General features: G+C 34.7%; 4 protein-coding genes across 7 annotated transcripts in view; 1 reads left to right on the top strand and 3 right to left on the bottom strand.

Annotated features, from left to right (window-relative positions):
• Positions 1–10,720, bottom strand: part of LOC103487187 (beta-amyrin 28-monooxygenase) — a 21,546-nt gene extending 10,826 nt beyond the window's left edge. Inside the window, exon 1 of the mRNA XM_008445416.3 lies at positions 10,022–10,720. Within this exon, the coding sequence (XP_008443638.2) occupies positions 10,022–10,557 (536 nt within the window). The 5' untranslated portion in view covers positions 10,558–10,720. The remainder of the gene's footprint in view (positions 1–10,021) is intronic.
• Positions 10,721–36,718: 25,998 nt separating this feature from the next.
• On the bottom strand, positions 36,719–43,510 carry LOC103487186 (TORTIFOLIA1-like protein 2). 4 transcript variants are annotated; one of them, XM_051080888.1, is made up of 8 exons: positions 43,154–43,509; positions 42,311–43,037; positions 41,172–41,366; positions 40,965–41,067; positions 39,914–40,566; positions 38,377–39,078; positions 37,685–37,850; positions 36,719–36,971 (listed from the first exon to the last, which is right to left on the bottom strand). In XM_051080888.1, the coding sequence occupies exons 2-8, from the start codon at positions 42,962–42,964 to the stop codon at positions 36,958–36,960; spliced, it is 2,487 nt and encodes an 828-aa protein (XP_050936845.1). In that variant the 5' UTR covers positions 42,965–43,037; positions 43,154–43,509; the 3' UTR covers positions 36,719–36,957. The 4 variants fall into 4 exon arrangements, with proteins under 4 accessions (XP_050936845.1, XP_008443637.2, XP_008443636.2 ...); XM_008445415.3 differs by having other exon boundaries at positions 42,311–42,978; XM_008445414.3 differs by lacking the exon at positions 36,719–36,971 and having other exon boundaries at positions 37,668–37,850; positions 43,154–43,510.
• A 16,393-nt stretch (positions 43,511–59,903) lies between these two features.
• LOC103487469 (beta-galactosidase-like) lies at positions 59,904–62,213 on the bottom strand. Its single transcript, XM_051081748.1, has 2 exons — positions 60,881–62,213; positions 59,904–60,745 (listed from the first exon to the last, which is right to left on the bottom strand). Exons 1-2 carry the CDS (start codon positions 62,211–62,213, stop codon positions 59,904–59,906), a joined length of 2,175 nt encoding a protein of 724 aa, XP_050937705.1.
• An 8,101-nt stretch (positions 62,214–70,314) lies between these two features.
• Positions 70,315–72,089, top strand: part of LOC127147113 (uncharacterized) — a 7,980-nt gene continuing 6,205 nt past the window's right edge. The window contains exons 1-2 of the mRNA XM_051080808.1: positions 70,315–70,591; positions 71,873–72,089. The exon at positions 71,873–72,089 is cut by the window's right edge and continues 989 nt beyond it. Of these exons, the coding sequence (XP_050936765.1) occupies positions 71,878–72,089 (212 nt within the window). The 5' untranslated portion in view covers positions 70,315–70,591; positions 71,873–71,877. The remainder of the gene's footprint in view (positions 70,592–71,872) is intronic.

Genomic DNA, 72,089 nt, shown 5'->3' with positions numbered 1-72,089 from the left:
TTGATGACATGTTATTGGCCCTTATACTAATGAGATTTCTATGGTTAAAGCCTTAGTGAAATCCCACTTAATGTTGAAAGAACTTGGGAAAGTCAAATATTTCCTCGTGTTGGAAGTGGCAAGATCAAAAGAAGGATTGTTTTTATCACAAAGGAAATATTGTTACAAATTTAAAAGAATATGTGATTTCTCAATGCCAAGATGGCTGATGTAATCAAAATAACTATAAACCGACTACCTTACTATTTTATGTTATAGTTTATTGTTATAATTGTTGTTACTACTACTTAGTTAGTTAGTAAATAACTAACTTGTATTATAGTTTCTTTAATAAATAAAAATCTTCTCTCACATTGAGAGATAACATTTAGTTTCATTCAGAAGTAAAAGATTAGACTTTGGTTACACACCAATTGGTATCAGAGTACCATAAAGCTCTTGGGTCCATGGTTGTCCAATGAGTAAATCCTGAGGCGATGGAGCATCCTACTCAAAACCAAGAGGTCGTATCATTTCCGTCATCTCTCTAAGAACCACCTCATGACGCTTTTTGTCCTTGGAGGCTTCGATAGAGGAAATACAAGCAACACTTCTAGAAGTCTTGTAACGTTTAGAAACTATAGTTCCTCCTTAAATAATGCATGAAGAATGTCAAGAACTTGTTCAAGAATAGGGATAGTGAGACATTCGAGGGGACACACTTCAAAGAGTGGGGGAAATCCTTAAGAAAGAAGGTTTGAAGTTCAAGAAAGAAGAATACCAGTTTAAAAGTATCAAGAACTCCCTCAAAGAATCCAAGATTACTATTAAGAACTTCAAGGATAGAGCTCTACTGATGATGAACCTTAACAAAGGTTAGTAAATGATCAAGATAGAAGGTTTCGACCACGTTTTGATGATAAAAGAAGAGAGTTGGCCGAATATAAAATGAAAGTAGACTTACCTAGCTATGATGGTAAGAGAAATATATAGATTTTCTTAGATTGGCTCAAGAATACTGATTTTTTTTAATTACTTAAACACACCTGAGGAAAAGAAGGTGAATTTAGTGGCTTTAAAGTTTAAAGTTGGAGCTTGAGCTTCGTGAGAGCAGATCGAAGTCAATAGGAGGAGAAATGGGAAAATAGTTATTGCTTCTTAGAAGAAAATGAAGAAGTTGATGAAAGCTCGGTTCCTTCCATCCAACTATGAACAAACCCTCCACAACCAATACCAAAATTGCCGGCAAGGAACTCGATTTATAGCAGACTATACTGAAAAATTCCACCGATTTAGGGGCTAGAACGAATTTGATGGAGAATGAACAACACCTCATTTCTTAGTTTGTTGGAGGATTAAGGTTTGATATAAAGGAAAAGGAAAAACTTCATCCTTTCTTAACCTTTCCTGATGCCATCACTTATGCAAAATCTATAGAGGAGATTATTAAACTAAGTTCAAGAAAGAATACAAGAAGAAGCACATGGAATGCCACTACTAGCAACAAGGCTACAACTACAAAGTCTTCTCTTGCTTAGTCCACTAAAGAGCAAGAGAAAGTCAAGACAAGTGATCCAAATGGGAAGAAGACCAAAGCAATTCCCATGAAACAAATAGAGAACATGTATCAAAGGTCTAATCTGAATAAATGCTTTTGTTGTGGAAAAACTAGTCATCTCTCCATTCTTGCCCTAAAGGAAAGATAGTAGTCATTCTAGAAGAAGATGAAGATCTTCTTAAGGAGCAAGAAGGAAATTTTGATCAAGATGAAGAGATCCTTGAGCCTAATAAAGGGGAAAGTCTGTCTTGTGTACTTTCCAGAGTACTAATTGCACCAAAAAATGACAACTTCCACCTTTAAAAGCATAATCTTTTCAAGACCTGTTGCACTATCCATAGTAAGATAAGCGACATGATTATTGACAATAACAACAATGAGAGTTTTGTTTCTAAGAAGCTACTTACTACCCTTAAACTAAAAACAGAGCCTCATTCCAATCCCTACAAAATATGATGGATCAAGAAAGGTGGAGATATTTAGATTAATGAGATTTGCTCGGTTCCTTTATCAATCGGAGGAAGTTATAAAGATCAAATCGTGTGTGATATTTTAGATATAGATATTTTGTTGGTTTTTTATTGTGCTTTATAATAATTTTATGGATAATTGGTTTATTACTTAATAAAAGTTATCATTTTCATTATTATTCAATTGCATGCTATTGTATAATAATGTCCATGAATATGTTATTATATTATAAATGTCCCTAATCAATTATTATTGTGGGAACAATAGTAAGTTAAGATTAATATGAGTTATAATTGATTATCATAGGATGATTATATATGTAGAGACATAAATTATAATCATATTTTCTTATTAGAGAATAAGAATTGGACGGACCCTTTTTTGAGATTATTACATGGACATGTTTCATAAATAATCTCAAATAATTGATTCGTTTGATTCTTAGACCTGAGATTATCATAATGTCAAACATAAGAATTAATCTATTCTGATGCAATTAAACATTATCTTTAACCTGATAATTATAAAGATTGTACTCGAATAGGTTATGAATTATGTAGTGGACAATGATTGCTCTTGTTATGGAGAGATATCTCTGGCTCCCTTGATTAAGCGTGACGGTGGAAATGCATGGTTGTGCTATAAATGAATTAATAAGGGTATTAATGTCATTTATTATTTTAGAATGCTCATTGATCGAGAAAGCAATCGAATTAGATAAGGTGACTTTGTCCATGCTTTAAATTCAATTATAGATATCGTGCGATAAAAGGACTAGAGCAATAATTATATTAGATTATGTTGGCTCACCGACTTAATTTAATATGGATAGCCATAACATTTTGCTAGAAACCAATTAGGGCTGACAAGAAGAATAGCAAAATAGAAGGTTACTTTGGATAAATGATAAACTTTTATTTAAATTGATAAAATAGCAAAATCAGAAAATATGGAAAACTAATTGTTGGAATAATGTCCTAAATAGCCCTACCTAGCTGAAAAAATTGAATCCTAAACACAATTATTCAAGAAACTACAAATACCCTATAATTAAAATCAAACTCTCAACACATGATTACCACATCAAAATCAAACTTTCATCTTGCAGAAACTATTGGAGCTTCCAGCTCGTCTCCTTCAAAATTTTCAAAGTCTTTAGATTTACTTCTTGTTAGCTCCTCTGACAAAAAATTTTGGGATTTTCATCTTACTCCTTTCCCCTGATTTCTTCCTCTCTGAACCCTTCTCAAATCACTCTTCCACCATCCTCTAATCCTTCAATTCCTTCAATCCCAACAACCCATCTCTTGATTTCCTCGAAGATCTTGTCGCCGCTGTCGTCAGCTAGTTTTTGGTTTGAAGAACATGCTTCGACACATTTGGGACAGAACCCAGAACTCGAGCTCGTTTCCTCCTGGTAAATGAAAGTTTTGAATAGGAAACAAGTCGACGTTGACAAAGAGTAGAAACAGAGGAGGAGAGTACGCATCTGTGGTACGCTGTACGCATCTTTTATGAAGGAGATCGTCGAAAAAGAAAAGTCTAGGAATGTTGTTTCGTCGGTTCTTCGGATTACCGCCATCGTGCCGGAGGAATTTGCTCTTGAGAGTAGGTTGATTAGAGAGAACCTTTGGCAATTCTCGAAGGATTTGAAAATTTGATTTCATATAGATCTCGTCCCACTTCAAACTTACTAGACGTTGTCTTTCGAATTGATGAAATTCATGGAAGGAGAGAAGTCAACGATTCTCTTAAGAATAAGATTCAATTAATTACAAAAATGCTATTAAGGCATATTTAAGGCCATTTAATAAATTGTTTAAAATATAACAAATCCCATAATTTTGGAGATATATTTGGGTCATTTTAGGGATAATGTATAAAATTTGAATTCAAAATAACAATTCATAAAATTATTTTTAAATCAACAAAATTTAGGAATGAAAATGGTGTAAATGAAGTTTGTTGTTTTAGCATTATTTTAGGGATGATAATCTACAAATTTAAGTTTGGTATCTTTACCATAATTTTAGGGATTCAAACTAATTATTTAAAATTAAAGTGTAAAAATTGGATTTAAAAATAAGGTTAAAAATTGAGATTAAAACTAAATATTTTAGGGTGAGATATATATTTCTAAACTCAAAAGGTTAATAAATATCAAATATGTATTATGTATAATTTATGTCTATTTTTTGATAAATAGTTTGAAAAATAAAAAATACGAAATAGTTGAATTTATCCTTATGTTATTTTAGGGATATGAGGTAAAATTTGAATTCAAATTGACGATTCTAGGGGATAATATAAATTGTAGATTAAAATTATTATTAAAATTTTGTAATATGTATTATTTAATAAATTTTTGATAAATAATATGAAATATAAAAAATTGTGAATTAGTTGATTTAAATCCTAATAATTAGGGGTGTAAAAACTAAAGCCATATCTTCAGGGATGTTGGTGAAATCTTATGCAACAAGAAAATATTTTTTAGTTTAGTTAAGATTTACCAAAAGTGGATGTGTTTACAAATACACTATCTGTGATATTTTGTTTGTTTTTTTTATTTATACAAATATACTGTTGTATGCAAGGAATTTCCCTTTGTAAAGGGTATGCTCAGACAAAAAAAATTGAAAAAGAAAATATCTAACAGGCAGTTTTGCCATATCTTTAAGGATTGTAACTAATGACATATCTTTAGGGATTGTAGGAACAATATAATATATTTTTTATTTAGTTAAGAATTATCATAAATAAGTGTGTTTACAAATACACTGTATTCGTGATATGTGATATTTTATTTGATTTTTTTATCTTAACAAATATACTGTATTTGTATATGGATAATTGTCAGCCATGGAAGGGTAAATTCGGGCCAAAAAGAGTGGAAAAATATTTATGGCAGTTAGCTTTGCCATAAATCAAAATAATATAACAGTTTGCTATTTTTCTTTTTTCTATCCTCATATTTGCTATTTTCACGGATTTCCCAACTTATGACTTATGGGCCATAAAACAAGTTAGGAACCTATTGCCATATTAAATTAACCAAATGGGTCACACACGATGAAACTAGGTCGAATTTGTCTTTGGGTTGGATAATTAATAAGCCCAATTAGAGAATTGCAAGCATATTAGGAATCCCTAAGTTATTAGGAAACCCCAAGAAGCCTATAAATGAGACGTTATAAATAAGACCATAAGCGTCTTATTTTAAATACACATAGCAGAAGGAAAAAATCCGTTTGTCATAGAGAGAGAATTTGGCGAGTCGAAATTTCCACTATGTGAGGTTCTAGCAAACTCAAATTCGAATAGTCGAATTTCCAGTTCATGTGTGGATACTGTAAGAGAACACTAGTGATTTCGTAGCGTTTTGGTGATACAATTTTGGAGGATCATCCCTATTAGTACAGAGGTAATTCGAACTTGGAGAGTTACTCACGTTGGCACAAAGGTATGTTTATTCGTGATTTAATTGTTTATTCATGGTCTATTTACGTTCTAAGGGATAGAGAACATTTTTTATATTAATTCTGCTGCGTCTAGCCCTAGATCGTTTTCCAACATGTCTGTCATATCTTGCTTGGGAGACCGTGGCAGTATAATGTTCAAGCAGTCCATAGGGGAAAGGAGAATATCTACACATTCCAGTGGATGAATAAGAAGATTGTCATACTGCCTCTTGGCAATAAAAATGATGGAGTTAATTCACAAAAGTTTATTAAAGATAGAGAATCTAATATTTTAGGCCTCTTTGTTGCATGTCATTCTTCAAAAAATTGCTGAAGCAATTTCCAAGCATCAAGGAATAGTCATTTGAATTGCCTCCTCTTTGAGATATTCAACATAACATTCTTGATTCCAGGCTTTTCCTTTCTTAACCTTCCTTACTTCAGGATGAGTTCGAAAGAGTACGACATCGTGCACCAACACATTGAAAAACAACTAAAAGAGGAACATATCCAGCCAGGTATCAGCCCTTGTGTAGTCCCAACCCTATTGATTCCAAAGAAAAATAGTAGCAGGAGATTGCGTGTTGATAGTCGAGACATCATAAGATAATTGTCAAATATCGTTTCCTTATCCCTCGAATCAGTGATCTACTGGATCAACTTGGAGGAGCACTCATTGTTTCTAAGGTAGACTTAAAAAGTGGTGGCAGCCACCTAATTTTGTCCAGACTTATTTAAAATCAATTTAATTGCTAGATTAATTTTATTAATTTGGCTAATTTTAAATTTTGTAATTAATTATCGTTTTCTTAAAAAAAATGTTATTTAACTACTTTTTAAGTTTTGTAGGTAGTTTGATTAAAGTAACTAAACCATTTAGTTAGGGTAACTAAGTTGGTGGAGAAATACTAAATGTGGCAACTTTCTTAATGTGAGAAGATTTTCTTCGATATAGTCTAATTGATGGAATGCTCTCCACTTATTTTATGAGATCATTGCTTCCAATATTGGAGTAATGAGGGGTAAAATAAGACATTAGTATTAAAAGAAATTAAAGAATATTTTCAATTCAGATTTAAAATTTGGTCACCGTTTTCTAGAGGTGCTAACACCTTCCTCATACACAAATGACTACCGAACTCAACTCTAGTTTTTGCAAACCATTTTTTAATGATTTTATTTAGAAAATGTTTACTTTATTTTGATGTCCAATCACACTGTAAAAAAGATTAGTGACGACTCCTATTTTGTTTTAAAACTAAACCATTTTGAGGACGCCGGTCATTCCACGTCGTCTTGGCCACGTGGCAACAGTGGCTTCCACCAAATCCAAATAAGGTCAAGAGATGAATGGAAAATGACTTTCAAAACAAATGAGGGGCTATTTGAGTGGCTAGTAATGCCTTTCGACTTATCCAATGCACCAAGCACTTTCATGCGATTAATGCATCAAATGCTCCATCCTTTCCTAAACAAGTTTGTGGTGGTTTACTTTGATGACATCTTAGTGTACAACAGAAATGAGGAAGACCATTTACAGCATCTCAAGCTAGTTTTTGAAGTCCTAGAAAAGAATGAATTATATGTTAACTTGAAGAAATGCACATTCTGCACTGGAGAAGTTTCATTCCTAGGGTTTATTATCTGTAAAACCAAGTGAGGATAGATGAGAACAAAGTTGTAGCTGTGGCAAATTTGCTAACTCCTAATTCAGTGAAGGAAATCCAACCCTTTATAGGTTGCTTCATTTTGTAGAAAATTCATAAAAGAATTTTAGCTCCACAACAACCCCAATAATTGAATGTTTAAAGAAATGAGCTTTTATTTTGGGGAAGAACCAACAACAAAGCTTTGATTTGATTAAAGAAAAACTTAGCAGCCAACCAATTCTCAAACTCCCAGAATTTGATAGTCCTTTTGAAATGGCAATAGATTCCAATGGAGCTGGAATTGAGGAAGTCCTATCAGAAGGGGATATCTAGTGAAGTTTTTCAGTGAAAATTGAGTTCTCCTAGACAAGCTTGGAGCACTTATGAGCAAGAGCTATATGCTCTTGTTAGAGTCTTAAAATAGTGGGAATATTATCTTTTATCTAAAATGTTTATACTACTCATTGACAATTTTTCGTTGAAGTATCTACAAGCTCAAAAAAGCATCAACAGGATGCATGCTCGATGGGTGTCATCTATTCAACTTTTTTATTTTACAATCAAACATCATGTGGGGAAAGAAAATAAGGTTGTCGATGCTCTAAGTAGAAAAGGGATCCTACTGACTGTTCTTTCAATCGAGATTATAGCCTTCAACCATATCCCAAAACTGTGATATGACAACAGATTGTTCTAACCATATATGAGAAGGAGACTATCACTTGATGGAAGGATTCCTCTTCAAAGGAGAACAACTATGCATCCCTCATACTTCCTTAAGGGAAGCCTTAATAAAAGAATCACACTCGGAAGGGTTAGCAGGGCACTTTAATCAAGCCTAGAGCTTTCATGTTATCAACAAAAGGTTATTATATTGGTCACAAGCTAAGACACCAACAATTTCGTGAAGAGATGTGTTATTATCCAAAGAGAAAAAGGGACTTCAACCAATGTTAGTCTTTATACTCCTTTGCCTATTCCAAAAAATATATGGGAAGACTTATCGATTGATTTTGTAGTAGGTTTACCTAAAACTCAAAGAGAATTTGACTCGATTATGGTAGTTGTTGATAGATTCAGCAAGATGTCACACTTTTTGTCCTGCAATAAGAATAATATTGATGCGGTTTACATAGCCACTCTCTTCTTTAGAGAGATAGTAGGGCTATGTGGCATTCCTAAAACCACAGTTTTCGACCGATATACTAATTCCTTAGCCACTTTTGGAAGACTTTGTAGAGGAAATTCTACACCACTTTGAAATTTAGTACCACTGCTCATTCACAAACAGATGGACAAACAGTAGGTTAATAATAGATCATTAAGGGAATTTGATTCGATGCCTAAGTGGACATCATCCTAAGCAATGAGGTATTATTCTTGCCCAAGTTGAATTCGCTTTTAACAACATGAAGAATAGAACCACAGACAAGTGTCCCTTTGAAATAGTGTATACTAAAGCTCCAAGACTTACGTTTGATCTAACTAGCATACTGAAAGAAGTGGAAATCCAAGAGGAAGTAGAAGAATTGGCCGAAAGAAATTAAAAACTACAGAAGTCATTGAGCATATAACTAAGACTACCTAATCTTACAAAGAAGAGAAAGACAAGAAAATAAGAGAAGTCCATTTTCAAATTGGAGACCTCTCATTTGAAGAAGAAGAGGTTACCAGATGGAACCTATGGAAAGTTAAAAGACGAAGGGTTCAACATCAGCCTAGTTTTCACATTGCATACCTTAAAAGGTACAATGCTCCTAATGACAAGTTTGATACTCAGGAGGTGGAATGATGTAATCCAAATAACTAAAATCTATGCTTAAACCTACTACCTTACTATTTTCCCGTTATAGTTTACTATTATAAATATTATTGTTACAACTACTTAGTCATTAAATAACTAACTTGTATTACATTTTCCTCAATAAATAAACATCTCTACGTAAGAGAGAGTCAAGATTTCATTGAAGATTTCATACAAAAGTAAAAGATTAGACTTTGGTTAAGCACCACAACCCTCATCATTTTCAATGCATACGAACTTAAAGTAAGTCAAAGAAGCGGGTGAATTCTTGTCTGCTGCTGACTCATCTGAGTATGGTCGATTAGTAATTGGTCGGTTATTGTATCTTCAAACTCAATATTTTTTTTGGTTCATCGTTTGAGTCAATTCTTACAAGCTCCCACACAGGCTCATTTACAAGCTGTCCATCATTTTCTATGTTATCTAAAGAAAGCACCTGGACAAGGCATTTTATTTAAACCAATTTCCTCGTTTCAAATTTGGGTCTTTGTGGATGTTGATTAGGGAGTGTGACGTTCAATCACTAGCTTTTGCATTTTTTTTGGGCGATTCCTTAGTTTCTTGGCATTCCATAAAGCAGACGACAATGTCTCGGTCTTCTGCTGAAGCTGAGTATTGAGTTTCGGCTTCTATTACTAGTGAAATCATTTGGATTCATCAACTTCTTCTTGATTTGAATATTTCAGTTTTGCTTCCCAATGTCGTCTATTGTGACAATCAAAGCAGCTATTTCTATCGCTTCCAATCCAACATTTCATCAACGAACAAAGTACATCGAGATCGATTGTCATTTTACAAAAGGCATTTACATCTTCGGCTTTATCCTCAATTTTACGCAAGTTGGACATTTTTTTTATTTATGCTCCTGCTTGAGGGGGTGTGATGGAATTATTGAAGTTTGTTGTAACTAATTAGCATTGGGTTAGAGTTTTTTGTGAATTTTCTTTTATCCTTTTCATCTTTTCTTTTAGTATTTCAATTTGTCTTTATTCATGAGTGAGATATTGTAAATCATTCAGTTTTGTTGTGATCTTAATAAAACTTGATTCCTCACCAATTTTATTCGTATAAGAAATTAAATATAAGATAAATCATTTACCTTTTAGCAAGAGGAAACACGAGGACCTCTTCTCTGTTCTCCCAAAAGGAATTGAAATGGCGTCCTGCAAGTTCGTCCATAATTCCAATATAACGCTGAAGCGCTTCGGGTTTAAGGAATTGCGGAAGGAGTTTCTTGAGTTTCTTAGCTTCTTCTTTGGAGCTAGTCTGAGTTGTAGAGGGGAAGATCTTGTTCACGGAATCTGGCCACCAAGGAGTAACCAGTTTGTTCTCGTTAGAGAAGAGGAATTTGTTACAAATAGGGCCGCAGAAAATGGCAGCTGGAACGCCCACGATCGAGGTTTTGAACACATCTGACTTGTACTTGTTCAAACGATCGAAGATGAACTTCTCAGGATGGCCTCTCCAACCTGATGATAAGAACTCGAGGCTCTCGCCGAGTATGGGAAGGCCGATGGCACCGGGAGGAGTGTTGGGATAAGAGAACAAGGATTTGTGATTGTGGAAGAGGATAAAGAGAGTAAGAGAAAGAAAGAAGAACAAGAGGATTAAGAGAGAAATGAGGAAATGCTCCATTGTTAACGTTGTTAAACTTTTCTTTCTTTTACGTTTTTCTTTGTGGGTTGGAGGAAGATTAGAATTATTTTGTGGGAAATATAAAGGCACACAAAATATGGAGGGTGTGGTGATTGATGATTGTGTGTTTACTGCCTAATTATGAAACAAAAAATACTTGGGTGTTGGTTTTGCTGCACTATCTTTTATTTAGCCTACTAAAGTGAGCATAATAAACCCAAAAAAAGATCATCTCACTATAAAGGGAGAGAAGGTGATCAATTTGAGCAGTTTGAAACAAAAAATATATACATATAAAAAACGTACTAACGGTAGTGTAAGTCGGAGAGTTGGCTTTGGTGGAGACCTAACCAGCCAAGTAACTTCTATATTATTATTGAAAGTAGGATAAGCAAGTTATTGAGTGTGTGGCATTTCATACTATTGTTTTCAACCAACTTATAAAAAGGTGCTATGAATAAATCCATTTTGAACTTCAAAATTAGCCCCAAAAAAATGCTATGCTTTTTATGAAGCATTTTTTTTTCCTTCGTATTGTCATTTTTTTTATAGCACTAGAACATGGCTATGAAAATTATATATGCTTCATAGCTATTGAAAATGTTGTGATTCACAATGGCCATCTTAAAATATTGTATTGAAACTTATTATATATAGCATTAAGAAAAACATACTTATAACAAACTATTAAAATATTTACGATTTGTGTAACAAATGCTAGAAGTTACCATTTTTTAAATATTCTAAAAGTTTGCCATTTCATTCGAATAGTTTTCTTCTTTTGTTACATCCGATTATTTCTATCTGATTTCTTCCTGTAACTAAATCTAAACGACGTAACCAAATTAAAAAGAGGGCAAGGTATTATAGGTATGTGGGCTTTCTATCTAATTTTCATTGTAGGTATGTGGGTTTTTTCCGTTTTTAGAATTATTCTATAACTTGGCTTTTTCCGTTTTTAAAATTATTCTATACCTTACAAATTTTTTGTATATTTTCTAAAAGACGGCAAGCTATTATATATTTTTTTTTTATTTTTTTTTTTTTTACATTTATGAATTTTTCCTAACATATGTAACAATTTTGCAAAATTTTAAATAAAAAACAATATGTTTAAACTTTTAATATAAAACCAACTTCAAATATATAAATTTCTATTTAACTAGTGCATTAGGTTGAATAGTATATATATATATATATATATATATATATATATATATTGCGGTTCTCAGAAGTAAAAATGAATAGCGTATGCAAACAAGAGTTCATTATTTCTTACCATAATAATATGGGTAAACGTGAAACATGTAATTTTCGTTTAAATGTAAACGTGAAACACATAATTTTCCTTAAAGAAAAATCCAACTAATTCTTTTCGTGCGTTTTGTATATGTTTTTCTTTTTTCGAGCTTAATTTCAAGAAAAATTGCATCATATGATAAAAAAACAGTTTAGAGAAAAACGATTCATAACATCTGTTTTTCTTTCATATTACAAAAAATAACAAATATGACAAATATCAAAAGGTCATCTTTCTTTCATATTACAAAAATAACAAATATGACAAATATCAAAAGGTCATCTTTCTTTCATATTACAAAAATAACAAATATGACAAATATCAAAAGGTCATCTTTCTTTCATATTACAAAAATAACAAATATGACAAATATCAAAAGGTCATCAGAAGACTACCGCTTTTAAATATGCAACTTTTGTAATTTAAAAAATGTAGTGACATGGGTTCTATTATCATAAAATGTTTTGTTATTTTTGCAAAACGCCCCTAATTTTTATTCTTACCGAAGTTTTCTTTTCACTGTTGCTTTTAAGATAGTTGCAAATGTAGCAATTTAATTTATAATATTAGCATTTCTAGCAACATTTGAAAACAATTACAAAATATCGCAAAATCTAAATCTATCACAATCTATTAATGATAGAAGTTTATTCATTGATAGATCATATCGTAAATATTTGTTTTACACTGATAAACCATAAGTTTATCTACGATTGAAGTCTATCACTCATAGACCTTACTTTATTTACATTTTTTAAAAAGATATTGTTATATACTTAATTATTAATACTAAAATTGTTATCAAATATATTTAAAAAATAGTTAAAAACAGAAAGAAAAAAAAAAAAACTATTTACTCTTATTAATTACTCCCTTACTTTCTAATTAAAGAATACAAAAATGAATTGATGAGGCTGAGTTTTGAGGTAAAGATTTGAGAAGTGCTCCATCCATAAGCAAATTATGAAGATTGACTATCGAAATTTATCTCTATCTATCTCTATCTTTACTATATATATAAAGTCTTTGGGTCGAATAAGTGTAATTCATGTCACTACAAGAAAAACCACATTTCTAAGGTCAATTGATATAACAAAACCCAAAAATATTTATGGCCCGTGTAACAAAAAAATGAAAACCTTTGAATCCGATAAAATATTTTCATTTTCAGATTTATCCTTAAATATTGCAGACAATTCATCACTTCTTTTTCTTTTTCTTCTTTGCGATTTATTATATTCTCTTTCAGATTTTCTTTCTTCTACTTTTAAACGATTTATTCTTTTGTTTAAATCTTCTATTTCATCTTTATCGCCATTTTCAACAAGATTCTATGAATAATTCTTCCTCATATATTCAAGAATATTAAGATCGTGTAAATATCATTTTGACATAATCTAACGATCGTTTACCATGTCAACATGATCATTTACCATTGTCAACACGATCGTCTAAATTAGAAATCTTTTTCCTATCATTTAAAACGAACTATACGATCGTTAAGCATGGTCAAACACGATTGTTTGATTTGAAGTTTTTATATAATGATCATTTACATTGGACTATACGATCATTTACCATAATCAACACGATCTTTCTTCATTATCAACACGATTGTTCCATGGTCGACACAATTATTTAACATGGTTAACATCATCGTTTAAGTTTGAAGTCATTTTCTCCATCATTAAAAAAAACTACCCGATCGTGTATCATGACCTAAACGATAGTTGATCATTCGTTTAAACTATAGTACACGGTCGTTTATAAGAAAATTACCCGCACACGCATTTGGCCGATTAATCATGTGTTGACTACCATTTTTTGTATTTTCATTGCAGGCCTGTAGGCTTTTTTTCGTTTTTAGAATTGTTGTGTAAATATTTTACATGTTATATTTTTGAAAATTCTCTTTTTAAAATTTTTTGCAATTTTAAATATGAAAAAAATTTCAAGTAATAGATGATTTTAAAGATAACCTACAAGATTTTTTTTTTCTTTTTAAATATATCCTCGTTATTTTAATTCTCCACAAATATGGCCGTTTATGCAGACATGTACAAAATGCTTATTTCAGTTGTCCAGAATTTTGGCCGCGAAGCCACAGTCTTATACGCCACGAGGATAGATAGCTGATGAAACCCTTTGCACAGCATTAGTTTTCTGCTGTGTGCGATCCTCTGCCTTTCGTTTGATCGGTAAATGAATTATTAATTTGGTTGGATTGCTGTTTTTGTTCAGTTGCTTGTTTTCAACAGTCAAAATCATTTAATTTTTGCTGCATGAGAAAGCACTCATCAATTTTATGGCTAATAAAAGAGTGCTTCCTCAAATACAAAAAACTTCTTATCATATCAACAAAATTCGATGATCACTTTATTAATTTCCCAGCAGCTTTCAATTGTGTATATATTACGATGCCGCTGAAAATGTTTCATTTTCCTCTTCTTCGAAATTTTCTTCTTAGCTTGCTTCTTTGTTTATGATATTCTAAAACACAATCTCTGGCAGACATATGCAATGGTCAGTGATAGGTTCCACCCTTTGAATATTCTTTAAGTTAATTTACATAACTGTAACAAAATCTAAAATTATTTATGGTCCGTGTTACAGAAAATAAAAGCTCATGAAGCCGATAATATATTTTCATAATTTTAAATTTTTTCATTGAATATTGTGGATGATTTGTCACTTCTCTTTTTTCTTCTTCTTCGTGATTTATTCATCTTCTCTTTCAAATTTATTCATCTTCTCTTATAGGTTTCTTCATCTCATTTTCCAAATTTTCTTTCTTCTATTTTTAAACAAATTATTTTTTTTAAAAAAAATCTCATATTTCATTTTTGCTATTTTCGGCAAGATTTTATGAAGCTACTTCATCTTCCTTATATTCGAGAATATCAAAGATCGTTTAAATATTATTTTGACATGATCTAAACAATTGTTTACCATTGTCAACACGATTATTTATCATAGTCAACATGATTGTTAAAATTTGAAACCTTGTTCCCCATCGTTAAAAAGAACTACACAATCGTATATGAACTTAAGCGATAGTAGATCATTCGTTTAGACGGTAGTACACGATCATTTAGAAGAAGATTACTCGTGTACGCGTGTGGCCAATTAATAGCATGTTGATTGGGACATTTTTTGTATTTTTCATCGTAGGTCGAGGTTTTTTTCCATTTTCAGAATTATTTTATATACAGTTAATATTTTACTGATTTATTATATTTTTTTATAAAATCCCAAGTAAATAGATTTGACCATATTCATTTCAATTCAAAGGATTTTCCTAATCTTAGCATTTTTGTTGGGGGTCATGGGTTCAATTCTTTTGAACATGGCTTTTGCATGCTTTCTTTTAAGACAAGAAATTTAGGACTCTTCCTTCACACCCTATCTTTTTCCTCTAATTAAATATTATTTTGCATATTTAGTATACATTAAATTTCTAATATAATTACAATATTGTATAATTATGTTACCTTGAAAACGACTATTACCAAATTATAACTTCAAGTATTTGATACTAGTCATAATAATTATTTATTATGCTTGCTTGATTCCAAAAAACATCGAGATAAAAAATTATTTCTTTTAAAGCTCGTTATAAATGGATGCATATAAGACTCCAAAATTATAAATCGATATATTAGAAAAAGACACTTTTTCTATATTTTAGAAATGCTCCTACAGTAGCAATATCGAGATAAATATTTTTAAAAGTATTATCTAATGTCTTCTCGTAGCTGAATGAAATAAAAAGTTATTGATTGAAAATTCATGAATATCAATAAAGTAAATAACCAACATTTTTCTAAGTGAATATTGTGAATTTTAATAATGGTGGGTGAAAAGATCATGAATGTTGACCAAGTAGAACAATATCATTCTTGGAATTAAAGTGAATGTTATGAATTTGACAATTGTGATCGAGTTTGTGACTGAAGTAGAGAAAGAAATAATTAATTTTCATGGTTGGTCGTTATAAACATTTAAATTTCAAATGAATCACACAAAATGATGATCATAAAATAAAATAAAAAATCCACAAGAAAAGAGGAAACTGTGAAAGCAGATTTTGCATATTATATATTAGACTAATAATATATTTGATTGATCCAGTATGAAAAAATTGAATATGGTAGTTTTTTTAATATCCAGAGGAGAAATTGGCATATTTGAAAAGATAGCAAGTGTTTCTTTTGTGATTAAATCATAATTAATGTTTTTTTATCTCTCATTTTTTAAACTTTAATATCCTAAGTTTTGTTTCTCATATTGTAATTATTTTGTTTAACGAAGAGGCATAGATAGTTTTCTTATATTGAATAACTCAAAAATGAACAATGAAGATATAAGTCTGACAAAAGACATAGTGCAGCTATGTGTCAGGGGCATAATTGTCCAAGGTATTATTTACCGTTGGTCGTATGCCCGAATACCCCCAAATCACTTTATCTTTATGTCCTAAAAGTAGTTTAGGTTAATTCTTTCGTTTAGGTGTCGCCGAGTCACATTGTGACATTTCGGCTTTTTCATATGCAAGCCTGCCAAGGCCAAAATTCTCAATATGTACTATAGGGGGTACATGAACAGTCCGACCCCCGCCCAAGCCTTGTCGCACTCTTTGCATGCTGAGTTATTTTCCTTGCAATTGACAGTCTTCAATGTTTTCTTTATGACGTTTTCAACTATTTACTTTCTCTCTCCTGTTTTATAAAAAAACATTTTCCCAAGAACGGGGAGGGAGGCTACGTCATACCGCGAGTTTGTCCGCGGATTTCGATTTTCGAACGGCTGACTTGCTGATTGAGCTAACCAAGTGCCGCACAATCGTGTTGAGAAGTTACGGTTGTGACAAGTGGTATCAGAGCCAAATTGGCTAATTGACGATTACACCGAAACATGTCGTCGTCGAATCCATCGGGCAAGGCCCAGAGAGACCGACTAGTAGAGATAGAAGAGCAGATGCTCTACCTAGTCGAAGTTCCCGACTCCATCCGCTACTTGGAGTCCCGTGTCGACGAAATTTCTAAGAAAGCTGACACGATCGATGCGGTAGCTGGCCGTGTCGAAGGGTTGCCAATACAAGAGTTGTTGGCAAGGGTTGACGCCCTAGAAGAAAACACTAACGCCAGAAGAACTATTAACTACGAGCGTGGGGAGAGTTCTTCAGGTTTTGCTGCCCACATGGAAGAACGTGTCAGCGAGCTTGATAGCGCTCAGAAGACACTCTTAAAGATGATAAACGGCATGTCGAAGGATTTTAGAGTCACCCTCGATGTCGTTAGAAATGAAATCGCAGACGTGAACGCAAGGCTGAGTCTCACGATGCGAGCAATGGCAAGCCAAGCTCCAGCTGGAGGAGCAATTTCGGTTAGCAAAGTAAAAGTCCCAGAACCAAAGCCCTTCTGTGGGGCAAGAGATGCAAAGGCCCTGGAGAACTACATTTTCGACCTTGAACAGTACTTCAAGGCTACAAACACTGTCGCCGAAGAAGCCAAAGTGACGTTGGCAACGATGCATCTGTCTGAAGATGCAAAGTTGTGGTGGAGGTCCCGATACGTAGACATACAGGAAGGACGTTGCACTGTAGATACGTGGGACGCCCTGAAGAGAGAACTCCGCTCGCAATTTTTCCCCGAGAATGTGGAAATCCTGGCTCGGCGAAAATTGCGCGATCTAAGACACACTGGCGAGATTCGAGAGTACGTGAAACACTTCGCAGGGTTAATGCTAGACATCCGGGATATGTCAGAGAAAGACAAAGTTTTCTATTTTGTGGAAGGGCTGAAACCGTGGGCGAGGGCCAAGTTGTATGAACAAAGGGTCCAAGACCTCACGTCAGCATATGCAGCAGCCGAACGGTTGTTCGATCTGACAAGTGACTCTCAAGATGCGAGACGTAACCCAAGTTCCTCACCAAGAAGGAACAGGGATAGTCGCCCGAGCTCTCCCAAAGCTGTCGGGGGAGACAAACGTTCTGGTAAGGACCGTAAACCTTACCAGTAAACCACCGAAAATACATGGCGGAGGCCGAATGATCGAAGCCCAACCAAGCGTCCCCTCAGTTGTTTCATATGTCAGGGGCCCCATTTGGCAAGAGAATGCCCGAATAAAGTTGACTTTCATGCATTTCAGGCCTCTTTAATCGCGGACTCAGGTGACAAGTCAAATCAAGCCGAAGATGAAGCAGACTCGATAGAAGGGGGCGAAAAGACTCGGATTGGGGCCATAAGGTACATGTCATCTCTTCAGAAAAAGTCAAGGGAGAGACACGTACCAACAAAAGGGGGCCTAATGTATGTTGACACCTGGGTCAACCAAAAACAGACCAAGAGCACAATGGTTGATTCTGGTGCAACCCATAACTTCATAACTGAGGCGGAAGCTAGACGTCTAAGGCTCCGTAGGGAGAAGGATTCAGGAAAGATGAAGGCCGTGAATTCCATTGCCCTACCTATCGTCGGATTAGTGAAGCGAACGACGATAAGGTTGGAATGATGGAAAGGCCCCGTAGACCTTGTGGTTGTAAAGATGGACGACTTTGATGTAGTACTGGGGATGGAGTTCCTCTTTGAACATCAAGTTATTCCAATGCCCTCAGCCAATTGTCTAGCGATTACTGGATCTTTCCCCACGGTAGTGCCAGCAGAGATTCGTCAGCCCAACGGGCTTAAAATGTTATCGGCCATGCAACTAGACAAGAGTCGCGCCCAAGAGGAACCACCATCAGTGGAGATCCTGCTTGGGGCGTTGGAAAAGCCGGGGGAGACAGTCCCCAAGGACACTCTTGGTGTTCCACAGAAGTGCCATAATGTGATGCCAAGTAGTTGGCCCAAGTCCTCGTCGAGGCGAAGGAGGACCGACCATGGGATAGAGCCGCCGTCAGAGGCAAAAGCACATGCGAAGAATACTTATCGCATGGCGCCGCCGGAGTTAGCCAGACTTCGGAAACCATCAAAGATGCTGTGGAATACAGGATTTTGTAGATCTGTACAAGCTCCTTATGGAGCCCATGTCCCTGCCCTGAAGAAGAGGGACAGAAGCCCACAACAGCATATTGACCGTCGTACCCAGAGTAAGCTCACGGTCCGGCGTAAATGTCCACTCCTCATGCTCACGAGGCGGGGGGACTACCCACGTGGAGTGAAGCATCTCCCAAAGTCAGACGACCGACCGAGGCAATGTCGAGTAAGAACAACGGAGGCAAAGGGACTCGAGAAAAATTATGTCACTAGGCATGAAGCATACGAGTTCCCCGTGGTGCCGCTGGGTCTTACTGATGCCAAGGGAGGAAAGTGTTTTTCTGTGCAAGGTCAGGTGAGCGTGCTGATTCATGTGGGGGAGTGCCACCAAGGTGGGTCATCGAGAGAAGAAGACAGTCAGTGGAGCGAGAACCTCGAGTGTCAGGTCGCCTTCAATGGTTCGAAGCAAGCCATGATCGAGGGGCCAAGTTTAAGGGTCGTCGATGCGACCAAGACTCCTGAAGTCGAAGCCGAGCAACTCAGCTGTGTGCTCGAAGAATACCTGCATCATTGTGTTGATGGCAGACAAAAGAATTGGGTTCAACTGTTGAAGGTAACCCAATTCGGTTATAGTGCTCAGACCGACTCGCTGATCAAGAGAAGTCCGTTTGAGATTGAAGATAAGAGGTATTCTGTATTGCCGCCCGTCGCTGATGGCCCTTATCTAGGGGACCGCCCTCAAGTCTACCGAGTGGGAGAAGAATGTGAACAGATGGCCAACATCGTTCTAGTGTGCCTAGAAGAAGCTTCAAGGCCGATGGAGGAGAGGGGAGATCAAAAGCGATGCCCTCTCGAGTTCGAGGGGAGGACCAAGCTTCCAATTGACGGTGCAACAACGCCGTATGATTATCCGTCAACCTGGACCTGGAGGAAGACGGAGAAGCCGAGGAAGCCCTTGCTGACAGAGTAAGGACTTGTAGAAGGCCCACGAGGGAGATACATAAATTCCTGGTGAAGCGGAAGAAGCCCTCGTGGAGGTAACCAGCGGAAGACCTGTCGAAGACTTTGAAGCGTGGATGCAGAAGACCAAAAGAGCTCCAGCTTCGCCAGTTGACGAGGACGTCAACCGTTTAAGTGGGGGAGAATGTCAGGGGCATAATTGTCCAAGGTATTATTTATCGTTGGCCGTATGCCCGAATACCCCCAAATCACTTTATCTTTATGTCCTGAAAGTAGTTTAGGTTAATTCTTTCGTTTAGGTGTCGCCGAGTCACAGTGTGACATTTCGACTTTTTCATATGCAAGCCTGCCAAGGCCAAAATTCTCAATATGTACTATAGGGGGTACATGAACAGTCCGACCCCCGCCCAAGCCTTGTCGCACTCTTTGCATGCTGAGTTATTTTCCTTGCAATTGACAGTCTTCAATGCTTTCTTTATGACGTTTTCAACTATTTACTTTCTCTCTCCCGTTTTATAAAAAAACATTTTTCCAAGAACGGGGAGGGAGGCTACGTCATACCACGAGTTTGTCTGCGGATTCCGATTTTCGAACGGCTGACTTGCTGATTGAGCTAAGCAAGTGCCGCACAATCGTGTTGAGAAGTTACGATTGTGACACTATGCACACAATACAGACAAGTATAAAATATTTTTCCAAACTTTAATATCAGGTTTTGGAAATCTTATCGAAGGATTTGGAAAAAAAATATTATTTTGTATAGAGGAACAAAATTTACAATTGATAATGCATTGTTCTCGAGTCAATCAAAGAGAAATATATTAAGTTTTAAAGATATTCGTTGCAATGATTATCATATTGAGAATTATAGAAAGAATGATAAAATATCTCTGTATTATATCTACTATCTCATATGAAAGACATATACTAGAAAAGTTCTTTGCTTTATCTTTTGGATTATATTATAATGATACATGAGAAATTGAAACATACGCAACAATGAACCTAAAGTTCATGAATCCAACTCTATTTGCTATTTGGCATGACAGATTAGGTCATCCAGGGTCTAAAGATGAGAAGAATTATTGAGAATACACATGCATGGATGTCCATTAAAGAGCCAAAAGATTCTTCAATCTAATGAGTTATCATGAGATGCTTGCTCTTAATCAAAATTAACAATTAGACCATCACCAACTAAAGTGAAAATTGAATCACCTACATCTTTTTTATGAATCAATGATGATATATGTAGATCTATTAATCCACCCAAGTGGACCATTTCAATCTTTTATGGTATTAATAGACGCATTCAGCAGATAGTAACATGTGTGCTTATTATCAAATGGAAACTTTGCATTTACAAAGTTACTCAAATAATTAAGTTAAGAACACAATTTTCTAATTATACAATTAAGTCAATCCATGTTGATAATAATGGTGAATTACATCCTAAGCTTTTGATAATTATTGTATTAAGTATTAAACATTCTGTAGCTCATGTTCATACACAAAATAGTTTAACATAAATATTTGTAAAACATTTTCAATTAATTGCTAGACCATTGTTTATGATAGCTAAGCTTCCTATCTATATGGGGACATGTTATTTTGCATGTTTGTGTCACTTATGTGTATTATGTCATCAACTTATCATAAGTACTCACCATTACAATTTGTATATGATCATGAGCTAAATATTTCTCATATGAGAATTTTTGGATTTGCAGTACATGTTTCAATTACTCCACCACAATGTACTAAGATGGGTTCTCAAAGAAGGCTAGGAATATATATTTAATTTGATCCCACATCTATTATTAAGTATCCTAAACTCCTGAAGAGTGATGTATTTACTACACGATTTGTTGATTGTTATTTTAATAAGACAAATTTTCCAACATTAGGGGGAAGCATACAGAAGTTGGAAAAAGGAATTGCGGAATACATCGTTATTGTCTCATTTAGATCCTCATATTGATCAATGTGAACTTAAAGTTAAAAAAAAAAATAATTCATTTGCAAAGTATAGCAAATCAGTTACCATATACATTTGTAGATATAAAGAAAGTAACTAAGTCACAAATACCAACTGCAAATGTCTCATAAACAATTAATATCCCAACACAACAAAGTTGTCATTATGAATCTGGAACACGCCAGAAGCATGGTAGACCAATGGGTTCCAAAGATAAAAATTATTGAAAAAGAAAATGAGTCAATAACTCGATCAAGGATATAGGTTTCTAGAAGAAATCCAAAATTTGACTCCTCATAGAATATCGAAGAAGTTAATACAAATAAGGATAATAATGAGATTTCGATACACCATGTCATAGCAGGAAAAACATGGAATCGAATAACTAATATAGTTGTTGACAAAAAAATTTCATACAATGTTGCTCTTGATATTATATCCAAAATGAGGATTCTAAACCAAAATCTATTGAAGAATGTTGGTAGAGAAAAGATTGGTCTTTGTGGAAAAAAGCAGTTGAGTCATAATTAAATTCACTTTCAAAATGTAAAGTTTTTGAACCAGTAGTCCAAACACCAATAAGTGTTAAACCTATAGTATATAATGGATATTTGTGAGAAAAAGTGTCACACCTCGTTCTAAGTTTTCTCCTCTAACCTAGATCGTGGTGTGAGTCTACTCTAAACAACATTCCTTTTTAATTGTAACATCGGTAAAACACTTTTCAAGAATTTTTATAAAAATTTCGACAGCATCTCCCCTATAATATAGGTTAGCCAAACCTGTAAAAGGAAGAGATTTTCACTTCTATACAGCTATGCAATCCTCAAAATCAAAATCACATCAAGTGTGTCTCACCACACACTCATCCAGGCTATTCCAGAGTTTCAAGCAAATTTCATATCCATACTAGATATTAATTACAAAATAATTACAGTCCAAAGAAGAATTTCTCAACACAAACATCATAGTGTGACTCTCGCTACTTCTAACTACCCATGAAGGAAATATAAAAATTAGTTTATAGATACAAAGACAATCATAGTTCACAATCAATGACGGAAAACTCAACCTAAGCTTGGTCTTTAACCGCAACCTGGGGGGGAGCAAGGAACATTGAAAACGTAAGTTGAAAACTCAGTGAGTGGCAAGTTTCTTAGAAGTAAAACTCGTAAAACATGCTTAAATAGAAAATCTGTAAATATGTCTTAGTAATGAAATATTAGTTAAAACATCATTTTTGCGTAGCCACGAATCAACCAACAAACCTGTAGTCAATCCAACCATGGCAAGACGTCTAAATATACAGCCAAAGATAGCTGGCACATGACCGAAGAATCATGTGGCCAAAACTAGCTCACGCATATTTAGTACCCGCCACGATAGCAACCTCCATCCAATTCAATCCAACCATGATAGCATACTAAATATACAGTCCAGAATAGCTCATACGTGATTCATATCCACAAGGAAACATGCGGCCAAACGGAGCTCATGCATACTTAGCACCTACCACAGTAACAACATCCATCCAATCCAATCTAACCATGATAGCATACTAAATACACAGCCCGAAATAACTCACACGTGATCCACATCCACAAGGAAGCACGTGGTCAAACAGAGCTCACGTATACTTAGCACCTACCACAGTAACAACATACCGCTCCTATGTGCACATAGAACGACCCACCATGGGTTTAGCTAGCCCCAAAGCCATATCACAATCGTCCATCCACATCTTCACCTAGGCTTAGGTTTTCAGATCTCCAGTCACGGCCTCTTTCAGCCCCGAACCCCTTGACAACCATAGGTGGTGCTACGTAAACACATTCACGTAGCCTTAGGAAAATCACATTCTCATTCACCATAATCATTAGTTAAACATATTTTAAAACCAAGGATAATCAAAACTTGGAACATGATTTTATAAAGTTCAAGCCATATGCATTCTTAAAATTGTGATGAATAAACACATTGTTTGAGTATAAATGAAAACAAGAACTTGAAACCCGCTTTTATAAAATCCAAGCCATAAACATTCTTAAAATTACAATACATAAACACATTGTTTCAACATAAAAGAAAACGTAGCCATAACAAGTTAAATCATGGTAATTTCCAAACAATATCATAAAATAACATGTATATGTACAAAGAAAGTTTGAAAGTGAATCACTCACTATCAATGACTCGATCCCCCAAAATTATACGCTTTTCTCATTTCAAGTTGGCCTGAACAGAGTTTAAGATATCTCAGTTATCTTCACTTAGCAAGACAACACAATAAACTATAAAAACACTTCATTATGAACATTCGAGCTATTTTACATTTCTAGAGTCATTACATTCTCGAATCTTCTTAGACTAGACTAAAAATCCACTTCGGAACTTTTAAACCTCAATTTTAGATCCTTAGTAAAATGGATGTCCAAAATAAAGTCAAACTCATTAGGTCTTTTATTTCAATACACTTTTATTTCAGCCATCGATGATTTTTAGATTTAGTTCCACTATACCAATATGAGTCAACTAACCTTACACTTCATGAGGCCATCTACATCCATTTTATGTTTCTAAGATCCTCAAATTTTCAAAGCGCTTAGGATTAGACTAAGCCTTTTACCTAAGAATCCTTGGACTTGAAATCTAGATACAAAACCCCATGAGCATCCAAGTTAGTTCAAATTTAACGGATCTTTTATATAGATATGCTTTTATATCCAATATCCATACCTTGGAGATTTAGATCTATTAACAATCTCAATATCAAACTACCAAGTAAATAACTTAAGAATTTACTCAAACTCATTTAAAACAACCTTAATCATATTGATTAATGCTTCCAAGTTCTCTAAATCTCCAATTCCTCATACAAAACAATATTGGTAAAATCAATTTTACACTAAAACTAAATGGATATTTAAGAACTATGAGAGAACCCACTAAATTTTTATAAAACCTTATCGAAACCTTGTCGAAATCGCCTTGACAGCACATTAACGGCTTCCTAAATTCTAATCTAGTACCTAAAATCATTGTGTGTTTCGAAGCTTATATAAGTAATAACCAAGCAAACTCTAAAGTTAATGGAAAGTCCATCTTTAAACTTTAACATTCAACTCAATGACCCAAGTATTAAAGGTATTTCGATTTTAATGCTTAAACTTAATAGGCATTCAAGAACTTCTGGAAAACTCAACGAAAATACTCCAAAACTTTCCCAAGAACCTAACCAACCAATTTAAACTTCAATAGACAGCACCATAAGTACATTCTAAATTTGAAATCAAGAATCCAACACCATGGGTTATTCAATATCATCACTAAAATTAGATGGGTACTCAAGACCCGCTGCATAAAGCATAAAATCATACCCAAGTTGTGTAAAAATGCGCAATTCCGAGCTTTTGAATGGCTGGATATGAAGGGATAAAAAGCCCTTTACAGCGGAAGAATTACAGAGACCCAATTTTAATTGGAACCTAAAATTACCAACACATTGGCAAAATAATTATAAAATTAATTTCTATGGCTAAGCATGTTTTAAAAAAATTACAGAGAAGAATAAACAAGAGGAAACTTACGAAAAAGAGGAAACTTACGATCGTTGACATTTCTGTATCTACAAAACTTCAAATTGGGGAACACCACTGCTTGGAAATTCCTTCATATTCTCTGGATTGAGATGGTTTGTGGGAACCAAATTGGATTAAGGAAATTTTTCTTTACAGAGAAAACTTCTTTAGAGAGAATTGGAGAGTGTTCACTGTATTCGCAGAACTCACCTTCTGTTTTGTTACGTAAAAATTCCCTCTTCTTCAGATGGAAAAAGTGGAAAGTTGAGAGAATAAATGCGAACGTAGGAAAACCACTCACGTTCCCTATTAATTTAATAAATAAATATTAAATTAATATATATTAAAATAATTAAGTAATTAAATTAAGTAATTAAATTAAGTAATTAATTAATTTAAAAATTAATTAAATCATATTTAATTAATATTTCATTTAAATCATATTTAAATGAATATCTCTCGCATAACCTATAGTTTTAATTTAATTAATTTAATTAAATCAAATTAAACTGAACAATTAATTAATTCTTCAATCAATTAATTTCTAAATTAAATATCTTATTTTTAATTTAATCTAAAATTTGAATCATATTCAAATATAAATTTCTCTCATAACCTATAGTTTTAATATATATCACATACACATTAAATTTTAACATATAGTTTTAATATGAATCTAATTCACATTAAACTAATATTTGAACTCATTCAAATATTTTGTGGTCCGGTCTTATGCAAACTCATTGCATAGGATACCCTCACTCGCATGTCGCATACATGAACGCATTAGATTAATGTGTTTGTATCAAATACAAAGTGAGTCGTATCCATAGTGTTATCAGGCTAAGGTACCCAACCTTAACCCTATACTATAGACCCTTTAAGCTGATCTTGAACATTGATCCCCATATGTCTCTACATATTGTTCAAGACTCATCAAACAACTTAGAATGTTAGTTTATTGGATTTAGGTTATTAAGACAAAACTAATAATATAATCAATAACACTTATTGAAATTATAATAATAAGACACTTTATTAATAACGGTCAATTTATTATATTTACTATCTACGAGTTTTAGGACATAAAACCCAACAGGATAATGGTTTAAACTCTTTTAAAACTTGAATCTACCATTAAAAGGTAATGGGTAATGTTAAACTCAAGTCTAAACTTAATGGATATTCAAAATCACCTAAAAAGACAACCCTAAACCACAAGAATCTTACTCTAAATGGTGGATCCGAAAGAAAAATGGACACCAGCGGCTAAATTGATCTTCGGCGAGTTACTGAGCACAACGACTAAAGGGGAGGCATTGAAGAAGCAGCTCGTGGCTGGTGTAAAGGACGACGTGGCTCAATTTCTTTGTCGACTTACAGGTTATCCTTTGGTGAGTCGAGCGGGCATCAAAAATCGATGAACAGAGGTGCAGTGCGGACAGCAGCGTGTGGAGGAGATGAGCGGTGCGAATAGTGTTGTCGTTAGTGGGTCGCGTTGTTCCTGGAGTGAGTCGCGATCGACGTGCAAGGGAGGAAAAAAGGTGTCGACATGCGAAAGAGATGGTCGACGGGGAACCAATTTCAATAGGGGGCTTGTCCATTCTAGAAACATAAGGAAGGAGAAAAAGAGAAAAATATCTCCCCCCCCCCCTTTCTTTTTTCTTTCTTTTTTTTAACTTTAGTAATAATAAAAGATCCTATGAAAAGACCCTTATACCCCCCACTCCATATTAAACTTGCCTCTTTTTTTTCCCTTAGTTTCCTTCTTTCAACATTCAAAATTTCCAAGACTTGCAAAAAATTGCTTAACCATCACCCAAACAAAAATTGATTCTAAAATTTTCATCATCACAAAGACTTAACATTTTGAGAATTAAAAAATAGGATTCAAACGTGTTTTTCACAATTTAGGAAATATTAATCTACATAAAAGGAGAATGGAAAGAGGGCTTACAAAAAGAAATGAAAATAATGAGGTCGCAAGATATAAAGTGTCACATCTCCTCCCGGACTACCTGCTAGCTTAGCCCGAAAGACGGCATGAAGCCGACCGATATCGCTCTTCTCTAATGATATCCATCGACTCTACTGAACTCTTGAACTTGATAAACTTGCTAATCTAGTATATCAACTATTATACATGTAACACAACACAGTGGAACCTAGACTAATCATAGAAATACATGAAGTGCAACCCTTGAATAACTGATTTAGCAAGTAAAATTGATGGAGACACCTTAACCAAAAACATAAACAACAAAGGTCTAACAACCGCAACACCTAGAACTTACACAAACTGTAGAGGATCTATATCTTACAAAGACATATACAACACAACAAAACAGACTCTATGTGCAACTCCAACTAGAGTTTTAGCAGACTAAGGCAGTCTATCAAGCACTGGGAGCTTGATCTCTACCTGAAAAGTGAGAAGAACATTTTGGAAGGATAAGCTATAAAGCTCAGTGAGTGACCCTATTTAAAACTATAAATTTAAAGAACAGATCACGTGAAAACTTTACACATATAAATCTATTTAATCAAGCCGTAAATATAAACGTATAATAATAATAATAACAGCTTTCTCAAATGTTCAACGTGTACGTCATTTAAATCTAGCAACGCATATCAGGTATATCAAAACATTTTAACCAACATGACAAATGTACGTTGTGTAGGACACGCCCAGTACAACCAACGTTTACTAGCTCTATGATGTAGTGGGGCCTGCTTAGCACTTCCATCATCTTTGTCGTAGTGGGGCCCACATAGCACTCTCATCGTCTTTGTCGTAGTGAAGTCCATCCAGTACTCATGACAGCATCGTTGTTACGGAGTACACTCAACGTCAACAACAGAATCTAACCTATGTGCACACGGTACCATATAGCCTCAGCTTAATATGAGACTACTCTAGATTCGCAAATTATCTAGTCCATTGTCTTGTACCAACAACTTCACCTCTTTCATTTCATTGTTAGTTTAGACATCCTTCATAAGAGTTGTGATAAATTGAAATTAACTGTCTAACGTGACCAATTTCAACTTCTAACTCAACTTCTATAGCTCATAATCATCAAAAACATCAAACTATTACTGAAGGATTCCAAATCTTCTTTTGTTTGTTGTTGTCTTCCACTTTGCTTTAGCTTCCCGAACACTAATATTCACAGCAGTCCAGATCGACCTTTTTCAAACTTTTCTCTCCACTTTGGTTCTTTTTTAAGAAACCAAGATGAAATAGATTCAGGAATTGCTTCCACCAAAAGGCTTAAAAGAAATTGTTTTTTTCTTTCCCTTTTTATGGCCAACACATGCTTCTCCTTCTCATGTAAGCCTTCCACCTCCTACTTCCTCTCATTTGGTGGTCATCTTTTAACATTCCATTCAAATTTTAATTATAAATTTGCTTGACAACTTAAATATATATAAAAAAAAAACCATGATTTAAACTTGCTTAATTTTTTCTTCTGATAAAGTTTACTTTACTTTTACTTGACAACCTTAGATTGAACTTAACTTAAGTAATTAAATAATTTACCACATTATAAAAGAAAACAAAGCTTTAGGTTACAATGAACATGTTAGCTTACCTTCAAACAAGTAAGGTTGATGGATCGATACACGAAACTCTGAAAAAGTTCCTGTAGAAGGATCCCTCAACCCAAACCATGCAGTGTTAGAAATACGCAACATTCATCCTCACTACCAGGCAGTGTTCTATCGACTTAACAGCACAATTATTCTTTAGGCATGTTGGAATGTTGTGGGGATTCCAGACGAATATTGTGAGCGATAAAGATGGTAGATTCATTGGCGCATTCTAGACAAAATTGTTTACCTTATTGGAGACAAGTCTGAATATATCCTCAAGCTACCATCTTCATAATGATGGCCAGGCATAACGATTCAATTGTATACTCGAGGAGTACCCATTTTATTGATGCAAGACAGAAGAATTGGGTCCAGCTACTGGATGTGGCTCAATTTCATTTCAATGCTCAAACTAGTTCTCGACAAGAAAAAGTCCCTTTGAGATTGTAAGTGCAAGACAACCGATATTACCTCATATTGTTGATTATTACCTCTTTAATGTCGGTTGAAAACCAACATCTTTGATAGTGTTATTGTAGAACTTTAATGTCATTTTTAAACCGACACTAAAGATGCCTTTGGTGTCGTTTCTAAACCAACATTAAAGGCCTTGTTTTGGGCTCGTTTTTTCAATTTTATTTTTATTAAATTGTTTCACCATTGTCCATTTTTTATAAATCGAAATTGAGTCCATGTAAATAAATATTTTTCCTCACTCCAACAAATTAATAAAATTAATATTATTTTAAAAACTATAATATTTGTCTTTTGCATTTGTACACAAAAATGAAATCTTAATATTGTATTTATATAAACATTCTACAACAGTACATGAACAAGATCCTAATACAAGACTTTAATAAGAAATTCTAAACGTCTACTCAGTCTTCAATCTTCAACAATAGCCTGGCTATCTACACAATTGCTTCGCTTTCAACTCGATGTCTTCAATCAATCTACAAGCAATATCAAAATAAACCATTTAATTTGACTACTGAAACATTAAAAAATTTCTTTACAGCGATTAAAAGGACATTGAAATTGACTTAAATAAGAGAAGCTAACACGATTAAGGATGCACATCTTCACAAAAAAAAAAAGGTTAAAACCCAATATATGAAAAGGTAACTACCCTCTGAATCGAGCCAAAAGAATTGTCAAACAAGGTGATATACCTTTTAGCTAAAAAGTCGAAATTGTTATTAAAAGACTTCAAATAACCATTTTACTTACGTTCGCCATGAAAATTCACAACAGTCTCATATTGTTTAGCAAATTCTTTATGGGGAAAAGGAAAAAAAAACCAACAAAAAGCAAATTTTATGACCTTCAAACAAAACCAAACATTATTAGAACATAGGAAAATCAATTAGAAAACCTTGAGAATAGTTTCTTCTTTCCACATCTCAATTCCCTCAAAGAAAGACATGGAGGAAGTCCCTGTGAATCAAACAACCAAAAAAGAACCCATATAACTATGCATAGGTCTGGAGTTGGGAAAAGAAAAAAGAAAGAAAAACACCAATAGTGATTCCAAGCATGAACATGGGTTGAAACAACAATGCTATATCATGATCTATAATCTGCACATCCTTTGCCTATAATTTGCACCTCCCATATAACTGCTATTTAATCTCTTACTTGTATTTTTCTTCTGTATCCATTGCCTATATAAAATCCCTTTCATCAATAATAATAAAATAAGAGAGAGACTATATTTACCTTTACCTTAGTGTGTAAAATGGTATCAGAAGTTAATCCCTACCCACTTTGAAAAACCTAATTTCCCTTCTCGAAACTTCACCAGAAACTTCCTCTCCCTCTCAACCGAACAACTCTAACGTGATTCCGTTGAGTTCATCTTCAGCTCTGGCACCAACCTCCCCTAACATCCCCAACGTGATCCCGTCGAGTTCATCTTCAGCTCCGGCACCAACCCATCCCCTCTAAATTTGATATTTATTGACCAATATACCAATCCCTATTTCATTCACCCTTTCGACAGTACCAATCTTGTACTCTTCACTAACCCACTCATAGAATCAAATTACAGAACCGGCTTTCCCTGCACTTATACAATTTAATAATATCATACAAACAATGTTTAATATATATACTTAAAAGAACATATGAAGATGTTGTGATGGTGATGAACGTGAATATAAGGTTAGCTAATAATGATACTTATAATTTAGCTTTGAGTCTCTTGTGATGGTAAAACAACAAGGGCAGCTTTATTGCATTCTTTAATAAGTTGCTTATGTATGAGTATCTTCAAGGTTTGATCAGAATATTGAAACTTGAAATCATCACCAAGCTCACCTTATCCATTAATGGCTTTAATTAAAAACTCAACCTATGATTTGAGTACTTCAAGCTCAGGGTTGAAATGAACTCATTTCAGCAACTCTCCCAATAAAGCACCCAAAGCTAGGAAACTTGTAAACTATATGTGAAATTGAGGATGATGAACAAGAAACAGAGCAACCAGCATAAAAAACACAAGATAGAGAATACAAACACATTCAAGCAAGCGAAATCGAGATCCAGTGCACATCAAAAGAGAAGCTTAAAAAATCGAGTCTTAAAATAAAGACACCAACTGTTTGACAAAATGCCTGATAGACAAATGACTGCAAGCAAGAAAATTATCTCAAACATCACATGGTTTATCGATTTCGAAAAAAAATGACCAATTTGAATAAATCGCACAACAAGCAATGAAGTAAAAAGAGAAATGAAGTTAAAAATTAGAATTAGACAAAGACATTCATTCGATCCCGTCGAGCAGAGGAAGGGAAAGGGAAGTTCACGAAGAGAGACTTACTATGGATGGCAGAAATGGCTGGAAAACATAAGGGCGACGTAGAAAAATGGAAAGAGATGGAGAAGGGATTGAAGCAGAGGAGAAAAGAAGCCATGGCGTGAACTGGGAGTCGTGGCGACGACGACGATAATTCAACCCGTCAATACTTCATCGGCCGGTGGCGACGATGCTCACGGATTGCAGGGAAAAAACTCACTGTTCGGATGGATGTGCGACTACGATTCGAACGGACACGACTCGGTCTGACCCGACAATAGGCCTTTCCCTCGTGCCTCTCTCTTCTTGCACCCTAAGCTTTCTCTATTTCTGTCTGGTATTGAATCTCGATCCGACGATAAGGAGGGATTTGACTCGTGAAGCATATACAATCAAAAAAAATATTAGCTTCTTACAGCAAGGTCAAAAGAAAAAGCCTCTACACTCACTTGTCTTGGTCACAACATCCACCCACTGATTGAGGAAGGTCGAGCTAGAGATTGAGGGCTTTCTTCTCCTACTTACTTCGATTGATTGATTCCCCTTCCAGCCAAGACAGCGGATCCCAATAGACCTTGGTGTGCCTCCTAGGGCGCGCCTCGTCCTCCTCGTGAGAGATCGAATTCTCTCTCTATCGTGACCGTAGGCTGCACTCCCCTCGCCCTCACACTCTCCTTCATCTCTTACTAAATATATGAATGTATATGAAGCCCTAAAAAAATAAGTGAGGAGAGACAAAATTTTAAATTCTTATCTTTAATGTCGGTTTTTTAAAAAGTGGGTCTTTTATGTCGGTTTTAAACCGACATTAATCCTTTCTCTTTGATGTCGGTTTAAAACCGACATTAAACATCCTGTATTTTAAAAAGGGACATTAAAGATCCGTTCCATTTTTTCCAACTGACATTAAAGGTCATATTTCTTCTAGTGTGGGTTTATTTTATTCAAAGAAATCAAATTTCAACCTAGTTGAATTCTGGATATTTATCTGATCCACACATAGATCTCAAACAAGTTATCTATTCACATGTGAGGAACTGCTATATCCTGACAATCAATGAAACAAACCATAACAGCTACCTCCTCAAATCATGTCGAAATTTTTGCAATTCATGAGGCTAGTCAAGGATGTATATAGTTAAGATTGATGACTCAACACATTCAGGAATCGTGTGGTTTGTCTTCTAGTAAACTACTTCCAACAATGTTATATGAAAACAACACAACATGTATAGCTCAAATAAAAGGAGATTATATTAAAGGTAATAGAACAAAGCACATCTCACTGAAGCTATTTTACACGAACTCATGATCTTAAAGAAAATGGCGACATCATAGTACAACAAATTTGCTCAAAGGTTAACTTGGTAGACCTATTTACAAAATCATTACTTAAAGGGATGAGAGCCCTACACAGCGGAATATTTAATGGAGACTTTAACTCAATTTAATTGGGAATTAAAAATACTAGTACATTGGTAAAAGGCATAAACTAATTTCTATAACCTAAAAGCTAAGCATGCTTCTAATAAAATTAGAGAAAAGAAATAAAGAGAAACTTACATCATTGACGACTCTGGATCTATCAATCACCAAATTGAGGCACCACCACTTGAAGACCTTCCTATTCTCTAATAATGAAATTTTGGTTTGTGGGAACCAAAATTGGAAAGAAAATTTTGAGTTTTACAGAGAATAATTTTTTAGAGAATTTTTTTGCAGAGTACGTAAAATTATTCCGAGAAAAATTGAACTCTTCAGTCGTACTCCAACCTCCCACTTCTTCAAGATGAAGAAAAGGAAGTTGAGAGATCTATGGGTTATGAACTATAACCTATAGTTTAAATTTAATTAATTTAATTAAATCAAATTAAACCAAACTATTATTAATTCTCTAATTAGAAAATTTCAAAATTAAATATCTTATATTTAATTTAATCCAAATTTGAATGATATTCAAATATAAATTTCTCTCATAACCTATAACCTATAATTTTAATGTGTATCATATACACATTAAATTTTAACTTATAGTTTTAATATGAATCTCATTCACATTAAATTAATATTTGAACTCATTCAAATATTTTATTCTCTTATAAATTAATTTGAATCATATCCAAAATTAAATTTAAGAATCTTTTCAAAAATATAACAAAGCGGAAAAATATTTACATTATATAAAACAAGTTCGAAAATGGAAAATGCCCATAGGCCCACAATGAAAAATATCAAAAATGTCCCGTGATTAATTAACACCCAATGCTCGTAATATATTTGGTAAACAATCGTTTATATTTGGTTATTCTTTCCAATACAATCGTTTAGATTTGGGTAGCCAAATCTAAACGATTTTTTTTTATTCTTTGGTACATGGTCGTTTAGATTTGGCTATTCTTTGGTACACGATCGTTTAGATTTGACTATTTTTTGGTACACGATCATTTATATTAAATCGTTTAAATTTGGATAGTCAAATCTAAACGATTTTTTTAAAAAAAAAATTTATACACGATCGTTTAGTTTTGGTACATGATCATTTATATTTGGTATAAGATTGTTGAGATTTGATCGTTTAAATTTGGGTAGCAAAATCTCAACGCTTTTTTTTCAAGAATTTTTTGCACACGATCGTTTAGATTTGGTACACGATCGTTTAAATTTAATCGTTTAAATTTGGTACCCAAATTTAAATAATTTTTTTAAGATTCATTGGCACACGATCGTTTAGATTTGACTATTTTTTGTACACAATCGTTTCAATTTGGCTATCCAATATCTCAACAATTTTTTTCACGATCTCAACAAATTTTTTCACGGTCTTTTATATTTGACATACGATCTTAAACAATCAAATAATAGTTTGAAAAAAATAAAATAAATAGATCTTTTATATTTAGTACACAATCTTGAACCAAGTAACAGTTTGGAAAAAATAAAAGAAAAATTGCAGAAAAAGAGAAAAAGAACAATAGAAAGGAAAAGAAAAATTGCAGAAAGAAGGACAGGAATGGCAAACGGAAATATTTAAAAATTGCATAAGAAGAGAAAAAGATGATGGAAAGAAAAATAATTGCATAGAGGAATAGAAGAAAAGCAATAAAAAGGAATGGCAAACCTGAAATATTTTTAAAAAATTGTCAGCTTCATGGGCTTTTTCATTTTGTTATACGGAATGTAAATATTTTGACAATTTGTTATATTTATGAAAGTTGACCTTAAATTTACATAATAAAGTTTAATTAAAATATAAACTTTATATTATAATATATCACCATACATTATATTAATTCCCAAAGTAAATTTGAACATTTCAAATTACAACCAATATAAATAAATCTTATTACCCTTTATGAGCTAGGAAGGGGATATAATGGAACTACAGATCAAAAGCTACAAAGATATGAGATTAATTGACTAAACTCATTAACCACATTAATCAATATTTGTTAACTGTGTACACTCCACTAAAGACTCACAGTTGAACTCTTTGCACTGTACATATAATTTTGTGTACACTGATATAGACCAGTAGTAGTAAGTTAGTCATTCACAAGTGTTCATAACACCAGCTGGGTCAAATTACCGTTTTACCCATGTGTTACTTCTAGTCCTTAAGTACCAGTGCTCCCCTAATGAACAATATGTTTATGGTCTAACCACTAAACAAAAACCCCTCTCGTGCCATAGAGATGGTAGGTTCTTTGTTCAAGTCCCAGAGACACCATTTAAGAGAACACTTATCTACTTACCCTAAAGTCGAGAATGAGTGAATTCTATCTTGTATGATTATGTTCCTAGCTCCTCACTCGATTTTGTTCCCAAAATGATAGCGTATTGAGTGGACAATCTGACCATTATCACCCATACAAATCAAAGGATAATCCCTTGCAAACAAGAGTTCATAATACACCCAGAATTAAGATTAAGTTACCTATATCATCCTAATAAAATAGAAACCTAACTAGTTAATGAAGTTACATCTAGTAGTTACTATTTCATGGTTCGGTCTTATGCAAACTCATTACATATGATATCCTCACTAGCATGTCACCTACAATGGACGCGTTGGATTATTGCATTTGTATCAAATACAAGGTGAGTCGTATCCATAGTATTACCAATATAAGGTACCTTAGCCTCATCCCTATAGTATAGACCCTTTAAGTTGATCTCAAACATTAATTCCTTTATGTCTCTACATATTGTTCAAGACTCATCAAACAGCTTAGAATGTTAGTTTATTAAATTTAGGTTATTAAGACAAAACTAATAATATAATCAATAACATTTATTGAAAATATAACAATAACACTTTATTAACAACGATTAATGAATTATATTCACTATCTATGAGTTTTAAGACATAAAACCCAACATTACCAACACAACCTTTAAAAAATTGGTGCACAACCTTTTAAAAGTGGAGAAATTTTAAGATTTTCCTAATTTTCTTATTTATTTATTTATTATTTAAATATTATATTTTCTCGACTTCCATATTTTAGTCGTACCTCGTTTTGATAACACAATAAACTATATTCTCTTTTTCAACCCATTGAGAATTTTTTAAATTATAATTGTGGGTGGAAGAATTGCGAATAACACAAACTTTTACGTCATTTTGTATTCAAATGTCATCTAACTTTTTTATTATTTTGTAAAATCAAGTTAAATATTTACTATTTAAAATAAATTAAAAAAAAACATTTGATTCAGTATTTAAATTTCAGCCAAACAATTTATGTTTAAAAATTTTGACCACGTGCATCACTGGTGCTCTTCACAAAGTCCACCCTAAATTTCAATACATTCATCGCGCATCTCGTTTTTTAGCTAATTATTAAGAAACGACTTGAATTTGAACGCAAGAAAACAGGCTTAAGCCTACTTCTAAGATTTGGGTTTGGAGTATTGTTGAAAAATGAGTTTATCCAAAAAAAACTCCAAGCTTTCACGCATCCACGGTGAAAACAAACACATTTTCGACATTGGAGAACAATGATGAAATTTCATTCCAATTCAGCTACAGCCTATAAATCAACTTACACGAGAAAATGAGCATAGAAAATCTCTAAAAACTACAAATGTACTGTTACATCACCCTTTGGCTAGGTTAGAGAGTGTTTAAGAATCAAAAGAACGCTTACTCGAAATCTATTCTGGATCTGGAAACAACTTGACAATTTACCGCTTCCTGTGGGGGATCACGAGCATTTTCCTATTCAAACAGAAATAAACATTAAAAAAAAAAAAAAGAACAGTTCTTGAGATCTTGACAATAAATATTTCCTTATCAATTCCTGTAGGGGATCACTCAGAGTTTACCATATACAATCAAAATTCACTCAAACCAATTACGACATGTTTGGCCCAACAAATTGAGAAGTTTGTAAGCCCACTTTAGGCTCCATAGCTAAAACCATCCATTTCTTAGGTTGTAGGCTCTATAGTTAAACTCTTCGAACTTAACTACTTGACTCCTTGGAGACATGAACGAGGTTTTCTCTTTTTCTTCTTTGTTCATTTATTGTGAGTGTATTATCAACAAAGAGGGGATCGAGAGTTTTCCTCCCTAAGCTCGTCGAAAGATTTGAACCCAACCTTTGAGTATGTGTTATTCAAAGACCAACCTTAGCAAACACTGCTCTTGAAGGCTAAAATTTTCAAGTATAAGCAATTTCAAAGTCAACGTAATAGATTTTAACAAAATAAAGAACAAAAAGACACAGAACACAAGCACACTATCAAATAAGCACTAACTACATAGGACCTCAAAGAATGACGATTAACAAACAAAAGATTCAATAAAAATGCATAAATATGTTCACAATATCATGCAAATGCCATATTTAAGATTGAAAAGGTTCATGAAGTACTTCGCATCAACTCAGGATTTTCCCGGCATTTTATGTATTCAAGACAGTAATTTACCCCATATGTAGCACAATTTTGTTGCTAGCTGAGTGACAAGTCTTGTCTCTGAAGGATTAGAAAATTCACTTTTTGAAGCCTCCTGGATGGCAAGTACAAATTCTTGTCTGTCTTTGGCCGAGAGACCGAGAGAATTTGCTCCATGCATTGTGCTCAAATCAACTACCTATAGTAAATTAGTAATTACATGACAAACGAACCAGTGGACTGGGAAGTTAGGTCCACAACAAACAAAAGTTGCATAATAATTCAAAGTAGCAAACTTTTCCAAAACAAATAAGCAGATAAAAGAATTCAGTCCATAACGCAACTGCAGAATGATGAAAAGAAGTAGCCTTGAATTCAAAATTGCACCAAGTATTATCTTATGATTCTAATCAATGGGAATTGGAATCTAATAAAAATATATCCTACATGTCACAGCTACAATTAAAAAGATAAGAAATCTGATCATTATGGGTTAGCCTCCAACTTTGTACAAATTCATTATAAATTCTCCTCTCAATAAAATAAGTGGAACTGCTGATAATCACAGAAAAGTTTGAAAATCCAGCCATGTCTGAAGTGATCAAGATCAAACATCCAGTTGTGCAGTAAATGTTAATAAATTAACTTACCTAGATTCACTAAGTGGGAAAAATTGCTAGCAAAGGCAAGAAATGAGTGAGATTAAATTGTTTAAGAGAATGTACCTGCTGCAACCATGGTATTATACAGCGAATAAATCTTTGCTCAGGGAGGAATGATGCCAAAATGCGAAGGATATGGCTGATAGTTTTAGGTGATAAACATTCAAGAACAGGCCCTGTTTGATCGAGAAGTTCAAACAGAACAATCTCATCACTGGAACGTAAGGCTTCCACGTACGCTGCATCCACATCGCCTTGCCGTAGGAAACTGGACACACATTTAGAAATGTTGTTCTTGCCGTCTGAAAATTGTCTGACAGTTGCACAGGGAGATGAAGCAAACACTGCATTAGTATTTCGCAAGTGACGACTGCTACTATTTTGCATTCCCTCTTCACAATATTTCTGGAGTTCCTTCTCAGGAGGATTCTTAACTGAATTGGTCTTCCTCCAAATATCACTTCCATGTTTAGTTGCATTACTCAATCGGCTTCTAACAGCAACATTTTCATCCCATATGCTAGTATGTTTAAGCGATAATAAGGAAGACTGTCTGCCTGGAACATCTACAGATGGCCTCGGAGTGCATGTAGAAAGCCTAGGAGAATTCAAGCTTTGGTTCTGCTTCATGAATTTTGAGTTTGAAACGTCAGAATATCTACTTCCACTCAAAAGATCCTGAGATAATCCATAAACAATGTGTTCTAATCCCACTACCCTTGATTGTATCGCTGACAAGCTATCCATTATGCCCGAAGTGAACTCCTGGAATCAGTTTCACAGAGAAGAAGTAGAAGATTGGTTCTATTAGGGAAAATGGACTAGGCTCCCATACACATTATACAGAATAAAACTCCTTTTATGCCCATCTGTGAGAACAACTGCATGCTTAGCATTGCCGTGTGTACTCTAAACAATGTTTAAACTGTTGAGTTGTATTCATGAGATTTCCATCATATAATACTCAGATTAGAATTTCAGCTACCTTAACGATCCATATAGAAGCATAATAATTGACTTTTTAGCAATACCTTGATTGACACTTGGCAGATTAGATGTCAGAACCATTAGATCACAAGCCAAAAAGAACCCAACCTTATAAGTAATAACAAAATAAATGATATTGTAAATAAATCAAATGATAGTTCAACAGTAAAACGTTAAAGTAGAGATGACAATTATAGCATAGACATGCCTACATCAAGCCCACATCAACCAATCAATTAAATCATAACTTTAAAAAAATTTATCAAATATAAGGTGTTCCACTTGTGGCTGGGATGCCCCATTTAATCTACATTTTTTTGAGGTAAATGTGGTGTAATGAGGATTAGTTGATATGGTAGGAAGGAGAAAAGGCACTGAAGAACAACTAAATGTTATTTTTCCAAAGTTCAGCATAGGATTTCTATTTTATGCCTTCTAGTTATTAACTACAGTAACTTCAATGTTTGACTCTCACATTGAGTACTTACGTTATACAAACTTAAACATAGCAATTAGAGGTCATTGAGATGAAAAAGATAACCAAGCAGAACTCCATATAGTCTACCAACAGGCAAAACAACAAAGTACTAAGTATTTCCCCTTAAAGTCTTACCTTGAATAAATCCATCAAGTTCGACTGCTTGTTTTCAATTTCTAGGAGATGCTTTCGAATGCAAGCCATATCATTTGAAATTTCTGAGTCACATTCTTGTACAACTTGACAGCTAGACTCTGTAACCACAGAATCAAGACTTCTACGATCCTTCACCTTCGTTGAGTATATTTCTCCATCACTAGTAACCCCTTCATTGACAAATCGCTTATTTCTATCCTTTGACTTGTGCATACTTGTTTCTTCAAGACTCTCACGGTAAACTGTACCAAATTCTTGTCCAGGTAAAAAATTGGATACAGAGGAACATTCTTGTTTGTCATCCATTCTGACATAGTCATATTCAACATCTTGCATGTCTGTAGCATCAGTACTCACTCCTTGAAATGTCTTTGTGACCGTACTACCTTCAGATTCTTCAGTGTGAAATCCTGATAAAGACTGATTGCGCTTTTCTGGAACAGCTATTTCAATATGGCAATCGTTTGCTTTAAAATATTGTGTGTTCTCCAAATACTTTCGACAAGTTTTCCTCATGTTTAGTGGAATCCTCCCTCTGGTGGATCCCACACCTACTCTCTTAATAGCAGCGTCCCTCTTTCCATGTTCTACTGAACTAGTAACATCGCTGAAGTCACCCCCAGAAAGGTTTTCTGTGCAAAGCGTGAAACAGAAGTAAATACAAGAAATAGTAATTGTTAATAGCCACATATTACATAAAAAAAAATAATAATAATAAACCCAACAAAGAAGCAAAAATAATAGCTTGAACTGGTAAACTTAAAAAGATCATTCAACATACATTGGTGCAAACCAAAACTGAAGAAACCCCACGAGATGTGGTTGATTTAAGAAAATATGTCAGATATGGTTTGATATATATACAAATGAAAATTAATGAGATAAAAATGGAGGAAAGAAACATAAACCATGAGCTGTCTTTAGTTTGAGTTGCAGACAAATTTCGACTAATATACCAGGAAATAGTGCAGAAACTAAACAGTCTTAGCAGTTGTACAAAAATATTGGCATCAAGCATTAACCAATCGACCTTTGATCGATGATCCAGCTTCTGAAGGTTCAGGAGTATTCGATCCTTGAATGTTATTCCAATACTGAAGGGTTTGGAGTACAATGTCCCTAACTGGTTTCACCTGTCAGAAACTTAACAATTATAAAACTCTATTTTCCAAATTATGTGGAAGAGTGATTGCAGGTTCATTTTTTCAATGTATTTATGTATGGTGTAGTAATTAACCTTGTCAAATCGACATGATTCAAGGGAGCGAATGCATGAAGCCTTAAAAGACCCCAGGAAGGAACCAGAACTCGCAGCAATTTCACCTAACGCAACAGATGCAGCTTTACGAGTTGTCCAATCACTATTCTTGAGAGCTTCTTGAATGCCAAGAATTGCAGCAGAGAGAACATTTCGATTTGAAGCACCCCCAGCCTGTAATACAGAGTGCAATGGGATCATTTTTTGTGAACTTTCTAACACTTTACTAAAATTGCCCAAGTGAAACAATCTTAATAGTATGTGCACCGTAAAACCAATCTAAAGATAATTGGCACTTATTTTTCCGATTCATAATCTCATAAATAGAAGGTTGAGGTGATGAAAGATCAATTTTGTTAGAACATTATTGTAGACAATACATTCAAAACAAATGAATAAGTATAACCTACTAGCAACTAAATCCTTTCTCCACTCTGTTTAAAAGCTAAAGTGAACAAAATCCATGTTTGAGTGAGCCTACGCATGAGAATCAAATATAGCATAAGAGAAGGAAAAGGAAATGATGCAAAAAACATGGAAATCAGTTTTAATGATGATATACTTTGGCTGTCATTCGTATTTACCAAATAAAATAAACCAGAGGTGTGCATACGGTTTATAAAGAAAAAGTAAAATATTAAAACCTACAAACACATATTTTGGTTAGATGTGAAGACCGCTAGGCCTCCCATTATGCAAGTATATAAGAGGAGAGGTAAAAAAGGGTTTTCAACCCAGACAAAAAGGTAGTTGGGGAGGTCCTTTATTCTGGCAGGGTTGGGAGAATGTTAGTATATATTTGAGTGTTTTATGCTAGGGTTAGTTATCTTGATTGATGTGTTGTTTTGTGAGTGAACAATAGTTCATTGTGGGGAGTCCAGCCCTCCTGTTAGGCTGAGTCTTAAGTGTGACCTCTTGTGCTGGAATACTATCCCCAGCCCTGCCAGAATAAAGGACCTCCCCAACTACCTTTTTGTCTGGGTTGAAAACCCTTTTTTACCTCTCCTCTTATATACTTGCATAATGGGAGGCCTAGCAAAGACAAACCAGAAGTTTGAAGCAAGATCTTAAAAAGTAATGTCGAAGAAACTCAACAAGACATGTGAAAAAAGAATAACCTGGATAATACTTCTATTCAAATCAATCACAGCTGGCTTTGCCATAAAGTGCGGATTCTTAAGAAGCTTTGTGGTTCTTGCCAACATCCGCTGCAAAATTGAAATAGGTGGATCCTGAGTGTTGTCAATAATCCTTGCCAAACAAAATGCTGAACCTGATTGCATTTGCTTATGTTGTTCCCCCAAGGATTCGAAGATTGGTTTAACAAGAGTAACAAAAACCTCTTCACTCTCATCCCCAGCATTAATCAATTTTGAAGCTAAAATTCCACAAGTCTCTATACACGCATCCCTCACAGCAGAATCTGGATCCTTAAGCCGTTTCACAATGCTCCCAACCATTCTACGAAGATGAGGCCTAATAAGGCCTTTGTGGAACTTGGCTAGTGTACCCATTAGCCGAATGCATTCCTGTCGAACTGCACTCTTCTGCTCTGAATCTGTGTCCAATATACAGGACAAGAAAGGTGGAATCATATCAGGAGCTATGCACTCAGCTGTTTTTTCAAGCTCATCAAACCCAATTTGGTAAGTATCGCGATCTGCAAGCTTGTTCAATGCAAAAACCACCTTCTGTTTCAACTCAAACACTAACTGTTGAGCAGTAACCTTGGTCGGTGCTCTTCCTTTAACATATCCTTGCGACTTCATCATCTTATGTTACGTTCCTATAAACAAAAATGCTACTAATTAGACAGTTTTCAGCATGAAATTTCCTATTTCTAATCTGCAAAAATGCCAAAGGACTCGAACTAAGAAAGTGCATCATCAAACACCCAGATATCTCTAACATTGAAAAAAAAAAAAACAAAACAAAATAGAGGAAATGGGCATTTTTCTAACCTTCTAGTGTCCTTAGATTTCTTCTTCACACCCTTTATGACGCTACCGTTTCTTCATCCTCAAGTGGGTTGCAACTGGATCAAAGAACCAACAGCAGAAACAAAGTTTCAGGGAAAACAAACAAGTGTTTGATTTCCTTCATTTCTCAAAAAGAAAAACACAAACAGAGCGAAGAATGTGGAAGTGGGATTTGGCGAAAACAAAGAGAGTTAAGAAGGGGTTGTAGTGTGGAGAAGGGACACAAAAATCAGCGTCAAAAGGGCATTTACAAAAGAACGGAGTTGAAATTCAAAATTTCAAAAAACGAAAAGTGGGTCATTAAAAAATGGAGGAAAAGGAGAGGTTTTAGACAACTTGGGGAAGTGGGTTTCGCGATGGGTAAGTCCAAGAGAAAAAAGCACGAAGCCAGAGTGGGAGAGAAGAGAGAGTTTCGCGCTTCCTTTTTGAATTTAGTCAGAAATGCGGATCCCACCCGGCTGTAGCCCTCCCCTCACAAACATGAGCCAAATGTAGACTATCTACCAAAATCTAATCTAAAACATTTTATGTGTTATAGAATTTTGTAGAAAAAAACTATTTAAATTTGGCTATTCAAATCTAAAACATAATTCAATTGATCGTGTACAAATATAATCTTGTATCAAAAGCCAAATCTAAACGATTACCAAATATATTACTGCCTTATTGACGATGTGGAGTAAATATTTTTCCGTTTTGTTATATTTTTTAAAATACTCTTTATAATTATACATATTTTACAAATATAACAAAATTTAGCCTTATTGTAGCTTTTATTGATTCAAATAAATAAATAAATAAAAGAGACCCAATGCATATTCATACACATGCAAGCTAAGTACCAAGAAATATGCTACCCTATTAGAACAATTATTGACCCATTTATTTGTAAACTATTCTCAATCCATAGTATACATATATTTATTATTTAAAATTTTTGTGCAGAATATGAAAGAAGACTCCGATATGGACCCAACGCAATAAAAATCACCTAAAACTGAGTCCAAACGAAGAAGAACGAGCAATTTGAAGTTTAGGGGCAAATTGGTAAATATTCAAAAAGCAATGACACGCGTCTGCCATCCACACGCGCGAGCCACCCTCAGGTCATGAGTTTGAATCCCAAGTGCTGCACTATTTTCCAAGATTTTTCAAACCTAAAACGCCATTGTCTTGATCCTCCCTTTCGCGCGCCTTAGATGTCATCGATTTGAATCCGACCAGACGTAGATTAAAATCAAATTTATTCAAATTCCTTCTTGGCGAGTGAATCCGACTTTGCCACTCTTCCGCCGCCATGTTTCAGCTCCTAAAGCACACGTGCCTCCCCCACCCAAGTTTGATCCTCAGCGTTTGTAAATTAATTTTTGAAGAATTTTTTAGTGGCAATTTCGTAATTCTTTTGCAAATATCTTTTATATATACCCATTTTTCTTCAAATTCATCATAAATCCATCATCAATTTACCATTTTCTCTCAAATAAACCCCAAATTTTCTCAAAACGCTCTAAAACTCTAGAAATTACTCCTTATTCCTGCCTATTTTTGTTCTCTCAATTAATTTCTAGAATTGTTTTTTGATGGAGGGCTAATCACCAAGAGGTAAGTGAGCTTAGGGCTTTTCATTTTTAGAGAATTCTTCTCTTATTTTTTTCTTATTAATTATATAATGACCAAATCTTTGAATTTCTTGTAGTTTTTATTGAATCTCTAATTTTTTTGTATAAAAAATAATTCCTTCTTTCAATTACAAGCATTCTTGTCAATTTAATTATTGTTATTGTTCTTGATTCACCATTTTGTATGTTGGGTATGAAAAACTAATGTAAGATTAATTTGATTACCTTTGTCTATACAAAAACTCAATCTAATTCTTGATTGCAACATGTCAAATCTTGAAATTGATTAATGCTAGATGAATCTCCCTTGTTCTTGGAAATTTTTGAATTTGATTGAATCATTTCATTGTGCACAATTAAATCCAATTAATTCATTGATTGCAAATTGTTTCCAAAAAAAAAAGTGTAAAAGATACTTTGATCTTCTTTAAAGAGCAAGATTAGGCTTTAGTTGTTATTGCAAGAATATCCACTAAATGCTTGACCAAAGTTCTTACAAGATCAAGCAAGTTGATCTTGCAAAAATCTTGATCAAGAACCCCTCTCAATTGAGCAAAAATCATTTCATAATCCTCTTAATTCAATGATAAGAATTGATTAATGTCCTTTGCTCATTCCCTAAATTTTTTCGTAAGTGTTCAATTTTTACTTTTTTTTTTTTTTTTTGTGAATTGAGTTTACATCCTAAATCACTCTTAAGTGTTGGTTCTACTTGATTTTTCCACACTCTTCAATGCTTTTCTTTTGCTACTAACATCATTTCTTTGAAGCTTAATTTCAAGAAACTTACTTAGCGACCATTCTCTTGGATTCAACACTTGTACTTCCCACCAAACTACGGTAAAAATTAAAATTTCTTTTTGTCGAGGCAAATCTAGGTAAGTGCAACCTACCCTTAGCAATAAATTTCATTTCTAAACATATTTGTGCTTGATTGTAATGACCTTGCCTATACATACTTTGATACGTATCATTTTTTCCTTAACAAGCGCCTTATTCAAATAAACTATGGATGCGGTCCGCTTAGTAGTTAGTACAAATGAGGTTATCCTAAATCGATCATGTAGAGACATAAAAGTGGGGGCATCCTATGTAAAGTGTTTACATAAGACTGAACCATGAAATAGTTACTTTTACATTATAACGTCGTTTACTGTTTAAAACTGACTATCTCGATTATTGTTGACCTAGGTAGCTTAATCTTAATCCTGAACTAACTATGAACTCTTGTTCACACGAGATTATCCTTAGATTTGCATAGGCAAGGGCAACTATTTAGCATTGGTCCAATAAGCTTCCCATTTCGTGGGCAAGACAAGGTGGATAGCTGGGGACATAGGGTGCAAGACGAGATTCACTCTTACCAGCTTTAAAGTTAGTAGATAGCTTGTTCCCTTAAGAACTTAATTCAAGTCTTGAATAAGGGTCTCACTCTCTCATTGGTCTGAGAGGGATTCGGTTATTGGTTAGACCTTAAACCAATTGTTCAATAGTGGATTAGTGGGACATAAGGAGCAATATGTAGTCTTAGGTGTAAAGCGATATTTTAACCCAGTCGAGCTTACGAACAACTTGTGAATGATTAACTTACTGATCATGGTTATATCAAATGTTCATAAATATATCTACAGTGCGGGGAGTACAACTATGAGACTTTAATGGAATGACCCGTTAGTTAATGAATGTTGATTAGCTCTGTGTAAAAGAGTTTAGCTAGTTAATCTCGGATTGTTGGAGCCCATGATCTATAGGTCAATTAGGTTCCCCTGCTAGCTCATATGGAATAAACTTAGAACAGTATGATGGAATGAGTCGAATTGTTCGAATTAGGCGAGAGAGAGAAACCGACAAGTATATATGATATAGCCATTGAATTTCAAATTAGCGATAGAGCTTTTTGTTTAAATGAGAAAATATTAAAAATATGAATGTTGATTCATACTTGGAAGCTAAAAAATGATGAAAATAGTCAAAGTTGTAAAAAGTAAATGTTGACATTTTGACTTTAAAAAATCAAACTGTGACCGATAATATATTCAAATATGATTCAAGTTTTGAGAAAATGAATGTGGATTCATGCTCGGGAGGTCGAAATTAGTTAAGATGGATAAAATGGTAAAAAGTCAAAATGTTGACTATTGTTTTGAAAAGTCAAAGTTTGCTTTTGACCAATTGACCATTTTGCTCTTTGACCAAAGTTAGTGGGAAAATCCAATATTTTGTTGGATGATCCCACTAATTCTAGTGGACTAGGTGTTATCTTTTAATGAAGACAAAAAGTCCATTAGAGAAGTGGACTTTGAGTTGTTGGGTTTTGGTGTTGTATGGACATGCATTTTTGCATGTAAATATAATAGGGCAAGAAGCTCATTTGATGGGTTGATTTTCGAGATAATTGTGTAAAAGAAAAGGGAAGGAAATTCTACCAAGCTCATTTTTTTCCTTCTTTTTCTCTCTCCCGGTTCTTTCATCCAACGGGTCTCACAATCCGGTTCAGAGTTTGGAGGATAGCAGGTCAAACTTAGTGGTAGTTCGAATAACATTTGAAGCTTCGAATGCAAGTATTTTAAAAAACCCTAATTTCATATTATTTCTCGATTTAAAGTTCATGTTAATTAAGTGCAATTAGGGTAGAATTTTGATCCGGTTCCCGTCATGCATGTTTTATTTCTATCATAAGAGCATGCTTTAATTTTACTCAAATGCATGGTTAATTGTAGTTGAACTAAAATGGATATTTTATGGTTTTGGCTTTAAATTAAGTGAATTTATGTACTAAATATTGTAATTGGCTTAGATTTTGTCGCCTAATTAGCTTGTTTAAGGGTTTATAATTTTTATAATCATTAAACTTGTAATTAGGCTGTAATTGCAAAAATCGGGAGTGAGAAAAGATTTTTTTAACGAAATAGACTCATAGACCCAAAAATCCACTCATAGACCCGAAAAATAACACAAACCTGACCCAAAACCCAGTTTGGTACCCGACTTCTTCGCGCATGCCAGCTTCTGGCACGTGTGCCTTCTTCGTGTACCCACGCGTCCACCAACCGGGTTCGCCCCATGCGCTCGTCCATTCGACTCGATTCTCTCGCTTTCGCTTGGTTTCTGCTTATGCCTGCTTACTCTATCCCGACCAAGTTGTAGACCCGCATGTAAAGAGGTGGATTAGGTAGTTCAATAAGATTTGGGCCAGTTTTGTGCTTTTGGGTCGGTTGAGTTCCTTTTAGGCCAGTTTAAGGGTTTTATGGGTTGGTTTAGTGCTTTTTTTGTGATTTTCCAACCAGTTTGAAGTGTTCGAGAGCGGTTTATGTACTTCATCAAATTATTATTGTAATAATTTAGTTGTAGCTTAATTTAGGAGCCAAAAACCAGTTCACTTTAGGGTGTTTATAATTAAATTATGCATGTGACGTATGTTTTAATTATTTTTAAATTTGTATGTGCATATTGTATGTCATATAAATTTAAAATCCCACCACAGGTTAACATGTTCATGCATTGATAGTAAGTTATGATTGTTATAGTGTATAGTAGCATGTTAATTAATTAATATGATTAATTAATTAAACTAATTTTGATTAAATATGATTTAATTAAAAGCTAAATAAATTGAAATCCATATTAATTAATTTCTTTATAGATGAATGTTATAGGATTGTTTAAAGTTTTATAAGAGTTATAAAATCAATTATACTTTTAAAATCTATAACAAAGATAGGTTGCATGCTAACCTAAGGTGAAACAAATCTCTTCCAAACTTTTTCATAGAAATAGGTCGATATCTTGTAAAACTAGTTACAAGCAGCTCACCTGATTCGATTTTGTCAACAAGTCAAATAAGATTACTAAGATTGGAGGTTCTTAAGTTGATGATTTATGGAACTCCTGCCACCAGGAGATCGTAATAAGTTCTTGAGCCTAATTAACCTAGTTTTATGAGCATGCATGAGAGGTGTGAGGTAATAAAATTGGTTTATCACCTAGACATCATAGGTTAAAATTTAGTATAATAGTTATGCTCGGATGTTTCACCCAGACTTAAGATTTGTTTAAGTTAGCATAAATATAATCCTAAAGTAATACAAAACCTTTTAAATTGTTATAGAACACTTCAGGTAGAGAAGTAGTTTACTTTTAGCTCTAGCGTCTCTAAGAGTTCACACCGTGAGGTCCATGCAGGGTTTTAGGTCATGCTTGGGAGCAGTTTTCCTTCAGAGAGTGTTTGCATGGATCAATATCAAGATGAATAGGGGAAGTAGTTCATAGTAAGTGGGTGAGGGATATGTGACAACACATCCCATGATCTTTTCCATTAGATTGCACCGTGAGATTCCTATGATGCGCTTGATTTTCTGTCCTGGAGCGACGTTTTCTTTGGAGGATTGTATTATAGGATTCAGAACACTGCAAACTCCAAAGATGGATAGGTTTTCTTAGATCGGTTTTCATATTGACTTTCCACTTGGGAGCATATTTATTCTGATATCTGAGATCCAAAAATGACGGGTTACACTTACAAGAATTACATTCTCGACCAAAGAAGCGATAACTAAGTGCTATAAAAAATAAAATGTTATTCTAGAGTTAGCATCTAGTTAAGATTGTCTTGGTTTAAAGGAGGAATAATCGATTACCCTTTGGTGGAGGTTATTCTAAACCTTTGAAATATCGTTGCAAAACATAATAATGAAGGGTACATTATTAGTAATTGCTAAACTATATTGGTTTATAAAGGATTATAGTTTTTTTTTCTAAGAGAATATGTTTTTTTAGCATGAATAGCTCAATAGTTCAACTTTTAGCTTCCGAAAAACTTAATGGTGATAATTATGCGGCATGGAAATCAAATCTTAACATGATACTAGTGGTTGACGACTTAAGGTTTGTCTTAACTGAGGAATTTCCTTAAACCCTACCTCTAATGCTACTCAAACTATTTGGAAAGCATATGATCGATGGGTGAAGGCTAATGAAAAATCCCGTGTCTACATTCTTGCCAGCATGTCTGATTTTTTGGCAAAGAAACATGAATCCTTAGCCACGGCTAAAGAGATTATGGATTCATTAAGGATAATGTTTGGGCAACCAGAATGGTCCCTAAGACACAAGACAATCAAATACATTTACACTTAGCATGTGAAGGAAGGGACCTATGTTAGAGAACATGTCTTGAACATGATGATGTACTTCAACATCACCGAAGTAAATGGTGGTACCATCGACGAGGCTAATTAGGTTAGTTTTATCTTAGAGTCTCTTTCGAAGAGCTTCATACCATTTCAGACAAATGGGTCTTTGAACAAGAGAGAGTTTAATCTGACAATTCTTCTAAATGAGCTCTAACAATTCCAAAACCTTACCATGGGTAAAGGAAAGCACATTGAAGCAAATGTTGCTACCACAAAAAGAAAGTTTTCAAGAGGATTATCCTTTAAAACCAAGGTTGGACCCTCAAAACCTAATGCTTAAATAAAGATGAAGGAAAAGGGGAAGACTCCAAAAAAGAATAAGGAAAAAAAGCTGCAGAAAAAGGTAAGTGTTACCATTGTGGCTAGAACGGGCACTGGTTAAGAACTGCCTGAGGTACCTTATAGAGAAAAAGGTAGGGAAGGAACACAAGGTAAATATGATTTACTAGTTGTTGAAACATGTTTCGTGAAATATGAAAATTCAACTAGATACTAGATTCATGAGCCACTAACCATATTTGTTTCTCATTTCAGGAAAATAGTTTTTGAAAAATGCTTTCAAAAAGCGATATCACTCTCAAGATTGGAACAAGAAAGATGGTCTCAACTAAAGTAGTGGGAGATTTAAAGTTGTATTTTGATGATAGATATGTCATACTTAAAAATGTCTTGTATGTACCTCAAATGAGAAGAAATTTAATATCTATCTCTTGTATTTTGGAACAAATGTATAAAATATCTTTTGAAATAAATGAAGCGTTCATTTTTCTATAAAGGTATTCAAATCTGTTCTGCTATACTCGACAACAACTTATATAAGTTAAGACCAACCGGAGAAAATTTTGTCTTGAGCATTGAAATGTTTAGAACAGCTGAAACTTAAAATAAAATACAAAAAGTTTCTTCAAACGCCTATTTATGGCACTTGAGACTTGGGGACATAAATCTCAATAGGATTAGGAGATTGGTTAAGAGTGGGCATTTAAGTCAATTAGAAGATAACTCTTTACCTCCTTGTGAATCTTGTCTTGAAGGAAAAATGACTAAGAGATATTTTACTGTAAAAGGTTTTAGAGCCAAAGAACCTTTAGAGCTCGTTCATTCAGACCTCTATGGACTAATGAATGTCAAAGCTCGAGGTGGGTATGAATATTTCATTAGCTTCATTGACGATTATTCAAGATATGGTCATATTTACCTAATACATTATAAGTCTGATTCTCTTGAAAAGTTCATATAATATAAGGCTGAAATTAAGAATGAATTAGGTAAATAATAAAGATACTTCAATCAGATCGAGGTGGAGTTTATATGAACTTATGATTCCAAGAATATTTGATGGAACATGGAATCCAGTTACAACTCTCTGCACCTAGTACGCCTCAGTAGAACGGTGTATCAAAATGAAGAAATCGAACCTTGTTAGACATGATTCGCTCTATGATGAGCTTTGCTCATTTGTCAGATTCCTTTTGGAAATATGTTTTAGAGACAAATGTCTATATTTGGAATAATGTTCCCTCTAAAAGTGTTTCAAAAACACCTTATGAGCTATGAAAAGGGCATAAAGGTAGTTTACATCACTTTAGAATTTGGGGATGCCAGACACACGTGTTGGAGAAAAACTCTAAGAAATTGGAACATCGTTCAAAATTATGCCTATTCGTAAGTTATCCAAAGTAATCAATAGGTGGTTTGTTTCATGATCCTTAAGAAAATAAAGTATTTGTATCGACAAATGACACATTCTTAAAGGAGGACCACATCAGGGATTATCAACCTCGTAGTAAAATAGTATTAATTGGGATTTCTAAAGGTGTTACTGATATACCTAGTTCATCCACTAAAATGGTTGATAATACTAGGAAATTTGGTTGATCACATTCTTTTCAAGAATTAAGAAAGCCTCGACGTAATGTGAGGGTTATTCATCAGTCTGATCGCTACTTAGGTTTAAAATAAAACTCAAGTCATCATACCCGATGATGGCGTAGAAGATCCATTAACCTATAAACATGCAATGAATGATATGTGGACCATGACTAATGGATCAAAGCCATGGACCTTAAAATGGAGCTATGTACTTCAATTCTGTATGGACTCTAGTAGATCAACCAAATGACATAAAACCTATTGGTTGTAAATGGATCTACAAGAGAAAACGAGACCAATCTGGTAAAGTACAGACTTTTAAGGGTCGACTTGTGGCAAAGGGTTATACCCAAAGTGAGAGAGTAGACTATGGAGAAACTCTCTCCCATTGTTATGCTGAAGTCGATTAGAATACTTTTATCCATCGACACTTTTTATGATTATGAAATTTGGCAGATGGATGTCAAGACAACCTTTTTGAATTTCAATCTTGAAGAGAGTATCTATATGACCCGACTAGAGGGATTTATAGAACAGGGAGAAGAATAAAAGGTTTGTAAGCTTCAAAAATCTATTGATGGATTAAAGCAAGCATTTATAGCCTGGAATATAAGATTTGATACTGCAATCAAATTTTATGGTTTTGAGCAAAATGCTGACGAACCTTATGTTTACAAAAGGATCGTCAATTCCATTGTAGCATTCGTAGTTTTATATGTCGACGATATCCTACTCATTGGGAATGATGTAGGTTAATTATCTTAATGACATTAAAAAATGGCTAGCTATGCAATTTCCAATAAAAGATTTTGAAGATGTACAATATGTTCTTGGGATCCAAATTGTTCAAAACCGTAAAAATAGAATGCTAGCCATGTCTCAAGCATCTTATATTGATAAAATGTTGTTGATATTAAGATGCAAAATTCCGAAAAAGGTCCACTGCCGTATAAATATGAAATTCATTTGTCAAAGGAACAATGTCCTAAGACACCTCAAGAGGTTGAGGATATGATAAATATTCCCTATGCTTTAACTGTTGGAAGTTTGATGTATGCAATGTTATGTACTAGACCTAACATTTGTTACTCAGTAGGGATGGTTAACAGGTATCAGTCCAAACCCGGACGTGATCACTGGGTAGCCATTAAGAATATTCTAAAATATCTTAGAAGAATAAAAGACTACATGCTCGTGTATGATACTATGAATCTGATCCTTACTAGATACACTGATTTTGATTTCCAAATAGATAAAGATGCTAGAAAGTTTATATCAGGATCATTATTCACTATAAACAGAGGACCGGTAGTTTGGAGAAGCATAAAGCAAACTTGTATAGCCGACTCCATAAGGGAAGCTGAATACATAGCAACAAAAGAAGTATGGCTAAGGAAATTCTTGACTGATCTGGAAGTTGTTCCAAATAAGTATCTTCCAATCACTTTATACTATGACAACAATGGTGCAGTTGAAAATTTAAGAGAACCTAGAAGCCATAAATGGAAAAAGCATATCGAACGCAAGTACAATCTTATCAGAGAAGTTGTACATCATGGTGACGTTGTAATGACTCAAATATCTTCTGAGCAAAACATTGTCGATCCTTTTACAAAAGCCCCCACGGCCAAAGTGTTTGAGGGTCACCTACAGAGTTTAGGTCTATGATGTTTGTAAACTAGAACAAGTGGGACACTTATTGCGCATGTGCCCTAGCTTTTTTATATATTCATATGTTTATTGTACTTATATGTATTATTCTCTCTCATGGTTAAATTTAATGTTGTTTTATCCTACTAGGAAATTTAGTTCAAGTGGGAGTTCATTGAAATTTATATCCTAAAGAATAAAAGTTCGACGCCTTATTCAGATAAAGTATAGATGTGACCCACTTGTAGTTAGTACAAATGAGGTGATCCTGAATCGTTCATGTAGAGACATGAAAGTGGAGATATCCTATGTAAAGTGTTTACATAAGACTGAACCACGAAAAAGTCACTTTTACATTATAACACCGTTTACTGTTTAAAACTGACTATCTCTATTATTGTTGTTTACTAGAGATTATTCTTATATTTGCATAGGTGAGGGAAACTATTTAGCGTTGGCCCAATAAGCCTCTCATTTCATGAGTAACCAGTTGGATAGCTAGGGACATAGAGTGCAAGACAGAATTCACTCCTACCGATTTTAAGGTTAGTAAATAACTTGTTCCCTTAAGGATTGAATCCAAGTCTTGAACAAAGGGCCTCACCCTCTCACTTTCCTAAGAGAGATTCGGTTTATAGGTTAGACCTTAAACCAATTGTTCAATAGTGGATCAGTGGGACTTAAGGTGTAAGATGTAGTCTTAGAGGTAAAACTGTATTTTGACCAAGTCGAGCTTACGAGCAGCCTAAGAAGGATTAACTTATTGATCATGGTTATAACAAATTGACACAAATATATCTATAATGAGAGGAGTATAACTACGGAACTTTAATGGAATGACCCGTTAGTTAACGACGGTTGATTAACTCGGTATGAAAGAGCTTAGCCAATTAATCTCGAATTTTTGGATCCCATGATCTATAGGTCCATTAGGTTCCCCTACTAGCTCATATGGAATAAACTTAGAACAGTATGATGGAATGAATTGAATTGTTTGAATTAAGCTATGAGAGAGAAACCAACAAGTATATGTGTTATAGCTATCAGATTTCAAATTAGAGATAGTGCTTTTTGTTTAAATGAGAAAATATTAAAAATATGAATGTGGATTCATACTCGAAAGCTCAAAAATTATGGAAATAGTCAGAGTTGTAAAAAGTCAAAATGTTGACATTTTGACTTTGAAAAGTCAAACTTTGATTGGTAATATATTCAAATATGATTTAAATTTTGAAAAAATGAATGCGGATTCATGCTCGAGAGGTTGAAATAAGTTAAGACGGACAAAATGGTAAAAATTCAAAATGTTGACTTTTGTTTAGAAAATTCAAAGTATGACTTTTGACCAAATGACCATTTTGCCCTTTGACCAAAGTAGTGGAAAAATCCAACATTTTATTGGATAATCCCACTAACTCTAATGGGTTAGGTAGTCTTTTGGGGCGACAAGAAGAATAGCAAAATCTAAGGTTTACTTTGGATAAATGACAAATTAATTTTTAAATTGTCAAAATAGCAAAACAATTAATTTCCACATAATAAATGGGATAACTATGCCTTAAATGCCCCTACCTACTTTACAATATAGACTCCTAAATACAATAGTAAGAAAAACCACAATACCCTATAATTAATACATACTATGCACTCCCTTCAATTTTCTAATTTTCCCTTCCAAAAAAATAGACCATCTTCTGTAAAGGCTTTCCGGTGCATTTGTTCTTCCGTTTTTAAAGGCTTTCCGGTGCATTTCCACCATCGCTTTTTCACCATAGCTTTCTCTTCTATTTTTCCACCGTGGCTTTCTCTTCCGTAGCTTTTCTACCATCGGTTTCTCTTTCGTCACTTTTCCACCATCGGTTTCTCTTCCGTCGCTTTTCCATCGTCTGCACGCCCTTCCTTTTTTAATCGATTTGCACCACCCAAAGTATCGATGAGTTGTTTCGTTTCACACTTCTGTTCCTTCTTCAACCTTTGGATTTTTCCTCTGTTTTCTACATGTATCGGTAAAAAATACCGAGTTCTCAAAATTTTCTTCAAATTTTCTCCAGTTCTAACATTCTTCAAATTTCAAATGGCTTTCCACCCGCATTTGTTTTCCACCCGCACTGTCGCTTTCCACCTTCTTCTTTTAGTACAAATTTTCGTTTCCCTTAATTCCGGTTGATTGTCTTCCGGTGAATCTTTTATTTTTGTTTTCCTTAATTCCGGTTGGTTGGCAAAATTAAAGATAGATCACATTTTATTTGGCATGATTTTAGGGAGGGTTGGGATTTGATTCTAAACTTAAGTATTTCCATTATATTTGCCATAATTTTAGGGAATTATTGGAATTTGAATTTGAATTTTACTTGAGATTTGAAATTTGAATCTTTTAAATGATTTTTCGTTACTTTTTTATTGTTTTTGTTAATAGTTAATTATTGCATCATCTTTATCATTATTTTAACAATTATTCATTGCATTAAAATTTTAGGACGTAGTCATTCATTAATAGCTAAAGTTTGAATATATAATTATTGAAGGTAAAAATTGGAATAATTAGGGGATATTGAAACCAATTGAATATGTTTAGAGATCTTTGAAAGAATATAATAATTTTTTTATTTAGTTAATAATTATCATAAGTGGGTGTGTTCACAAATACACTGTAATCGGATATGTGATATTCTATTTGATTTTCCAATCTTCTTAAATATACTGTATTTGAATCTGGACAGTTCTCATCCGTTGAGGGGTAATTTCGGACCAAAAAAGTAAGAAACTATTTAAGGCAGTTAGTTTTGTCATAAATAAATAAATAAATAAATAACAGTTTGCTATTTTTCTAATTTTCATTCTTATATTTGTCATTTCCACGGATTTCCCTTGTCTTTTAATGAAAACAAAAAGTCTCCTAGAGAAAATGGACTTTGAGTTATTGGGCTTTGGTGTTGAATGGACATTCATTTTTGCATGTAAATCTCTTATAAATAGGGCCAAGAAACTCATTTGATGAGTTGGTTTTTTAGTTGGGCTCTTATAAGGAATTAATCTCCTTTTTCTTCTTCTTTACTTAAAAAAAAGGAAGGAAATTCTACCGCGCCCATTATTTCCATCTCTTTCTCTCTCCCGATTCTTTCATCTAACGGGTCCCACAACCCGATTCAAATTCTGAAGGATAGAAGGTCAACCTAGCTTGAACAACAATCAGAGCTTTGAATGTAAATATTTTCAAAAATTCCTAATTTCATATTATTTATCGGTTTAGGGTTCATGTTAATTAAGTGCAATTAGGGTAGAATTTTTGTCCAGTTTTTGTCGTGCATGTTTTATTTCTATCATGAGCTATGATAAGATGCTTTATTTTTACTGTGTGATTTAAAATAGAATCCCTCATACTTGTGTGATCTGGTATGGGATGTCATTTGCCTGTTGAATTGATGACAACCTGTTGAATGCATTGTGAGACTACTCCACATAGCTGCAACTAAACGTAAGAGTGTGGTAAATGCTCGAGTTGAGGAAGGGTACAAAGATGTACTTAACTATGTAGAATGATTCTATGTTATGATGATGAGTTTGATGAAATGTGTTCTATATGATATGAACATTTACGTATGATTTACAGGAAATGATTTCAAATGATTTCCATACGATTTATGAAATGTTTGATCATAGGATTTGAATTGTGTTGAATTGTTTAACGTATTGAAATGATTGGTTTTAGATTCACTGTTTTACTATTGAACCTCATATTATTTGTATTGCATGACTTGGCGAAATTGTTTATAACCCGTTAATTACGACAGATTTGATTTGTTAAAGGTGTTGATAAAAGATCCCATTCACTACATATTTTCATCTAATCTTTCAAATATTTTATTTTATCCTTCAAAGTAGCGAAAGACATCCAACGTTGAATTTGCAGCCTTGATCGTCTAGTGTGTCATACGTAAAATGCATCATTTTGGTAGTGGCCATTATCAACTCACATAGCATGTAGAAGATAGACGAGAAAAGTCAAACTATTGTTTTTTAGGAAATCTATTGCTTGTAGGTACTTTATTACTAATTATCGATGAATCTTATTATTTCAATTGAGTTCTCATTCGTATTAAGCTTGTTGGTTGTTGAAGTAATTCTGCTTACTAGGCGTTCTGCGTGCTATCTCGTGACGAGATACGCGTTGAATGTGTGGGCGTTCATGTTTACACTTGGTCGCATAAAGTGATATTTAGGGCAGAACAAAAACTTTTGTAGTTTGTCTTGACACGCTAAGTATTGTGGTTGATGCTCTAAATCTCGTGGTCTTATAGTTTGTAATTGTATATATTATACAAATATTTTATTTATCTAATAAAATAAAGTATTTTATTTTATTTGACATTTGGTTGCATTAACCCACAAAACCAATAAACTAATATCCAAGGTTATCTTCTGTAACCTGAACATGTATGTGGAGATATACAAGTGGATCATGTTTAAGTGATAACTTAAATGGTCTTTAGTAGATGGATAAGATTGGATACCTTATCTTGGCGACACTACGAATACGACCTGTTTTATAGTTATTACAATTGTCATAAAGTGCTACAAATGATTTGATCCTAATCATTCATGTGGAGACATTAGAGCAGGGGTATTCTATAAAAAGAGTTTGTATAAGACTGAATCATGAAATGAATAATCTCTCTTATTAACACCATTACTAGTTGAGACTACATTTTACCAAGATGACCCTAGGTGACTTGACCTGAATCCTGAGTGAGTTGTGAACTCCTGCCTATTAAGGCGGTCCTTTGATTTGTATGGGTGAGAGTGGCTTATGTCACCGACTCAATATGCTTACCATTTTGGGGATTCGTCTGATTAGAGAACTGGGAACACAATTATACAAGAAGGAATTCACTCCTTCTCTATACATAGAGTAAGTAGAGAAATTGCTCCCTTAAGGGTTGATTCCAGGACTTAAACAATGTGGCGCCACACCCTCTCTTGGCCCGAGAGGAGTTCAATTATAGTGGGACTATAATTATTGTTCATTAAAGGAATTAGTGGTACTTAAGAAATTAGATGTTACTATAGGGACAAAATGGTAATTTTTGGCCTAGTTGTACTTACGAGCAATTCGTGAAGGGTCATTTCACTATTGATTAGTTATATCTAATGGACACAAAAAATATATATACAGTAAGAAGAGTGCAGCTATTAGTCTTTAGTGGAATGACTGATAGTTAATGAATAGAGATTAACTTAATTAAAGAGTATTAATTAATTAATTTAATTAATTAATTCCATATTATTGGAGCTTCAATCTGTAGGTCCATAAAGCTCCCTTGTTAACTCAATAAAGTTAAATGAAAATCAAATTTATTTTGGTAAATTTAAATTGTTCAAATTAATTAAAGGGAATAAATTGTATATGATATATTAATATGAGAGAAGTTCATATTTGAATATGATTCAAATAATAATAATAATATGAATAAGACTCATAAATAAACTATAGGTTAAGTTAATATGGATTCGATTCATATTAGCCCTATAAATCATATGAGAGATCTAAACCATTGTTTATATTATATGTGATATAATATAAAGTTTATATTATATGTGATATAATATGAATTAAATTTATATTAATTTAATTTAATTAATATATATTTAATTAATAAAATAACTTTCAAGGGAGTTATTTTACGTGCAGAAAGAAGGAGTGAGTTATTTTAATAACTTCCCTCCATCTCTTTTAAGATAGTTGAGATATATAGAATCTCTTTGCTCTCTATGCTCTCTTTGTTTTAGACGATTTCTCTATTAAATAAAAAAAAAGAAGAAGAAATCTCTCTTAAAAAATTCTTCCCTTTACCAAAATCACAAAAGCTCACAACTCTCTGTTGATTCTTACCTTGAGAATAACGAGGGAGATTCAAGAAGTGTTATTAGGAGGTTCTACAAATGATAGTTTTTGTTCCCTTTTTCCTCCTTAGAAACATGCTTGGGCTTTAGTTTTGTTTTTCTCTAAATTTTTTGGTTTTACAAATTGAATTCCACTACACGACATTGATACACTTTCGCTTTGGAAATTTCATTCCTTCAATTGGTATCAGAGTCAGGTTGTGATAATTTTATAATTTCAAACGAACCTGGCTATTTTATAATTTAATCATGTTATGATTTTATCAAGTACATTTCTTTCACAATTTCATATCTGGTTGTTAGGTATTTATATGAAGTCCATTAACTTTGTTTTTTTAATATTTAATTAATTCATAAAAAATAGTGTAGACGTTTTCGTTTTTTCTTTCGCATCCATGCTTGTGACTAGTAAATCATACTAGAAGGGAAAAAATAATTTTATTTCATTTGCTAAAAACTAACATTTATTATACATGCATACAAAATATTTTACACCACTCAATTCTTTGAGCATAGCGCTTGAACAGCCAATCTAGCAGACAAATTGGCAGCCTTGCGCAATCCGAATGACTTTGCAGATACATCAATTGAACAATTTTTCATGCCTATGCAAGTTTTTTCCACGAAAAGAGCAGTGTTTGTCACATCCCATGACCCTTGTTTAAACGAACCACATTTTCCTTTTGGATTTCCATAACTAGCAAATTGGATTTCAGAGATGATATGCCCTCCTTGACAAGACAACTCTAGTATGCTTCCTTCATTAGCATTTCCACATATAGTTCCTATAGTGATGGTTTGAACCGAGACTTGTTGAGGACTTCCACCAATTTCTTCAAACAAAACCAATGTGTTTGTGTCATCTGATAAAAACGACCTTGGAATGTGATACCATCTTTGGGAAGGATTTCCACAATTTTCAACGCATTTGCTGGGGTCATATGCTCCTCTGTAGTCACAAGCTTCACTACAATTATCATTGCCAGCAATGAAAGAAGGCCAAAATCGTCCTATGCTTTGTCCATTTATCCAAGCCTCACCTTTTCCCATTCCTTGCATGTCCAATGCTATAGGGTCAATACCTGAAGGTGTCTTAAAGCTTGTTTTGTACCATGTCATTCTCCTCTCAACGGATGTTTTATTTAACTTGCTCCAATTTGTTCCCTTTGAGAACATTGGATTGTAAAGTTGTTCCTTTTCACCATTTAATCCAACCTTATAAGACCACAAATTTGATGACAAATTAGTTGTGACATTTCCATCTTCAATTAGATAAATGGGACCTCTATCAATTCCAGTTGGTACCGTGTCATAAAATGCATCGTAATTTTTCAATCCTTCTGTGGCACTCAAAAGGGTTATGGTGTTGGTTCCAGTTTTTAATTGAATGGGTTTCTCAAATACAAAACTCTGGCCATTGCTTTCCCATTGTGACCCAATTTACATTTTATTCACAAAGGCGTGAAGCACATGACCTTTTGTATTCACTTGGAGTGTTACATTTTGTAGTGCAGATGTTCCATTGGTCTTAACATCTGTCATGTACCACAAGTAGTCGCTAAAATCAGCAGTGGTTCCTTTTTGTTCCAAAAGAAGGTTTGCCTTAAATGTACCCTTTCCTTGTAGAGTGTCTGTCATGGCCTCCGGAGCCCAAACCCACGAGAGTTGGGCATTTTCCTTCTCATTTTGCACCTTCACAAACATAGATGTTTGAGAATTGATATTTGCAGTGTTGAAAACCTCTTTCTTGCAACCGTTAAGAATGCTCACAGACCAAGCTGGTACAAAATACTTTCCATCTGCCTTCAAATCTACAGTAGCATCATTGGTGTCATTTGTGTTGCTCAAAAAGCAAAACCTCTCCCCTGTTGTTGGGTTAGAGAATTTCGTCAAAGTTACAAAGCTACCAAATTTTTTGTCTGAGTGAGTGCCATTAGTGAGAATCTTCTCTCCCAATTTGATGGATGCATGAAGTTGTTTGAGATGCCCCCATTTAGGTTGATTCAAGTTTCCATATTCATCAAGTGGGGCGTTGTAATCATAAGATGTAGTAATGAATGGACCTCCTGATGTTCTTCCAAAGTTGGTGCCTCCATGATACATGTAATAATTGTTAAACACACCACCAGATTGGAAAAATCTTGCCACAGAAAAAGCTACGTCTTCCGCACTTCTGTAAGGGTCTTTTTCGCCCCATTTCTTAAACCATCCGACCCAATTTTCGGTAAACATTTTTGGGCTCTTAGGATTGTTAGGACTAAATTTATCACAATAGAATCCATTGCATGTATTAATGATAGGTTGTGGGGCATCACTCTGTTGGCACATGATCCATGGAACACCAATATTGAGAGATTCAGCCATTTGAGCGCACCAATTAATATATGTTTTTCCTGCATTTCCATATGGTGTCATCACATTTCCATACTCGTTCTCAATTTGGGCTAAGATTATTGGCCCTCCTTGTGATGCAAACAGGTTGGCTTGTTTACACATATTCACTATCTTTGTTGTGAAAGTTTGCATTTCATTCTTGTAGACTTGATTATCAGTTCGAAGTTGGATTTCCGGCATATTGTGCAACCACAAAGGAAAACCTCCATAGTTCCACTCGGCACACACGTAAGGACCAATCCTCATGACAACATATAACCCAGCATCTTGAACGAGTTGGAAGAATTTGATAAAATTTAGATGTCCAGAGAAATCATATTTTCGTCGTCGTGGTTCATGGCGATCCCAAAAAATGTAAGTCTCAATTGCGTCAAGTCCTCCATCTTTAGCTTTTTGAATAAGATCAGGCCACATTGCGTCCGTGCTGCGTGGATAATGAATTGAACCCGAGAAGATAAGACGTCGTTCACCATTTATAATTATGGCATTTGAATCATAGGAGATGTTGTCCCCTATACAAAAGGAAAAACAAGCTAAAGTTGCAACGACAATAAGAACATGCCATTGAAAGTTAAACATCTTTGAATCTACAACTATATGTTTTGTTTAATCGTTTGTCTTGATCAATATTTTTATATACGTAAACATCGATGGTGTGAGAGTTCTTTCCAATCTATTTTTGTACTTTAATAGTAATTCTAAGAATAGAAAAGAAAATGTCAATGAATTTAATTTCCAAAACTTTTATCTATACGAGTTGCTGATTGTGCTAAATTTGGAAAATAATATTCTACCTTATCCGTATATAAATTTTAAAATGTTATATAAAAAAGTTATTTTCCCCACGTGAATTTTCTTGTCCATTAGTAAGAGACTTCTAGTATTTCAAGTTGAAAAAGGAGAATGAGTTGATTTCAAGGCCTCATACAAATAAATACTTAATTCTAGTCACCCCATACTTTTCGAAATTCCTCTTCCTCTCTAAAAGGTCTTGCTTAGATACTTATTTTGATAATCTAACTAAAGATGTCAACTTTTTCCATGGGATTCACACCCAAATGGAGTGAGGATTCTCCAATTAAATGGAGAATGGAGGTGGGAGTAGGCAAATAATATTCCTCAAAAGCTAAATGGGGATAGGAGCAAGGAATGCGTTCCTTAACCCCGACCCAATAGATCTTTTTTCTTTTATTTCTTATAATAATTTTATGTTATTCATTTTTATAGTATAGAGTAGTTATTTGTTTATGGTCAAAACAATGAATGTGTTTTGAATTAGTATAGCAAAAACATACCTTTGGATTCTAGTAAATTGATTATATATGATTAATTATATAGATAATTATTTCCATGAACTTGAAAATTTTTATTAAGTTTTCTTTAAAGTCTAATTGTCCATGTGAAACTAAGCATATGAAAGTTAACAATTTACTTAAAGATTTTTCATAATAGCGATGTGTGTTAAATAAAAAAGTATAATAACCTAAAAGGGAGACAATATCAAGCGAAGGAAATTGATTAGTTGTGTGTGCATGTTTTTGTTTTTATAAAGTACGGTGGATTATTGAGTTTGTGTGTTTTAATAGCTTTAAGGGGTTTTTTAAAAAACATATAATAAATCTGCAAAATATTTACACCCTATAGAACAATTTTGAAAACGAAAAAAACCTATAGGCCCACAATGGGAAATACAAAAAATGAGCTAGTCAACACACGATTAATCGGCCACAAACCCGCGTATTATTCTTCTTCTAAACATTATGATATGCGCTTCTGTAGGAAATTATACACGATTGTGTAGGAAATGATACACGATCATGTAGGTAGAATCAAAACGGCGACACGCGTGCATGTAATTCTTCTTCTAAACAATCATGATACACTATTGTGTAGAACATGATACACGATTGTTAGTTCATGATAAACAATGGTTTTGAAAAGTCCTAGTAAATGATTGTGTAGATGATGATACACGATCGTGTACTTAATGATACATAACCGTGTGTAGTTCATGATACACAACCAAGTAGTTTATAATAAACTATGATTTTAAAAAGCTCTAGTAAATGATTGTGTAGATAATGATACACGATCATGTAGTTTATGATACACGATCATGTAGATCATGATATACGATCGTGTAGTTAATGATACACGATCGTTAGTTTATGATATACGATCATGTAGTTCATGATACACGATCGTGTAGCTCATGATAAATGATGATTTTGAATATCCTTATGGTAAACGATCATGTAGTTCATCTCTGTCCACGACACATTGAAAAAACAATACAAGATTGATAATTGATTGAAAACAAATATAATAATAGCAAAAGTATAATGAAAAAATAATAATAATTGTAGAACAATGATCATGATTTCAAAAAAATATAAAAGAAAACCTGCAGAAGTGTTGGAATTTATGTCCTAAAACTTATAGTTTGTAGTTTAAAATTATATTCTATTTAATAAAGTGGTTATTAAGGATTTATTAGTGAAATTAAATACTATAATCTTGAATCCAATAAACTAAGGTCTCAAGGCTATCTAGTGTAGACTTGAACTTTATGTAGAGACATAAACGTGGATCAAGTTCGAGTCTATAACCCAAACGATCTATAGTATATGAATAAGGTTGGACACCTTATTTTGGAGACACTATGGATGTGGCCCGATTTATGGTTAGTATAAACGACGTGATCCTGAATCATTCATGCAGAGACATGGAAGTAGGGGCATCCTATATAAAAAGTTTATATAAGACCGAACTATGAAATAATCACTTTTAAGTTATAACACCGTCGACTATATATAACTGACTATATCGATTATTGATGACCTAGGTAACTTAGTCTTAATCTTGAGCTAACTATGAACTATGAAATAGTCACTTAGATTTATATAGGTAAGGGAAGTTCATCAGCGCTTGTCCAATAAGTATCCCATTTCAGGGGTAAGACCAGGCGATTAGAGACATAGGATGCAAGACAAAATTCACTTCTACCCGCTTTAGGGTTAGTAGATATATTGTTCCCTTAACAAGGGGACCTACCCTCTCATTGGACCAAGAGGATTCAGTTTATAAGTTAGATCTTAAACCAATTGTGTAATAGTGAATCCGTGGGACTTAGGGAGCAAGATGTAACCTTAGAGGTAAAATGGTATTTTGACCTAGCTAAGGTTATGAACAACCTGTGAAGGATTAACTTACTGATCATGGTTATATTAGATGGACACAAATATATCTATAGTGAGGGGAGTGCATGTGACGCCCTGAGCCAGAAAAGGAAGTCTTATGGCAAAGGCCCCTTGTTAGAAGGTTATTTCGGGTAAGTGTTGAGACATTTTGAAAGAAGGAATCCCAAAAGTGAGTAGGTGATGGAAAAAGAAAAACGTAAGTCCAAGGTTCTATCACATGAAGTTGTGAACGTGATAGGAATGATGAAAGAGAAAGAAGCATACGTTATGCGCCAAAAGTTAGGCATTTAGCATGGTATTGCGAGAAGAAGTATTTGCACCCAAGAGATTGAGGCGAGGAAGTAAATGTCTTGTTAAGATGATTTTTCAACTCACTATAGGAAATGAAACGACGGTGATTTTTCGGGAAGAGAAAAGGGCAGTCAGATAATTAAGAGTTCGACTTCCTAAAGAGATAGTATGTGTGTCTCAAGGGAAAGTCAAATCACCATTGACGGTTAGGCTACGTGTTGAGTTTGGGTTGGTGGCATGGTGCAGCGTGTTAGTAGCATGACACGTGCAAAGCGTAGAAATGAACCTTGAATGTGAAAGGTTTCTATAAATAGGGTCAAAAGTCAAAAGAAAAGGTTAGTTTTTGTCAAGAGACTCTAGAGTTTTCCTGATGAAAGTGAAAGGAGAAAGTTTTGGATGTTGAATGGATGGTGCCTCCAACCATCGGACGAGAAGAGAAAGTCGAAAGTTGAGAAAGAAGAAGTTGAAGCTAAGTATTTATTGTGAGTGATGTCATGTTTTACATGTATTGTTTGAAAGTAATAAGTGTGATTTATAAGCTTTGTTTCTGTGAGTGATAAATTCCGTTTTATAAACGTTTCTGTGTTTGTTTTATAAGTTTTGTTCGTGAATGGTGAAATACGTATTATAAGCAATGTATAAGTGAAGAATCTTTGTAAAATCAATGTTTGTGAACAGTTAAATATGTACCAAGCATTAATATGAGTATTCTTCTAAAGGTGATAAAATGTGATTTATAAACGATTGTGAATGATAAATTGGGTTTCGAATGTAATTTCTACCATTTCGTTTATGATTCTCATTTTGGAAAGAGATGTTTTTGAATGCGATTTGTGAGTATTCTTTCTTCTGTGATTCTATGATAATTTATGCTAAAAGTAATTGGTGAGCTATCGCTCCCTTATTATATTCGCGTGTTGGTGAGTTGTGATGTATCCGTAAGATTGGATACTAGTCAAAATCCCAGGTAACTTGCTTGATACTGGTTAGTGCAAATCCCAGGTCTAGGCGAAGGGAGAATCTCATGTCTCAATGTTGAGCTTGTTGTGAAATGATTCTAGCGTATGGCAGTGTAGTGCTCGTTATGAGTTTAATTAAATTATTGTGGTTAGTGTGATGTGCGATGTGGCTTAATGCAATATGCTTTGTCTGATGTGGTTGACCTTATTACTTGTGATTTCTATGTGTTTCCCTAAAAAAGCTTTCTGAAAAACTCATCGCTCACTAAGTCCGTTTGACTTATGTTTTATGTTTCTCCTTCCTAGGTTGTCAGGCCTTGAGGCCATACGAAGGTTTGTTCGGAGCCGTTGTAGCGAGTTAAGGAGGGAAGGCAGAGTTAATCTGTAGTCTTACATGGTGTACTAACCATGACATCTCATAATATGCCAAAGGAGCTGATTTATAGGCGAATGACTCCTTAGCACGAATGGCCCAACTTCGAAGGAAGGTGGGTGCAATAACCAGGTTGTTGAGGTCCAACCCGATGAGCCAGAGAGCCAAATATTCGTGTCTAGGGGAAGCTAGCCCTAAATGTGGTCCACTAAGAGAGGTGCCACAGAGAGCAGCATTATGCAGTGGATGAAGAAAGAAGTGCTACAACTTTGTGAGAAGAAGAAGGATGTGGGAAGATCAAAGTTTGTTTTATTTTATGCAAAGCAAAAGTTATAATGTGTATTTTGTACTTTTAAAAGTGTTAATTTAATAAAGGATTTTTAAGTTATTCTGCTATGTATGTGTTATTTCTTTGAGTTTTTTTTTCCACTGAAAAATTGTGAAGGTCTCCATGACTCAAAGGGAAGAGCTTCGCAAGATACAAGGAGAAGAGTTGTTCCGCTCACTAGTCATGGCGTAAGGCATCAATTAATGCCCTATGCAAGAAAAGAAAGAAGTAAAGTTGAGGGAGCAGAAAGTGCTCCTCAATAAAAGATGAAGTACCCCTCGTTACTTAGAAGGGAAAGGCAAAAAAGACTCACAGTGAGGAGTTGGTTGAATAATTTTAGAGGGAGTTATGTAGTCTAAGTCCTCTAAAGGAAGAAGAGGTGGTGAAACCCATATAAAAAAAAGGAAGGTGACAATCAAAAAGAGTGTTTTAAGAGAACAATACGCCAAAAGACGAGAAGAAATGGAAAAGAAGAAGGGTTCCAGGGGCGAAACGACCTAAGAAGAAGATGAGGACTAAGAAGCTGGCGAAAAGATAGAGCCCTTCTCTACCAAGACAGTGAGCAAGTATTTCAAGATTGAGAAGGGACTCTACCTTTGTAGAGGCATTCTGCCATCATTTTTTAGTTTACCCATCCCCACATTCAAGTGGTAGAAAATCTTTGAAGGGGTGACTGATATAAGGACAGGCGTAGTTAATCTCTTCTACAATGGATTCATACAGAAAGAAGAGAACTACCAGTGGTAATGCAAGAAAAAGTCTATTTTGGACTAGAAGCAATAAACGTGTTTTACGGATTGGATGATAACGAGGTGGGACAAGTCACTTTAAGAACCCCATGAGAGAGGACATGGAAGATGCGTTAAAAATGATAGCATGGTGGGGGTACTAAGTGGGATATAACGCCAACTAGGAAATACCAATTTTTCTCGATCGTATAATTTGAACACACATGACAGTGTATGGCTTTTCTTTGTGAAGAAGAATATCATGCCAACGCTCCATGACATTACATCTCCATGGACAAAGAAATGTTACTCTACTGCATAATGAAAAAGATCTCTATGAATGTGGGCGCAATAATCTGCGAGCAAATCCACTCGTAGGTCAAACATCCATTCGGTGTAAGACCATTTCCACATTTGATCGAGCAGTTGTGCTTGAAAGAATGTCTTGCATTGAAGAACCTCCCTAAGACTGCAGTTAAGGATGGAAGATGCATAATCACAAGCCTTAACCACATGATCAATCTCCACAAAAATAAGGTCGAAGATAAACAACTGAAGACCAAGAAAACGGAAAAGGTTGATGAGGATGATGAAGTGGAGATTGAATACGAAGAGGAAAGAGTGAGTGAAGAGAAAACCCACTGATTCGCAGAGAAAAGGCAAGAATAAGGCTTCTTGGTAAAAAAAGAAAAAAAAGAAAAAAGAAAAGAAGCCCAAAGCCAAAGAGTCTAGGGACCCTCTTCCTCTTGCAATCATCACCGCACTAGCTGCCCAAACACCTAAAACCACCACCATCTCGCCTTCGACTTCTAAAACGTCCTAAGTCACTACCACCTCCTTCAATAATCCAAATCCCATCTCCCCAAAAATCTAAATCGCCAAGCCCTTCCCACAAAATCCAAAATACTACTACTACTCCTCCGCGACAAAAGGAAAATCCTCAATCCCTTGTGGCAAATTTACCTAACCACCATACTAATTGTTGATGATGAACCCCTATTTGATTAAGGGGGAAATGATGAGTTCATCCAAGACTCCTGCGACTGTTGGAATTTATGTCCTAAAACTAGTAGTCTGTAGTTTAAAAGTATTTTATATTCAATAAAGTGATTATTTAGGACTTATATTAGTGATAATATAATACTATAATTTTAATCCAATAAACTAAGGTCCGAAGACCATCTTGTGTAGATGTGAAATTTATGTAAAGATATAAACATGGATCAAGTTTGACTATACAGCTCAAATTGTTTATAGAGTATGAATAAAGTTGGGCACCTTATTCTAGGAACACTATGGATACAGTCTGCTTTGTAGTTAGTACAAACGTTGTGATCCTAAATCGTTCATGTAGAGACATGGAAGTGGGGGCATCCTATGTAAAGACTTTACATAAGACTAAAACCATCTATTAACTATATAGAACTGACTATTTCGATTTTTAATGATCTAGGTAACTTATCTTAATCTTGAGCTAACTATAAACTTTTGTTCAAATGGAATTATTCTTAGATCTACATAGATGAGAGTAGCTCATCAGCGTTGGTCCAACAAGCCTCCCATTTTAGAGGTAAAACTGGGTACATGACTAGGGATATAGGGTACAAGACGAAGTTCACTCCAACCCGCTTTAGGCTAAATAGGTTGTTTCCTTAAGGACTGAATCCAAGTCTTGAACAAGAGGCCTCACCCTCTTATTGGCTTGAGAGCGATTCGATTTATAGTTGAACCTTAAACCAATTAATCAATAATGGATCAGTGAGACTTAAGGAGCAAAATGTAATCTCGAGGGTAAAATGATATTTTGACCCAGCTAAGCTTATGAACAATCTATGAAGGATTAACTTACTGATCATGATTATATCAGATTGACAAAAATGTATCTATAGTGAGGGGAGTGCAACTACGAGGCTTTAGTGGAATGATCCGTTAGTTAACAAATGTTGATTAGCTCTGTAACGCCCCAATGATCTTGTATCCCTTTTTCTTAGTATTTTTTTTTTATTTTATTTATTTATTTATAATTAAATAATGGAACTTATATCATTAAGATTTGGATTTTTCTTTTTTAAAGTATTAAGTAAACTCCAAATGAAATTATCTTGGTATTTAAGATTTTTATACGTATTTAAAAGTTGAGGGAAAGGAGGGATTTGTTGAGAAATTGGGTGAAATCTTAGAGAGAGAAGGGTGAAACTTGGAATTAATCAAAGAAGAGAAAAGAGGGAAATTATTTTATAAATAGGAAAAGAAAAGGAAAAGAAAAGGAAAAGAAAAGGAAAAGAAAAGAGAAGAGGGAGAGAAGAAAACCCTAGCCGCGCCGCCGCCGCCGCCGCGAGCCACCGCCGCCGCCGCCGTCGCGAAACCCTAGCCGCCTACCCACGCCACACGCACAGCCGCGCCAGAATTCGTCCAAGCTTCCTCGCACGCCGAAGCCGAGTCGAAGCCGTCCATTCACGCGTCTGCAAGACGACTGGAAGCCGAAGCCACCCCTCGCGCCGCTTCGATCCGAGGCAGATCAGCCGAAACTCGTCGCCGAGATCCATCTCCACGTCGAAGCCGCGTCGCCAGCCGAACGCGTCTGCAAATCGGAGCCGCGAACGCGCCTACACCCGAGCCGCACCGAAGCCGCGAACGCGCCACACGTGCCCAGCTCTCCCCGCGTGCAGCCGCGCCGCGCCGTGCGTTCCGCGTAGCCGAGCCGCGCCCCCTCCCTGTAGCAAGCCGAGCCGCACGCGAAGTCCCTGTACCGAGCCGAGCCGCGCCTACGCCAAGCCGAGCCGGTCCTGTCTTCTTCCAGTCGAGCCGCCAAGCCTGTTTTGGCTCCTTCCACCTAAATTTTTGCAAATTGGACCAAATAGCTGCTGCAGCTTAGGACTTCCTCAGTAGGAACTCATCTAGCAACATCTCGAGGTAAGAGATTTCTACTACTAGCCCCATGTGAGAATTTGATGTTGCATGTTCCTTCAGTGACATACGATGATGGTTGGGCTTACGATGTATGATAATATTTTATCATGATCTGACGAATGACATGGCCATACTTTGGCATAATATTATAGTAATGAGAACCCTCGAACCATATGTGACTGTATGATAGGACTGATGGACTTATGATGTATGTGACTGTATGATAAGACTGATGGACTTATGATGTATGTGACTGTATGATAAGACTGATGGACTTATGACGTAGGTGACTGTATAATGAGGACTATTAGTGACTGTTTGATGATAGCTGTAGTGGGGGATGAGATGGTGGTTATTTTCTGATGATAATTTGATGACGTATGCATATGTATGTTGGGATTGGGGTATCTGTTAACTTCTCCTATCTGAGTCGTACCTGCATGGGTGTCCTTCGGGATCACCACCTATTTAGGACTGTTAGGCTCGACGGGGCGCCAGTCCAGCATGACTATAGATATGACTCGAGCGACTCGACGGGGTCCTCGCATCCCGACGGTCCTAAGTGTCCCCTGGACACCGAAGACCAGAGTTATGTCCCTACGGGGCGCATGTTGCACGTGTTCGGGAGCGTGCCAGAGATTGGGTACTAGTTTCAGGACTCGATAGGAATGTTAACAGGCACCTAGTGGGACTAGTAGTGGGTCCCTTACTGAGTATTTTTATACTCATTCTCTTCATTTTATGTTTTCAGGTAGAGGACGAGGTAAGGGCAAGGGCAAACTGGCGAGCGACTCGAAGTGAGACCGTGAAGGGCCATAGGGACTACCGCTTCCGCTCATCTTTATTTCAGATTTTCGCACTTGAGTTCGAGTACTTTCATTATTTACCATCTTTATGTAGATAGGGCCCGCTTAGGGATTTTAAACTTAACTCGTATTTCTACATGTTACTTTAACTATCTTTCATAAATAAATTTGCTAGATTTCTTTGCATTTATTTACACCAGATTTTATGACTTAAGCACTGATCCTAGATTTAGTAACCACTTCGATTCAGCATAAAGAGTCGGGTCGTTACAGTTGGTATCAGAGCGCAGTGTTTTAGGTCCTGTAGACTGACTTATGATGTAAGTCATTTTGTTTTGATTTTTACCTCACCCTATGGCTATACGGTCCTTCGTCACTCGCCAGGTATGCCTAAAGCTTTACAAATATTAAGATTATAATGTTGCCTGATTAGATTAGACTTAGAGAGAGAATATTGAGCTCTAGTGGTGAATTTTAGGAAGAATGCCGCCACGTAGAGGTGCACGCCGAGGAGGTGGCAGGGGAGGCAGAGGAGCCGGTCGTGGCCAACCGGCGGAGCAACCTGCCGCGCCGCCAGTCAACCCCGACGTACCAGTCAACCCTAATGCACCGGTCACTCAGGCGGATCTCGCCGCAATGGAGCAGCGTTACCAGGCCATGCTGCAAGCTGCTCTAGCGCCGTTCCTCGCTGCTCA

This window comes from Cucumis melo, chromosome 2, assembly GCF_025177605.1.
Source record: "Cucumis melo cultivar AY chromosome 2, USDA_Cmelo_AY_1.0, whole genome shotgun sequence".
NCBI classification, from domain to species: domain Eukaryota; kingdom Viridiplantae; phylum Streptophyta; class Magnoliopsida; order Cucurbitales; family Cucurbitaceae; genus Cucumis; species Cucumis melo.
This window is presented reverse-complemented; position numbering and strand designations above follow the sequence as displayed.

Coding starts and splice junctions, on each gene's coding strand:
- LOC103487469 (XM_051081748.1), bottom strand. CDS start 62,213: ATGTGGCCTGATCTTATTCAAAAAGCTAAAGATGGAGGACTTGACGCA. Junction 60,746..60,880: donor ACTCCAAGTGAATACAAAAG/GTCATGTGCTTC, acceptor TGAGTGCCACAG/AAGGATTGAAAAATTACGAT.
- LOC103487186 (XM_008445414.3), bottom strand. CDS start 42,964: ATGATGAAGTCGCAAGGATATGTTAAAGGAAGAGCACCGACCAAGGTT. Junction 41,367..42,310: donor TGAATAGAAGTATTATCCAG/GTTATTCTTTTT, acceptor TCTGTATTACAG/GCTGGGGGTGCTTCAAATCG. Junction 40,567..40,964: donor AGCTGGATCATCGATCAAAG/GTCGATTGGTTA, acceptor CGCTTTGCACAG/AAAACCTTTCTGGGGGTGAC.